This window comes from Aquarana catesbeiana, linkage group LG01 (genome assembly GCF_042186555.1).
Source record: "Aquarana catesbeiana isolate 2022-GZ linkage group LG01, ASM4218655v1, whole genome shotgun sequence".
Lineage (NCBI taxonomy): Eukaryota > Metazoa > Chordata > Amphibia > Anura > Ranidae > Aquarana > Aquarana catesbeiana.
The window spans coordinates 971,238,215-971,301,620 of record NC_133324.1 but is presented as its reverse complement, the minus strand read 5'-3'; the positions used below and the strand labels follow the sequence as shown (position 1 = coordinate 971,301,620).

Sequence of the window (63,406 nt, the reverse complement as noted above, 5' to 3'; positions counted from 1 at the left end):
TTGTCTGGCAAAGCAGCGGCCTCTTCCCTCAGCTCAATGTCATCAGTGACTCCTTCCCTAGCTCCACCATGTCCTCATGAGGATTCCCTCGAACTGTTTGACCACAGTGTTGGGTACATGCTCCAGGAGGATGCCCAGCGTTTGGAAGGCTCTGATGACGATACTGAGCTCGATGAAGGCAGTAACATGAGCACGGACGGAGGGGGTGCCCAAGAAGGACAGCAATCTGGCAGTCATGCTCCCCCTGCTGCAGCATACTGCCAGGTTTGCTCCAGTGATGAGGAGGGAGGGGATGATGAGGTCACTGACTCAACGTGGGTGCCTGATAGGAGAGAGGAGGAGGAGGAGGAGGAGGAGGAGGCGGCGGCACATCACCAACGAGGCAGGATGCCCTCCAGGGGCCAGCCTAAGGGCAGCACATTGACTGCATCACACCCCAAAGCTCCACATGTGCAGGGCGCTGCAGTCTCTGCGCGTTATTCAAAAAGTTCTTTGGTGTGGGCCTTTTTTGAGACGAGTGCATCAGATCGCACCGCTGCTATTTGCAACATATGTCTCAAGCGTATCTCGCGTGGCCAAAACATCTCCCGCTTGGGTACCACATGCTTGACCAGACATATGTTGACCTGCCATGCAGTTCGTTGGCAAGCGTATCTAAAAGACCCACACCAAAGAACAAAGAGGATCTCTCCTTGCTCCTCATCAGCTGAGATTTCCAACCCCACTAGACCTTCAGTCCTCTCTGAGACCTGCAGTGAGAGGAATGAAGGTGTAGAATTAGGTGTGTCACAGCCAAGTACTTGTGGGCAATCTGCTTTTGGTACACCGACGTCAGATTGTACCAGGCAAATTTCCCTGCCCCAGCTGCTGCACCGCCGAAAGAAGTTTGCTCCCAGCCATCCACATGCCCAGCGGTTGAATGCTAGCTTGGCAAAATTGCTAGCACTTCAACTGCTGCCTTTTCAGTTGGTAGACTCTGCCCCCTTCCGTGAGTTTGTGGAATGTGCGGTTCCTCAGTGGCAGGTACCCAAACGCCACTTTTTCTCACGGAAGGCGATTCCGGCTCTCTACCGGCATGTGGAAGGCAATGTCCATGCCTCGCTGGACAGGGCGGTCAGCGGTAAGGTGCATATTACCGCTGACTCATGGTCCAGCAGGCATGGACAGGGACGTTACCTAAGTTTCACGGCGCATTGGGTGACTCTGCTGGCAGCTGGGAAGGATGCAGGACAAGGTGCAGTAGTGTTGGAGGTTGTTCCGCCACCACGCCTCCAAAATGCTAATGATTGTGACACACCTCTCTCCTCCACCCCCTCCTCTTCTTCTTCCTCCATGGCCTCTTCCTCGGAACCAGCGGTGCTCCGTAGGCGTTCAAGGGGCTACGCAAGTACGCAGGCCAAAAGATGCCATGCGGTGCTTGAGCTGGTGTGCTTGGGGGACAGGAGCCACACTGGGGCAGAGGTTTTGTCAGCTCTGCAGAGGCAGGTTCAGAGGTGGTTGACGCCACGCCAACTTAAGGCAGGAATGGTGGTTTGCGACAATGGCACCAACCTCCTCTCTGCCCTCCGACAGGGACAAATGACCCATGTGCCCTGTTTGGCTCACGTCCTTAACTTGGTGGTGCAGCGGTTCTTGGGCAGGTACCCGGGCTTACAGGATGTCCTGAGGCAGGCCAGGAAAGTCTGTGTGCATTTCCGCCGGTCATATAATGCCAGTGCTCGGCTGACGGACCTCCAAAAGGAGTTTAACCTGCCCAAGAACCGCCTAATCTGTGACATGCCCACCAGGTGGAACTCAACGTTGGCCATGCTGCAGCGGCTGCACACGCAGCAGAGGGCCATCAATGAGTACCTGTGCGACTATGGCACCAGGACAGGGTCAGGGGAGCTTGGTTTTTTTTCCCCACGCCAGTGGGCCATGATCAGGGATGCATGCACTGTCCTGTCACCATTCGAGGAGGCCACGAGGATGGTGAGCAGTGACAGTGCATGCATCAGTGACACTGTCCCCCTTGTCCACCTGTTGGAGCACACGCTGCGTGGAATAATGGACAGGGCGCTTGAGGCAGAACAGAGGCAGGAAGAGGAGGACTTCCTTAGCTCTCAAGGCCCCCTTTATCCAGACAGTGTTCCTGCGTGCCCGCCGATCACACAGGAAGAGGACGAGGAGGAAGAGGAGGAGGAGGAAGATTGTGTCAGTATGGAGGTGGAGCCTGGCACTCAGCATCAGCAGCAGTCTTTAAGGGATCAGTCCCAAGAAACACATGGACTTGTACGTGGCTGGGAGGAGGTGGCTGCGGACCATGTCGTTCTTAGTGACCCAGAGGACTCCGGACCGAATGCCTCAGCAAACCTACGCTGCATGGCCTCCCTGATCCTGCAAAGCCTGCGTAAGGATCCTCGTATTCGTGGTATCAAGGAGAAGGACCAATACTGGCTGGCAACCCTCCTTGATCCACGTTACAAGGGTAAGGTTGCGGACCTTATCTTGCCATCGCAGAGGGAGCAGAGGATGAAACATCTTCGGGAGGCCTTGCAGAAAGGTCTGTGCAACGCGTTCCCAGAGACTGGGAGGTTACAAACTCCTGTTTCTGGACAACGTGTTGCTGAGGCTTCGGTCAGTCAAAGAAGGAGCGGTGGAGAAGGTGGCCGTCTGACTGATGCGTTCAGACAATTTTTTGGTCCGCAGCCCCAAGGTATGATCGGTTCCAGCAACCATCGCCAGCGTCTGTTTTACATGGTGCAGGAATACCTAGGGGCAAGATCAGACTTGGACACCTTTCCCACCGAAAATCCTCTGGGTTACTGGGTCTTGAGGATGGATCACTGGCCAGAGCTTGCACAGTATGCAATTGAGCTACTGGCCTGTCCTGCATCCAGCGTTCTTTCGGAACGCACATTCAGTGCTGCTGGAGGCGTGGTAACCGATCACAGGGTGCGTCTGTCCACCGACTCGGTCGATCGGCTGACCTTCATAAAAATGAATGAGTCTTGGATCACCACCAGCTACCAAGCACCTGATGCTGATGTAACCGAATAATTTTTTTTGAAATCTCAGATCCCTTCAAAGACTGCCTATGCTGATGCTGAGTGACTATCCCTGAGTAATTATCCTCTTCCTCCTCAATCATCACGCTGATAGCTTGTAAGAACATTTTTGGTTCTGGGCGCCACCACCAGTGCCTAAGGCACAATTTTTCAGCCCCTGTTTAACAGGGGCGTGTAATTACAATTTTTGATGTAATACTTTGCAGCAGGGCTCGTTCCTGCATTCCAACTAGAGTGTCTGTGAGGGGTTGCAGTGTTGTGGCACCAGCACCAGTGCCTAAGGCCCAATTTTTCTGCCCCTGTCTAACAGGGGCGTGTAATTACAATTTTTGATGCAATACTTTGCAGCAGGGCTCGTTCCTGCGTTCCAACTAGAGTGTCTGTGAGGGGTTGCAGTGTTGTGGCACCAGCAACAGTGCCTAAGGCCCAATTTTTCTGCCCCTGTCTAACAGGGGCGTGTAATTACAATTTTTGATGCAATACTTTGCAGCAGGGCTCGTTCCTGCGTTCCAACTAGAGTGTCTGTGAGGGGTTGCAGTGTTGTGGCACCAGCACCAGTGCCTAAGGCCCAATTTTTCTGCCCCTGTCTAACAGGGGCGTGTAATTACAATTTTTGATGCAATACTTTGCAGCAGGGCTCGTTCCTGCGTTCCAACTAGAGTGTCTGTGAGGGGTTGCAGTGTTGTGGCACCAGCACCAGTGCCTAAGGCCCAATTTTTCTGCCCCTGTCTAACAGGGGCGTGTAATTACAATTTTTGAAGCAATACTTTGCAGCAGGGCTCGTTCCTGCGTTCCAACTAGAGTGTCTGTGAGGGGTTGCAGTGTTGTGGCACCAGCACCAGTGCCTAAGGCCTAATTTTTCAGCTCCTGTTCAACAGGGGCATGTAATTACAATTCTTGATCTAATATTTCACAGCAGGGCCCTGTGAGGGCTTACAGTGTTGTGGCCACAGCAATACCTAAGGCCCAAATTTCTGCTGAGTATATAGGGCAGGACCCTACTTTCAAACATCTAACTTACAAATGACTCCTACTTGCAAACGGAAGGAGACAACAGGAAGTGAGATGAAATCTACCCCTAGGAAGGGAAATTCTCTCCTGTAAGAGTTAATATGGGAAAACAATTTCTCCTTTCCACTGATGCTTTCCAATCCTTGTTCCACAAAAAAACCCAAATTTTCAAAAAACATTTTTCATTGGGACAAAAAAGTGAGGTGAAATCTTCTGAAGAGGAGGAAAGACAGCAAAACAAATGTCACAGGGGTGATAACCCTTCCCTATGTTTTCCAAAAAGCTTAGAAAAGATTTTTTGGCTGGAGCTAAACACGTTAAAAATGTTCAAAATTACAAACAGATTCTACTTAACAACAAACCTACAGTCCCTGTCTTGTTTGCACTGCTGTTCAGAGTATATAGGGCCTGGTGGCCCCACACCTTTCCTTATTTTAATTTGGGTGCGGGGTTCCCCTTAATATCCATACAAGACCCAAAGGGCCTGGTAATGGACTGGGGGGTACCCATGCCGTTTGTCTCACTGATTTTCATCCATATTGCCATGACTCGACATGACATTAAACCCGCAAGCAGTTTTAAATGAGATTTTTTCCTTTAAAAATGACATTTTGTGCAGGGACTGTTCTAAACATGGGAAACACGCGTCACTTTACAGGCATACTATAGACACCCCCCAGGTACGATATTTAAAGGAATATTTCACTTTTTTTTTTTACTTTAAGCATCATTAAAACGGCCGTTTTTAAAAGTTTTTTTTGCATTGATACATGTCCCCTGGGGTAGGACCCGGGTCCCCAAACCCTTTTTAGGACAATACCATGCAAATTAGCCTTTAAAATGAGCACTTTTGATTTCGAACGTTCGAGTCCCATAGACGTCAATGGGGTTCTAACGTTCGTGCGAACTTTCGGTCCGTTCGCGGGTTCTGGTGCGAACCGAACCGGGGGGTGTTCGGCTCATCCCTATTGGGGATCTATAGTTGCTGAGTGGATCCATAGTTGCTGAGGGATATATATATTTGCTGGGGGATCTACAGTTACTGGGTGGTATATAGTTGCTGGAAGATCCATAGTTTTTGGGGAGATCTATAGTTGCTGGGGGATATATAGTTGCTGGGGAGATCCATAGTTTCTGGGGATCTATAGTTGCTTCGGAGGGTATTTTGTTGCTGGGGAGGGGCTATTGTTGCTGGCTGCAGGGGATCTATTTTATGACTTTTCTTGTTATTATTAACACATTCCATACAGATTATTTAGCATCACAAAATTATACTTGGTTCTGTATTCACTAAAGGAGGCGGTACTGGGAGGTAGGTAAGGGGTGGAGCCAAGGGTTGGTGCTCGGAGATGGGTAGGGGGCGGAGACAAGGGGTGACTTGGAAGAGGGGGGAGTACCAGCACCTATTCTCTGAGAAAAAAAAAGCCCTGGATACTAAATCGAGGTTTGAAGTACAAAGCTTGGCAAACGTATTATTATAATACAGAATTTATACAGTATATTGCACCAACAACAGTTTGCAATATAAAGGGAGACAGTAAAGTAACAAATCAATACAAGAGGGTTAGGAGGGCTCTGCTCCTAAGAGCTTAAAATCAAATAAATGCCATTTTTTTTTATATTTTGTAACAAAAAAAAAAAATGAAACAAACAGAATGAAAGAAAAGAAAAAAGTGTAAACATTAATGAAAAAAAAAAAAAAAAACAACAGATAAAAAATCCATCAACAGAAGAATAATAGCTAAGGGGAGAAGGGAGGGAGTACAATCAAAATAAAAACCAGAAAAATCAGCACAAGGGACATAACTTACAGGAGGATGTGTCCCTTGTGCTGTGCCTGATGCTGCTTTTGATAAGTGAAATCCTCCTCCATCAATGCCCCACCCCCCTCCTCAGCATACTTTTATTGCCGTGGGGGGGGGTTAATAGAACTGTGGGAGCAATGATAGGCTCTCATAAAGAGTGCCCAACAATGCCCGCCCTTTCCACCCAGCTCCACCACTCATAGAAGCTGTACTAAAGCTTCTGTGAATGAAACAGCATCTGTGAATGGAGGATGACTATTAGATCCGCCTCCTTTTCTCATATCGCTTTCTATTTATTGGGGTTATTCAGAGATTTGGATGTATTTGAATCCCACGAATAAAATTAGTTTATTCATTTCATTTTTCATTTTGAAATTAATTTAATTTTGTTTCATATATTTATTTTCTAATTCCAAATTATCAGAACGTTTTGAATTCGGATCTGTAAAAAAAAACGATCAACCGATTTAAATTCTGTGTGAAGAAATAGCTGGTTGTTAAGTAGCGGGCCTGGAAGCTGACCGCCCCTGCGTCCTTAACAACCAATGACTCATCAGCTGTCAGCGGGCTTCCCCACTGACAGCTGAAATGTAAACAAAAATATTCTTGCAATGAAAAAATGCCCCCCCCTTCAATCTATACCAGGCCCTGGTATGGATTTTAAGTGGAACCCCACGCCAAAATTAAAAAAAAAAAAAAAAGGGCGTGGGGTTACTAAAATACATACCAGACCTTTATCCAAGCATGCAGCCTGGCAGGCCAGGAAAGGGATGTGACGAGCAGTTGCCCCCCCTTGAACCATACCAGGCCACGTGCCTTCAACATGGGAGGGTTTGATGGGGACAAGGGCCTCTTTCCCACAACCCTGGTCGGTGGTTAGGGGGGTCTGAGGGTGGGGCTTATCGGAATATGGAAGCCCCCTTTAACAAGGGATCCACCAGATCTTGGTCCCTCCCCCTATGTAAATGAGTATGGGGCACATAGTACCCTTACCCATTCATCAAAAAAGTGTAAAAAGTGAGTAAAGTCACAACTCACAGTTTTTGTCTATTCCTTTATTAAAACATAAAAAAATAATGTCCCCCAGTGTATATCCGTCATCAGTCACACCTTGCACCACTGACCCGGAAAAAACACCCCCCTCCGGTCTCGTTGAAGGCTCCCGCTGTCTGCCTGCTCCGCCATCTGCCAGTTCTTAAATGGCTAAGGGCCAACCGGTGACCCGCCCCCTTGTGACATCAACAATGATGTAACAATGATGTCATCAGGTAACTCCACCCCTTATATATATATATTTAAGAAATGTCAGACAGCGGAGCATGCAGACGGCGGGAGCCTTAGCGGAAACTGGAGGTTTTTGGGGTTTTTTATCCAGGTCCATCACTGTGACGGGAATCGTGATTGATGATGGATCTACACCAGGGGACATTTATTTAGATTTTTGATTTTTTTAATAAAGGACTTGTCAAAAACTCCTGTAGCGTCTTTACTTACTTTTTACATTTTTTTGGTGAATGGGTTGGGGTACTATGTTAAAGGGGGTTTCCAGATTTCTATAAGCCCCCCTCCCGCTAACCCCCACAACCACCAGCCAGGGTTGTGGGGAAAAGGCCCTTGTCCCCATGGGGGGGGGGAGAGTCCCCCTGCCCCAAAGCACCCCCATGTTGAAGGCATGTGGCCTGGTGGGGGGGCTTGCTATATATGATTTTCATATTTATAAATATAAATATACACCTTCTTTGTTATTAATCATGACAATATTTTATTAATAAAAACATTTTTTATTATTAATAACATTTTTTATCAATATTGGGTTTCTGTTGTTCTGCGAACAAAGGGATATCCGGTTATTTATTTTAATTTCTGATTGCTAATTGCTCAGCTAAGCGAGGTGTTTTCTTATGCCGTTCGGCGGTGGGCACTTTCAGCCGCATTGTGACATATGGGGACTCTTCCGGGATTTAGTCCTGAAAGGTGTGGCTCCGACTTGGTGTTGTATCATGTGTAAAGGAAATTTGTAAGTTCTGTATATAATTGTATTCTATTTTGTATGTATTGCACACTGCCCTCACTGTGCACACAGCACTAATAATGTTTTCATTACATGTTTGCATTCTTTCGAGTCCTGATTAGAATTAGCCTGACTATGTTACGCCCCTTGTTACCATAAACGTACAATTGTAATATTAATGTGATACCTACGTAATCATGTGTATAAAAAACTTCAATTGCGTCATAATAAAGCAGAACAGTTATTTGGAAAGATACGGAGTGTATCTTTTGTGTCTGTTCCCTACTGCAGTAGTTATTATTAATTTGGAACCACTAATCAATATGAGGATAGGAGTTGCCTATCTATAAATTCCCATGCCACATGTAATGCGGCACCTTGTTGTTATGGCAATTGGCTCACGCTATATAAATCGGGTGTCGACGTCATTTCCGTATCCGCTGACGAAGTCCCACCCACAGGGACGTAACGCGTATGGAACGGATGGAAGTCACGTGAAGTCACCAGCGGCCATCGCTGACTTTTTTGTACACACGCTGGAATACCAGGCACTGGGTTACAGTGCCTGACTTGTAAGTTTTATTCTGTTTTTTAAGAAAAGAAAAGTCCATGCTTGCAGAGAGCACTATATATTTTTTTTATTTACATGATCAATGTGGCTCTGGAGTTTGGTTTCCTGCACCCGGTATTTTGGAGATTGGTTTCACTTTTCAAGATGGTATCCATCAGGATCTGTTGTCTGCCTTGGCTGACCGCTGACACGTTAATACACCCTTTAAGGGAAAGCATATATGACCCCCTGTAATTAAATGGTCCATTCTGATTGGTGGAGGTTTACACAAAAAGTCACCTGCATGTTTACCATATTGTAGGACCATTGAAGATATCACACATTGGTGGACCTTTGATACATGGACTTATTATCAGCGCTGTGCTGTCTTTTTACATCCCTTTACATTACAGTGCAATCCCCTTTACATTACAGTGCCCCTTTACAGTGCAATCTCCTTTATATACAGTACAGTGCGGAGGACCAACTCCGTGAATATCCCCCTCACCAACCGCTCCCCCCCCCCAAAAAAAATTGGCTGCTCAGTCTAAAATGGCCTGTTAGCTGCGGTCTTTTTTCTGCCCGGCTCCTTCAATTTCCTTGTCGAAGTTTGTCAAGCCAGGTGGTATCAGCAGGGCCCCCCCCCACTGCTCCAATTTCTGGTGATTCACAAGAAGTCGGAGCAGGATATGGCGAACTCTAGATCCTGGTGGTCCTGCTGAAAACTCACCAGCGACAGGGTGGTTATGAGGGTCTATGAGGAGGAGTTGAAGCACTCATAAAGCTTACTTGTGTAACTCTCCAGCCAGGTAGATGAGCGAGGTGTCACTCTCACACTGTCATTACCTCGTTACCAGCCAGGGGGCGACACCTCACTGAAAGGGAGCAACACCTACAAGCAGACAAGGTTTTTCCAGCACATTTTTGAGTTTTTACCAGTGACAGAATCAGTTATTTCACAGTGCCTTTCACAGTGCCCCCGGACTGGTCCTCACTATGCCTGCTTGACCCATGTGCTGTAAGGTACATGTGTCCACCTCATCTGTTCGGTCATCTGAAGTACGATCTTCCACCATCTACCCTTGAGGTCTACCTACTGCTTTACTCACAAATCACTACATTTAGGCCGAGTCCTCACTATGCCTGCTTGACCCATGTTCTGTAGGGTACATGTGTCCACCTCATCTGTTCAGTCGTCTGAAGTACGATCTTCCACCATCTACCCTTGAGGTCTACCTACTGCTTTACTCACAGATCACTACATTGAGACTGAGTCCTCACTATGCCTGCTTGACCCATGTGCTGTAAGGTACATGTGTCCACCTCATCTGTTCGGTCGTCTGAAGTACGATCTTCCACCATCTACCCTTGAGGTCTACCTACTGCTTTACTCACAGATCACTACATTGAGGCTGAGTCCTCACTATGCCTGCTTGACCCATGTGCTGTAAGGTACATGTGTTCACCCCATTTGTTAGTTCATCTGAAGTACGATCTTCCACCATCTACCCTTGAGGTCTACCTACTGCTTTACTCACAGATAACTACATTGAGGCTGAGTCCTCACTATGCCTGCTTGACCCATGTGCTGTAAGGTACATGTGTCCACCTCATCTGTTCGGTCGTCTGAAGTACGATCTTCCACCATCTACCCTTGAGGTCTACCTACTGCTTTACTCACAGATCACTACATTGAGGCCGAGTCCTCACTATGCCTGCTGGACCCATGTGCTGTAAGGTACATGTGTCCACCTCATCTGGTAAGCGTGCCAACCATACTTTTTTAACTTCACTTCATGATCAAGCATTTTCTTCAAGATTTATCACCTTAGATTCCACATTTGTGTTGTTGTTTATTTGCACCATCATGGTATGTTGAATCAAGATGGACTGATAAGCAATGTCATATGTTTACATATACCGATTGTCATAGTGGTTTACTTCAAATTTTTAATTTTCACTAGTTTTTGAGCGCCACACTATTATTTTTTATATTTATAGTATCAGTAAAGTGCCATGGGCCTTAGAGAAATATGGAGGGAGGATGCCATGGCTCACCTTCTTCTGAAAATGTCAAGTGCCTGGCTTCAGTACAGACCAGGAAAAGTGAGAGCAAGGTCAGAATACTTAATCGGCCTACTTGTTAATAATCAGTGACCAGGAAAAATTCAAGTCAAGGGATCAGCTTGGCAGCCAGGGAAGCAACATTTTCAGCAGGATAGGTCAGCATTGGCAGCCCACGTGGGCCTCTTTATACAGGTTTTCTTTATTCTGGGAAGGGCAGTATTGTCACTCCTGGATGTCCAGCACACAATTCTCCCGGCTCAGCCAATTTCTAGACTTTCAGGAGAAAAAAAAATTCCTGTAATTTCTAAATGAAACGTTACTCGGTGGTCTCAGTTCTCTCTCTTTTTACAGTAGAAGCCCGTCTTCCCCAGGGTGAATTCTGGTCTCTTCTGAGTGGGTCTATATGGATCCTTCCCCAGGGAAGTCAATACCAGATTCTTCTCGCAGATCCACCAGTTGTCTTCTGTGCAGGAAACACCCCGCAAATCTCCACCACTGATTTTCAGACAATCATCGCGCTGTCTGTAAAGTGATCAGATCATATTATTACACCATATATACTGTATGTACTAAATATTTATATGAAGCACTGTCCTCGCAAGGGCTGCTGGTAACTGGTTTCCCTATGCCTGCATAGCCAGGCAACAAGCATTTTTCACTTTCATCTGGGCACCAGAAAACAGTCTGTGAGTTTGGTTTTGTTGTTTAATTAGGGATAAAAATTCAGATAGGGTAGATGGGTTATGGGAAGCCCAACTTGACCAAAACAATGAGTAGGGACAACTTCTTTCCTATGTACAAAATCCTGGACTGTTCTCCTTCTTGGTCTCCACTAGGGATGAGCTTCGTGTTCGAGTCGAACCCATGTTCGACTCGAACATCGGCTGTTCGATCGTTCGCAGAATTGCGACCCATAATTCACTGCGGCATCGCAGTGCATTGTTGGCTGATGATTGGCCAAGCATGCACTCTGACCCGCATGCTTGGCCAATCACAGCGCCGTCGGTAGAGAGAGCTGTAATTGGCCAAAGCCAGGGTGGCTTTGGCCAATTATGGCTCAGGGGGTTTAGAACATGCCCCACACTATATATAAGGCCACCTACACGGCGGCCCTGTGTACTGTGTTCCGGCGTGCTTAGATAGAGAGAGAGAGAGAGAGACAGTGTCATTTCATTTGAGTTAGCTAGATGAGGCAGGACAGTCAGTGAGTTAGCTGCACTTACAGTGTATTGTGTATATATATGCATCCCAGGTGTTGCATACATATATATATATATATATATATACACTGTATTCAGTTTAGCTAGATCCGTTCCTGTTATCTTCCTACTGACAGGCAGGCTTGTCTTGTTACAGTATTTATAGCTACCTAAAGAAAATTGCTGGTGTTCTTTTGATCCTATTCCTATTAGTACCACAATCAGGCAGCTAGACTATTTATAGTTAGTGTAGTGCGTCCTCCTCACAGTGTTCAGTTAAAGCTACAAGTTAGTGTAGTGAGACCTCTGCACAGTGTTCAGCTAAAGCTACAAGTTAGTGTAGTGTGTCCTCCTCACAGTGTTCAGCTAAAGCTACAAGTTAGTGTAGTGAGACCTCTGCACAGTGTTCAGCTAAAGCTACAAGTTAGTGTAGTGTGTCCTGCTCACAGTGTTCAGCTAAAGCTACAAGTTAGTGTAGTAAGACCTCTGCACAGTGTTCAGCTAAAGCTACAAGTTAGTGTTGTGCATCCTGCTCACAGTGTTCAGCTAAAGCTACAAGTTAGTGTAGTGAGACCTCTGCACAGTGTTCAGCTAAAGCTACAAGTTAGTGTAGTGCATCCTGCTCACAGTGTTCAGCTAAAGCTACAAGTTAGTGTAGTGAGACCTCTGCACAGTGTTCAGCTAAAACTACAAGTTAGTGTAGTGCATCCTGCTCACAGTGTTCAGCTAAAGCTACAAGTTAGTGTAGTGCGTCCTGCTCACAGTGTTCAGCTAAAACTACAACTTAGTGTAGTGAGACTTCTGCACAGTGTTCAGCTAAAGCTACAAGTTAGTGTAGTGCGTCCTGCTCACAGTGTTCAGCTAAAACTACAAGTTTGTGTAGTGAGACCTCTACACAGTGTTTAGTTAAAGCTACAAGTTAGTGTAGTGCGTCCTGCTCACAGTGTTCAGCTAAAACTACAAGTTAGTGTAGTGAGACCTCTGCACAGTGTTCAGCTAAAGCTACAAGTTAGTGTAGTGCGTCCTGCTCACAGTGTTCAGCTAAAACTACAAGTTAGTGTAGTGAGACCTCTGCACAGTGTTCAGCTAAAGCTACAAGTTAGTGTAGTGCATCCTGCTCACAGTGTTCAGCTAAAACTACAAGTTAGTGTAGTGAGACCTCTGCACAGTGTTCAGCTAAAGCAACAAGTTAGTGTAGTGCGTCCTGCTCACAGTGTTCAGCTAAAACTACAAGTTAGTGTAGTGAGACCTCTGCACAGTGTTCATCTGCTACAAGTTAGTGTAGTGCGTCCTCCTCACAGTGTTCAGCTAAACCTACAAGTTATTTTTTTGCGAGCTCTGCACAGTGTTCAGCTAAAGCTACCTGTAGAAGGTTGGTGGTGTTCTCATACTACAGGCAGGCAGTTGATTTTGCTAGCTGCAGTATCAGTACATATATGTATATATCCCAGCTTAGTGCAGCTACAGGCCATTAGTATGTCTGGAAGGCCAACAAGGAGTGGCAGACAGTCACAAGCCAATAAAAGAGGGCAAGCAGGCTCTGTGTCTAGTGCTGGTCGTGGAGACGGTGCATCCTCATCAGCACGTTGCTGTGGGACACAGCTGGACGTGTTGAGCCGCAACATGCGGAAGACTTGGTCGAGTGGATGATCAAGCCGTCCTCATCCTCCTCATCCTCTCTCACCCATGCTCAGGTTACTTTGTCTGGCAAAGCAGCGGCCTCTTCCCTCGGCTCAATGTCATTAGTGACTCCTTCCCTAGCCCCACCATGTCCTCCTGAGGAGTCCCTCGAACTGTTTGACCACAGTGTTGGGTACATGCTCCAGGAGGATACCCAGCGTTTGAAAGGCTCTGATGATGATACTGAGCTAGATGAAGGCAGTAACGTGAGCACGGACAGAGGGGGTGCCCAAGAAGGACAGCAATCTGGCAGTCATGCTCCCCCTGCTGCAGCATACTGCCAGATTTGCTCCAGTGATGAGGAGGGAGGGGATGATGAGGTCACTGACTCAACGTGGGTGCCTGATAGGAGAGAGGAGGAGGAGGAGAAGGCGGCACATCACCAACGAGACAGGATGCCCTCCAGGGGCCAGCCTAAGGGCAGCACACTGACTGCATCACACCCCAAAGCTCTGCATGTGCAGGGCGCTGCAGTCTCTGCGCGTTATTCAAAAAGTTCTTTGGTGTGGGCCTTTTTTGAGTCTAGTGCATCAGTTCGCACAGCTGCTATTTGGAACATATGTCTCAAGCGTATCTCGCATGGCCAAAACATCTCCCGCTTGGGTACCACATGCTTGACCAGACATATGTTGACCTGCCATGCAGTTCATTGGCAAGCGTATCTAAAAGACCCACACCAAAGAACAAAGAGGACCTCTCCTTGCTCCTCATCAGCTGAGATCTCCAACCCCACTATACCTTCAGTCCTCTTTGAGACCTGCACTGAGAGGAATGAAGGTGTAGAATTAGGTGTGTCACAGCCAAGTACTTGTGGGCAATCTGCTTTTGGTACACCGACGTCAGATTGTACCAGGCAAATTTCCCTGCCCCAGCTGCTGCACCGCCGAAAGAAGTTTGCTCCCAGCCATCCACATGACCAGCGGTTGAATGCTAGCTTGGCAAAATTGCTAGCACTTCAACTGCTGCCTTTTCAGTTGGTAGACTCTGCCCCCTTCCGTGAGTTTGTGGAATGTGCGGTTCCTCAGTGGCAGGTACCCAAACGCCACTTTTTCTCACGGAAGGCGATTCTGGCTCTCTAGCGGCATGTGGAAGGCAATGTCCATGCCTCGCTGGACAGGTCGGTCAGCGGTAAGGTGCATATTACCGCTGACTCATGGTCCAGCAGGCATGGACAGGGACGTTACCTAAGTTTCACGGCACATTGGGTGACTCTGCTGGCAGCTGGGAAGGATGCAGGACAAGGTGCAGTAATGTTGGAGGTTATTCCGCCACCACGCCTCCAAAATGCCACTACTAATGATTGTGACACACCTCTCTCCTCCACCCCCTCCTCTTCTTCTTCCTCCATGGCCTCCTCCTGTGCTTTGTCCTACGGTGCTCCGTAGGCGTTCAAGGGGCTACGCATGCACGCAGGCCAAAAGATGCCATGCGGTGCTTGAGCTGGTGTGCTTGGGGGACAGGAGCCACACTGGGGCAGAGGTTCTGTCAGCTCTGCAGGGGCAGGTTCAGAGGTGGTTGACGCCACGCCAACTTAAGGCAGGAATGGTGGTTTGCTACAATGGCACCAACCTCCTTTCTGCCCTCCGACAGGGACAAATGACCCATGTGCCCTGTTTGGCTCACGTCCTTAACTTGGTGGTGCAGCGGTTCTTGGGCAGGTACCCGGACTTACAGGATGTCCCGAGGCAGGCCAGGAAAGTCTGTGTGCATTTCCGGTCATATAATGCCAGTGCTCGGCTGGCAGACGCCCAAAAGGAGTTTAACCTGCCCAAGAACTGCCTAATCTGTGACATGCCCACCAAGTGGAACTCAACATTGGCCATGCTGCAGCGGCTGCACACGCAGCAGAGGGCCATCAATGAGTACCTGTGCGACTATGGCACCAGGACAGGGTCAGGGGAGCTTGTTTTTTTTGGGGCCATGATCAGGGATGCATGCACTGTCCTGTCACCATTTGAGGAGGCCACGAGGATGGTGAGCAGTGACAGTGCATGCATCAGTGACACTGTCCCCCTTGTCCACCTGTTGGAGCACACGCTGCGTGGAATAATGGACAGGGCACTTGAGGCAGAACAGAGGCAGGAAGAGGAGGACTTCCTTAGCTCTCAAGGCCCCCTTTATCCACACAGTGTTCCTGCGTGCCCGCCGATCACACAGGAAGAGGAGGAGGATTGTGTCAGTATGGAGGTGGAGCTTGGCACTCAGCATCAGCAGCAGTCTTTAAGGGGTCAGTCCCAAGAAACACATGGACTTGTACATGCCTGGGAGGAGGTGGCTGCGGATCATGCCATCCTTAGTGACCCAGAGGACTCCGGACCGAATGCCTCAGCAAACCTACGCTGCATGGCCTCCCTGATCCTGCAAAGCCTGCATAAGGATCCTCGTATTTGTGGTATCAAGGAGAAGGACCAATACTGGCTGGCAACCCTCCTTGATCCTGAGGATGTCGCATTGACAGAATGTGCCGAGACTACAGAGCCTGCAATATCATCAGGTTACAGGGCATTTTGTGCACATCCACTCCCGACGCACTGGACTAGTGATGTTTGCATGCTTGTGTTGCACCCTTCTAGTGTAGAGCAGGCTGATAGGTAGATAGACTCTGCTTGATCCACATTACAAGCGTAAGGTTGCGGACCTTATCTTGCCGTCACAGAGGGAGCAGAGGATGAAACATCTTCGGGACGCCTTGCAGAAAGGTTTGTGCAACGTGTTCCCAGAGACTGGGAGGTTACAAACTCCTGTTTCTGGACAACGTGTTGCTGAGGCTTCGGTCAGTCAAAGAAGGAGCAGTGGAGAAGGTGGCCATCTGACCGATGCGTTCAGACAATTTTTTAGTCCGCAGCCCCTAAGTATGATCGGTTCCAGCAACTATTGCCAGCGTCTGTTTTACATGGTGCAGGAATACCTAGGGGCAAGATCTGACTTGGACACCTTTCCCACCGAAAATCCTCTGGGTTACTGGGTCTTGAGAATGGATCACTGGCCAGAGCTTGCACAGTATGCAATTGAGCTACTGGCCTGTCCTGCATCCAGAATTCTTTTGGAACGCACATTCAGTGCTGCTGGAGGCTTTGTAACCGATCACAGGGTGCGTCTGTCCACCGACTCGGTCAATCGACTGACATTCATAAAAATGAATCAGTCTTGGATCACCACCAGCTACCAAGCACCTGATGCTGATGTAACCGAATAATTTTTTTTTAAATCTCAGATCCCTTTAACCACTTGACCACTGGGCACTTAAACCCCCTTCCTAACCAGACCAATTTTCAGCTTTCGGTGCTCTCACACTTTGAATGACAATTACTCAGTCATACAACACTTTACCCATATGAAATTTTTATCCTTTTTTTCACACAAATAGAGCTTTCTTTTGGTGGTATTTAATCACCGTTGGGTTTTTTATTTTTTGCGCTATAAAAGAAAAAAGACTGAAAATTTGGTAAAAAAATGAATTTTTCTTTGTTTCTGTTATAAAATTTAGCAAATTAGTAATTTTTCTTCGTAAATTTTGGCCAAAATTTATACCGCTACATATCTTTGGTAAAAATAAGTACAACTTGGTGTATATTATTTGGTCTTTGTGAATGTTAGAGAGTCCAAAAGCTACGGTGCCAATATCTGAAAATTGATCACACCTGAAGTACTGACGGCCTATCTCATTTCTTGAGACCCTAACATGCCAGAAAAGTACAAATACCCCTCAAATGACCCCTTTTTGGAAAGAAGACATTCCAAGGTATTTAGAAAGATGCATTGTGAGTTTTTTTGAAATTGTCATCTTTTCCCACAATTCTTTGCAAAATCAAGATTTTTTTTTTCTTTTTTTTTTTTTTTCACAAAATTGTCATATTAGAAGGTTATTTCTCACACACAGCATATGCATACCACAAATTACACCCCAAAACACATTCTGCTATTACTCCCGAGTATGGCGATACCACATATGTGAGACTTTTACACAGCGTGGCCACATACAGAGGCCCAACATGCAGGGGAGCACCTCCAGGCGTTCTGGAGCGCCCAGGCCAATTCTGACATTTCTCTCCTACATGTAAAAATCATAATTTATTTGCTAGAAAATTACATAGAACCCCAAAACAATATATATATTTTTTTTAGCAAAGACCCTAGAGAATACAATGGCGGTTGTTGCAACTTTTTATCTCGCACGGTATTTGTGCAGCAATTTTTCGAACGCGTTTTTTTGGGGAAAGAAACAGTTTTGTGCTTTAAAAAAAAACAAAACAGTAAAGTTAGCCCAATGTTTTTGCATAATGTGAAAGATGAAGTTACGCCGAGTAAATAGATACCCAACATGTCACCCTTCAAAATTGCACACTCTCGTGGAATGGTGCCAAACGTCGCTACTTAAAAATCTCCATAGGTGACACTTTAAAATTTTTTCCTGGTTACATGTTTTGAGTTACAGAGGAGGTCTAGGGCCAAAATTATTGCTCTCGCTCTACCGATCGCAGCGATACCTCACATGTGTGGTTTGAACACCGTTTTCATATGTGGGCGGGACTTACGTATGTCTTCGCTTCTGCATGCGAGCACACGGACATGGGCGCTTTAAATTTTTTTTTTTTTTTTTTTATTGTTTATTTTACTTTATTTATTTTAGTTTGACACTTTTTCCCCCCAAAAAATTTTTTGATCACTTTTATTCCTATTACAAGGAATGTAAACATCCCTTGTAATAGGAATATGGCATGACAGGTCCTCTTTACAGTGAGATATGGGGTCAATAAGACCCCACATCTCACCTCTAGGCTGGGAAGCCTGAAATAATAATTTAAAAAAAACGATCTTGGCTTCGATCGTAGCGGTGAGTCGGTAGAAGCACCGGAGGGTGGCGGGAAGGGGGGGCGTCCCCTCTCGCCTCCCATAAGAATGATCAAGCAGTGGAACAGCCACTATGATCATTCTTATGGTGTAGGAAATCGCTGGCTGAAAAAGCTGATATCTGAATGATGCCTGTAGCTGCACCCATCATTCAGATATACCCGCTCAAAGTCAGGGAGGTCATATGACTGTGGGCGGGAACTGGTTAAAAATTGCGGAGTATTGCGGGCTATTGCAGAGTATTGCGGGGTATATTGCAGAGTATTGCGGGGTATATTGCAGAGTATTGCAGGGTATATTCCAGAGTAGTGCCGGGTATAATGCAGAGTAGTGCCGGGTATTATGCAGAGTATTGCAGGGTGTTATGCAGAGTATTGCAGGGTATAGTGCAGAGTATTGCAGGGTGTTATGCAGAGTATTGCAGGGTGTTATGCAGAGTATTGCAGGGTATAGTGCAGAGTATTGCAGGGTGTTATGCAGAGTATTGCAGGGTGTTATGCAGAGTATTGCAGGGTATAGTGCAGAGTATTGCAGGGTGTTATGCAGAGTATTGCAGGGTGTTATGCAGAGTATTGCAGGGTATAGTGCAGAGTATTGCAGGGTGTTATGCAGAGTATTGCAGGGTGTTATGCAGAGTATTGCAGGGTGTTATGCAGAGTATTGCAGGGTATAGTGCAGAGTATTGCAGGGTGTTATGCAGAGTATTGCGGGGTATAATGCAGAGTATTGCAGGGTGTTATGCAGAGTATTGCAGGGTATAGTGCAGAGTATTGCAGGGTATTATGCAGAGTATTGCAGGGTGTTGTGCAGAGTATTGTAGGGTATTATGCAGGGATGGCTGAGCATTGAGGGATGGATGGATGTGACAGCAATTGTCACTGAGCACCGCTGTGAGCACTACACATACAGCCCACAGCGGTGCTGCCATCCGATCCCTCCCCCTCTCCCCTCGCACTGTACCGATCGGTACAGAGAGGGGAGGGAGGAACCGGCGTCATGAGATGACGCCGGTCTGTTGACATGTGATCGCTCCGTCATTTGACGGAGCGATCACATGGTAAACGGCCGCGATCAGCGGCCGTTTACCGTGATCCGTGATGCGCCGGGTCCTCAGGACCCGGCGGTCACGGAAGTTCTCGGGTGCGCGCCCCAGGGGGCGCGCGAGAGCAGTATTCTGGGAGGACGTCCATGGACGTCCACCCAGAACTAGCCGACCGCGCTGTTGCCGTCTTTCGGCTATGGCCCGGTCGGCAAGTGGTTAAAGACTGCCTATGCTGATGCTAAGTGACTATCCTGAGTAATTATCCTCTTCCTCCTCAATGATCACGCTGATAGCTTGTAAGAACATTTTTGGTTCTGGGCGCCGTCACCAGTGCCTAAGGCCCAATTTTTCAGCCCCTGTTTAACAGGGGCGTGTAATTACAATTTTTGATGCAATATTTTGCAGCAGGGCTCGTTCCTGCGTTCCAGCTAGAGTATCTGTGAGGGCTGGCAGTGTTGTGGCACCAGCACCAGTGCCTAAGGCCCAATTTTTCAGCCCCTGTTCAACAGGGGCATGTAATTACAATTCTAGATCTAATATTTCACAGCAGGGCCCATTTCTGCGCCCACCAAGAGCGAGTGAGGACTTACAGTGTTGTGGCACCAGCACCACCACCAAAGGCCCAATTTTTCTGCCCCTGTTCAACAGGGGCATGTAATTACAATTCTTGATCTAATATTTCACAGCAGGGCCCATTTCTGCGCCCACCAAGAGCGAGTGAGGACTTACAGTGTTGTGGCACCAGCACCACCACCAAAGGCCCAATTTTTCTGCCCCTGTTCAACAAGGGCATGTAATTACAATTCTTGATCTAATATTTCACAGCAGGGCCCTGTGTGGGCTTACAGTGTTGTGGCCACAACAACACCTAAGGCCCAAATTTCTGCTGAGTATATAGGGCAGGCCCCTACTTTCAAACATCCAACTTACAAACGACTCCTACTTGCAAACGGAAGGAGACAACAGGAAGTGAGATGAAATCTACCCCTAGGAAGGGAAGTTCTCTCCTGTGAGTGTTAATATGGGAAAAACGTTTCTTCTTTCCACTGATGCTTTATCACCAATCCTTGTTTCACAAAAAACCCCAAATTTTCAAAAAACATTTGTCATTGGGACAAAAAGTGAGGTGAAATCTTCTGAAGAGGAGCACAGACAGCAAAACAAATGTCACAGGGGTGATAACCCTTCCATATGTTTTCCAAAAAGCTTAATAAAGATTTTTTTGGCTGGAGATAAACACGTTAAAAATGTACCCGTTCAAAATTACAAACAGATTCTACTTAACAACAAACCTACAGTCCCTGTCTTGTTTGCACCACCTGTATACTGCTGTTCAGAGTATATAGGGCCTGGAGGCCCCACACCTTTCCTTTTTTTAATTTGGGTGCGGGGTTCCCCTTAATATCCATACAAGACCCAAAGGGCCTGGTAATGGACTGGGGGGTACCCATGCCGTTTGTCTCACTGATTTTCATCCATATTGCCAGGACCCGACATTACATTAAACCCGCAAGCAGTTTTAAATGACATTTTTTCCTTTAAAAATGACATTTTGTGCAGGGACTGTTCTAAGCACGGGAAACACACGCCACATTACAGGCATACTATAGACACCCCCCAGGTACGATATTTAAAGGAATATTTCACTTTTTTTTTTTTTTTTACTTTAAGCATCATTAAAATCACTGCTCCCGAAAAAACGGCCATTTTTAAAAGTTTTTTTTGCATTAATACATGTCCCCTGGGCCAGGACCCGGGTCCCCAAACCCTTTTTAGGACAATACCATGCAAATTAGCCCTTAAAATGAGCACTTTTGATTTCGAACGTTCGAGTCCCATAGACGTCAATGGGGTTCTAACGTTCGTGCAAATTTTCGGTCCGTTCACAGGTTCTGGTGCGAACCGAACCGGGGGGGTGTTCAGCTCATCCCTAGTCTCCACAACAGTCTTTGGTGATCAAAAGCAAAAGTCCCTTGAGGACTAGGAACTCTCAGTCCCCACACAGTGTGTGGCAAACTGCAGACAGGAGTATATCCTCTCCTTTGTAGAAACTGCTCCCAGCTCTACTGCCTGCAGAAGCTACAGGCCCTCCTGTCTGCTCCAAAGATCTCCCAGGGCAAGGGATAGAATGGGGTTAAGCACAAAGCTGTCCTCCTGAAAGCTTTCTACATGTGGCAGTCTCTTCCCTTGTGAATGTCTGGGTCTGCTGAAGTACTCACTCTGTCCTCTTTACTCCCTGTTGCTCTTCAGGCAAAATTCCTCCTCAAACGAGACGCTGATAGGATCTTCCCAAGCCAGCCCGAGCCCAGCTTGGAGGCAAAGCCCCCCTAGGCCTAGGGGACCTCTCCTAGTCTACCGACAGCCTCCTCAGCACTTTATCTTCCACCCGACTCCCCTGCTGGCATGGCTCCCTCATATTTAGGGGCTGACCTTGCCACCCTGCCGAGACATTCTGCCTGGGGATTGGCCAAGTTCCCTCAAGTATGCAGATCAGGATCTCCTGGCCTCCACCCACTAACTTCTGGAAGTTTCTCCAAACTTCTAGATTCAGGGGGAGGTACCAGAGACCTGCCTCTGTGAGCTATTCAGCCTGACCTGCAGTAACCCTGACCAAATTGCAGACTCACAAACTAACCATGAGTCATAACTTAAATTTGCCTGCACTAACACTATTAGCACACTAGAGGGTGCTACATATAGAATAAATAGAATTTTACACGTCCTATCTATATGTGTTTGTAGCAGTCATTGTTTCCAATATGTCCAGGACTTAAATTTTTACATGAAACCATTTAAACTTCTCTCCTGAGGATGTCGCATTGACAGAATGTGCCGAGACTACAGAGCCTGCAATATCATCAGGTTACGGGGCATTTTGTGCACATCCACTCCCGACGCACTGGACTAGTGGTGTTTGCATGCTTGTGTTGCACCCTTCTAGTGTAGAGCAGGCTGATAGGTAAATTTAGCTGGCTCCACTGTAATCAGAGGAGCAGGGAGTTGATTACTTAGGGCTGCTCTGTGTTTCATAGGCTGCTGCTCGGTTACTTCTCCCTGTATTCTAGAGGTATCTAGTACCATAGTGGGAGAAAGAACAAGCAGCCTAAAAATATATGGGACTTTAGCCAATCCCTGGGGAGGTGTGCTCGGGAGGTGGAGAGAGAGCTCATAAATAGTCTGGGGACTGAGCAGAAGCAGGAGTGTTCCTGGCTACAGTCTTGCTGGATTGGGACCCCTGTGCAGGGACAGAGAACCAAGAGGAAGTTGATGGGAAAGAATCCAGCAGTCTCCATCTCCTTCACTAGGAGAAACCTGGTAGATATTGGCAGGAGGCAACCGATGATCCTGTAGCCATGAGTAGTGAGCAACCCTATTGCTGAGGAGTAGTGACTGAGTATAGCTTTAAATTCAAGAAGTACAGCTCACCATCAGCATAAAGATCCTTTGGGATATTCAGCCACTGTACTGTACAGCCAACAGTCTGTAAAGTACAGCCAGGAACTGAGAAGTAGACATGGGCCGAACACCCCCCCCCCCCCCCATTCGGTTTGCAGCAGAACTCCCGAACAGGGGAAATGTTCTAACCCCAACGGTGAACCCCATTGAAGTCTATAAGCGCCAAACAGGAAAAATCAAAAGTGCCCATTTTGAAGGCTTCTATGCAAAAGTAATTTGCCATAAAAAAGGTATGGGGATCTGGGTACTGCCCTGGGGGACCAGCATGCAAAAAAATGTTCAAAACTATAATTTGTTCAGGAGCAGTGATTTTATTGATGCTTAAAGTGGAACTTCAGTCATTTTTTTATCTTTCCATCTATTAAATCTTGCCCTTGTTGTTTTAAGTTTGGATAATAAAACATGTTTTTTTCTGCCATTAAATATTATATACAGCCCACCTCCTGTTTCTTGTCTGGTAAAAAGCCTAGGCTTATGACATCATGCACAGCTCTATCTATCTCATTCTATTGAGAGTTTGTCAGGAAGGGAGGGGGGATGAGTCATAAGAGGGCCAATGAGAGCTGCAGGGCTGGAGGTGTGCCTCTGGGTGTCTGTGTAAGTCCAGGAAGTGAACAGGCAGCAGCTTCAGTTGCTCACAGTTAAAATGGCTGCAGCCAGACTCAGTGGAGGGAGATTTCTGCAGCATATTTGGCAAGTACAGAATCAGTGGCGGAACTACCACCATCGCAACCCACGTGGTCACTATGGGGCCTGCGGTTGCTATGGGGCCCTCAGCCGGGGGCCCGCTGCTGAGTGGGGCCCTCAGCCACGGCCCATTGCAGAGTGGAGCCAGCTGCTGAGTGGGGCCCTCAGCCGCGTGGAGCCCGCTGCTGAGTGGCTCGGGGCTTGGCCTCGGCAAGCTCCTGTCCTGCATGTTAGACAGAACAGCGGCGCCATCCACGTCCCAGCGGCGCCATCCCCGTCCCAGCGGCGTGACGTCACTCGGCCAGAGGCGCGATGGGAGGAGTGTCCCGAGCTACTGTACTGCAGCCTGCAACCAAGAGAAGCCAGGCAGCGCCGCCGAGGAGGAACCTCAATGCACTGTCCGTGACCCACTTTATTGCAGAGACAGAGTCCAGATTCACATTTTTTTCACAAGTAAGTAAACAAGCAAGCAAGCACAAGCTAAATTAAGCTGATGCATCATGCAGTGTGATGCCATACAGCCGGACTGCAGTCTGAAGATTATGAACTGTCTGTGATGTGACTGTCTGATTTTTCTAATATGCAGCATGGCGGGGGGGAGGGGGGGTAAGTGTCCTGCACTGGTCACAGTATCTGCAGTTTTAACCACTTCAGTCCCGGAAGGATTTACCCCCTTCCTGACCAGAGCACTTTTTGTGATTCGGCACTGCGTCGCTTTAACTGACAATTACGCGGTCGTGCTAAGTGGATCCCAAACAAAATTGATGTCCTTTTTTCCCCACAAATAGAGCTTTCTTTTGGTGGTATTTGATCATCTCTGCGGTTTTTATTTTTTGCGCTATAAACAAAATAAGAGCGACAATTTAAAAAAACGCATTATTTTTTACATTTTGCTATAATAAATATCCCCCAAAAATGTATAAAAAAACATTTTTTCCCTCAGTTTAGGCCGATACGTATTCTTCTACATATTTTTGGTAAATTATTTTTTTTTGTGTGGGGGGGGGGGGGGGCTGTTTGCAGGGGGGGCCCCATAAAACATTTTGCTATGGGGTCCTGTGATTTCTAGTTACGCCCCTGTACAGAATCACAGTATATATAAAAGAATATGCAAAGTGGTTGGAGGAAAGCTTCAGAATGGCAAAGATGTTTTAATAATAAATTAAGTGAGCAGACTGCAGTTCCTCTTTAAAGTGCAACAATAAAATTCCTTTAAATATAGTGCCTGGGGGCCCCCTTAATGTACCTGTAAAGTGTCGCATCTGTAGCATGTATAGATCATTCTACAGTAAAAATTAAGTTTCTAAAGAAAAACAATCGAGTCAAATCCCATATAAAACTAGAAAAGGTACAATTTCTGGGGAAATTGTGAAAGTGTTCTTGCCTCTACAACTGGAGTGGGCGGAGTAACTGGGTGGGGTGGAGTGGCTTGAGTAACTGTGAAAAGTGTTAAAAAGCTTAATATTTTAAAAAGTATAAATAGTAGTAAAAAAGTTCCATCATTCGCTGAAAGAGCTGAACATTTTTTTTCAAAAGTAATTTTTTTTCTTCAAAAATGATTTTTTTTTTCAAAAGTAATTTTTTTTTTCAAAGGTAATTTTTTTTTTTAAAAATGAATTTTTTTATTTCAAAAATAATTTTTTTTTCGAAATTATTATTTTTTTTAAAGTAATTTTTTTTTCAAAAATAATTTTTTTTTTTCAAAAATATTTTTTTTTTCAAATATATTTTTTTTTCAAAAATAATTTTTTTTTTAAAAGAAATTTTTTTTTCAAAAATATTTTTTTTTTTCAAAAATAATTTTTTTTTTTTTTTTAAATATTTTTTTTTCAAAAATATATTTTTTTTTTTTCAAAAATGATTTTTTTTTTTCAAAAATTATTTTTTTACTTTTTTCAAAATTTTTTTTTTTTTTTCAAAAATATTTTTTTTTTTACATGGGGCGGTCATAATGTTTTGGCTGATCATGGGGCGGTCATAATGTTTTGGCTGATCATGGGGTTGTCAGCTTTTGTCACTTCCCACTCTAGTTTTGAACATTTCGCCATTCATTCCTATGGGACCAATTTCGCCGCAAAAACGTCATTTCGTGGACCATTCGGCGAAACATTCCACAAAGTAATAACACACCAATCGGGAACAATCCGCTCGTTTCGGTATATTATTTGTCTCTGTAGTGTGAAAACTGTGGGAGGAGTCTACAAGCATTATCAAGTCTAGCAGATGAAGTCACATGCATTTGGAGTGTCTCAGCATCTTGTGTTTACAACCACTGTTTCCTAGCAACGCTCATGCCCTGTTTATGCTTCCCAAATACTGCTTCATCAAAACTGCCCCATCAGAATTACCCCATCAAAACTGCCCCATCAGAATTACCCCATCAAAACTGCCCCATCATATTCCTCTATTATAAATCAGTACATGGTGTGTCTGTCCCCTCCCCCGGGCTCTGTAATCAGCTGAGATGCTCCAGCCACCTTCCCCCCTGTGTATAACAGAAGCTTTGGTAACCATGGCAACAAAACAAACACTAACAGTACACTCTGATTAATGGCTAAAATTTCCTGAAATTACCTCTAAACAAATGGCCGTATTTTAAAAACTATACATCCTACAGCGAAGATCTTTATATTGTGAGAATCACAAGACCCAGACCTAGATTTTGATGTATAGTATGTCTCTGAAATATTAAAAATGAAGGCACAGTCGCAGTTTAGAAATTGCCCTTCAAATTTGAAGGGGGCTAGAGTGTAGTTTCAATGAATGTCAATGGACGGCGTGAGTTGCAAACAAATGGTCATATTGTGAAAACTATCAGGACTATGGCTTAGCCGTGGACATGTTTAGTGGCAGCAGGGATAGCTGAACGTTTTGATATAAGATTTGTGTAGGTGGGCTTGAAAATGAGGGAGTGGCGGCAGTTTAGAAATCATGTTCTGATTTTCCAGCTTTTGTCATCTCCCACTCTAGTTTCCCCATTCATTCCTATGGGACCAATTTCGCCGCAAAAATGACGATATTTCGTGAACCATTCGGCGAAACGTTCCACAAAGTAATAGCACACCATTCGGGAACAATCCGCACGTTTCGGTATATTACTTGTCTATGTAGTGTAAAAACTGTGGGAGGAGTTAGGGTGGTAAATTTGGCTATAATAATAAGAACTAGAAAAGGTACAATTTCTGGGGAAATTGTGAAAGTGTTCTTGCCTCTACAACTGGAGTGGGCGGAGTAACTGGGTGGGGTGGAGTGGCTTGAGTAACTGTGAAAAGTGTTAAAAAGCTTAATATTTTAAAAAGTATAAATAGTAGTAAAAAAGTTCCATCATTCGCTGAAAGAGCTGAACATTTTTTTCAAAAGTAATTTTTTTTAATCAAAAATGATTTTTTTTTCTTCAAAAATGATTTTTTTTTTCAAAAGTAATTTTTTTTTTCAAAGGTAATTTTTTTTTTCAAAAATGAATTTTTTTATTTCAAAAATAATTTTTTTTTCGAAATTATTATTTTTTTTAAAGTAATTTTTTTTTCAAAAATTATTTTTTTTTTTCAAAAATATTTTTTTTTTTCAAATATATTTTTTTTTCAAAAATATTTTTTTTTTTCAAAAATAATTTTTTTTTTCAAAAATATATTTTTTTTCAAAAATATTTTTTTTTTTTTTCAAAAATATTTTTTTTTTTCAAAAATTATTTTTTTACTTTTTTCAAAAAATTTTTTTTTTTTTCAAAAATATTTTTTTTTTTTACATGGGGCGGTCATAATGTTTTGGCTGATCATGGGGTGGTCATAATGTTTTGGCTGATCATGGGGTTGTCAGCTTTTGTCACTTCCCACTCTAGTTTTGAACATTTCGCCATTCATTCCTATGGGACCAATTTCGCCGCAAAAACGTCATTTCGTGGACCATTCGGCAAAACATTCCACAAAGTAATAACACACCAATCGGGAACAATCCGCTCGTTTCGGTATATTACTTGTCTCTGTAGTGTGAAAACTGTGGGAGGAGTCTACAAGCATTATCAAGTCTAGCAGATGAAGTCACATGCATTTGGAGTGTCTCAGCATCTTGTGTTTACAACCACTGTTTCCTAGCAACGCTCATGCCCTGTTTCTGCTTCCCAAATACTACTTCATCAAAACTGCCCCATCAGAATTACCCCATCAAAACTGCCCCATCATATTCCTCTATTATAAATCAGTACATGGTGTGTCTGTCCCCTCCCCCGGGCTCTGTAATCAGCTGAGATGCTCCAGCCACCTTCCCCCCTGTGTATAACAGAAGCTTTGGTAACCATGGCAACAAAACAAACACTAACAGTACACTCTGATTAATGGCTAAAATTTCCTGAAATGACCTCTAAACAAATGGCCGTATTTTAAAAACTATACATCCTACAGCGAAGATCTTTATATTGTGAGAATCACAAGACCCAGACCTAGATTTTGATATATAGTATGTCTCTGAAATATTAAAAATGGAGGCACAGTCGCACTTTAGAAATTGCCCTTCAAATTTGAAGGGGGCTAGAGTGTAGTTTCAATGAATGTCAATGGACGGCGTGAGTTGCAAACAAATGGTCATATTGTGAAAAGTATCAGGACTATGGCTTAGCCGTGGACATGTTTAGTGGCAGCAGGGGTAGCTGAACATTTTGATATAAGATTTGTGTAGGTGGGCTTGAAAATGAGGGAGTGGCGGCAGTTTAGAAATCATGTTCTGATTTTCCAGCTTTTGTCACCTCCCACTCTAGTTTCCCCATTCATTCCTATGGGACCAATTTCGCCGCAAAAATGACGATATTTCGTGAACCATTCGGTGAAACGTTCCACAAAGTAATAGCACACCATTCGGGAACAATCCGCACGTTTCGGTATATTACTTGTCTATGTAGTGTAAAAACTGTGGGAGGAGTTAGGGTGGTAAATTTGGCTATAATAATAAGAATAATATATATGTGAGATAACAGTAAGTGGTCTTGCTATGCAAAAACACTTAATGATTTGCGGTTACAATTGTCATCACCCGGCTATTGAAAAAATAAAGAAAAAAATGGCTTTCCATTCCAGGCCCTTCAGGACTGGTTTGGATTTGGAGAGGAGCCCCATGCCAAATTTTTATTAAAAAACAGCGTGGGGTGCCCCCCAAAATCCGTATCAGACCCTTATTCGGGCATGCAGCCTGGCAGGTCAGGAAAGGGGACGAGAGATCGAGCGCCCCCTTCTGAACCATACCAGGCTGCATGCCCTCAAGATGGGGGGGGGTGCTTTGGAAAAGGGGGGACAACCACTGTCCAGGGTTGTCCAAAAGAGGTTCTTGTCCCCAGAGCATGTGGCCTGGTATGGTTCGGGGGGGGGCGCTCGCTTGTCCCCTTCCCTGACCTGCCAGGCTGCCTTCTCGGTTAAAGGCCTGGTATGAATTTTGGGGTTACCCCACACCGCTTTTTTTTTTTATATTTTGTCCTTTTTTTTCTTTATTTTTCAGTAGCTGGGTGGCGGAAATTGTAACCTCAAACAATTTTAAATGGAATTCAACTTTTTTTTTCTTTTGAAATGTCATTTTTGCTGTAGCATGTTTTATACATGCTACATATGCACCACTTTACAGGCAGACTAAGGGGACCCCCAGGCACTATTTTAAAAGGAATTTTTCATTTTTATTGTTGCACTTAATAATTAAAATCACTGCTCCTGAAAAAAACGATTGTTTTAAAAAAATAAATAAAATTTGTTGATACATGTCCCCCAGGGCAGTACACAGACCCCATACCTTTTTTATGGCCAATTACTTGCATATAAGCCTTCAAGATGGGCACTTTAGATTTTTCCTGTTCAGCTCCCATAGACTTCAATGAGGTTTGCCGTTCGGGTCAGAACATTTCCCCTGTTCTGGAGTTCTGCTGCAAACTGAACAGGGGGGTGTTCGACCCATCCCTACATCAGTGTAGTATCGGACAGGCAGCCCCTTTAAGATGCTCAGCAGAGTGTCCTATCCCTGGCATCAGACTCACAGTGCAGAAAGAGGAGGGGAGTAGAAGGGGAGGACTTTCATTGGCTGCTACTGCAGCTGAAGAGAAGGAAAGACAAAAACAGAACATTCCATAGCTCAACTCCCCAACCAGTCTGCTGACCAACCAGATTAACCTGTCCAACAGTCTGTGTTAAAAAATAGGATTTTTATAACAGCTTACCTGTAAAATCCATTTCTTGGAGTACATCACGGAACACCGAGCCACAGTAATTACTGTATGGGTTATATGGCACCTTCAGGTGATGGACATTGGCACACCCTAAACAGGAAGTTCAATTCCCCATATAACCCCTCCCCTTACCGGGAATACCTCAGTTTTGTAGCAAAGCAATACACGTGTAATCAGATAGAGGGGAGGGACCTCTGTGTCCCGTGATGTACTCCAAGAAAAGGATTTTACAGGTAAGCTGTTATAAAAATCCTATTTTTCTTTATCGTACATCACGGGACACAGAGCCAAGGTAATTACTGTATGGGATGTCCAAGAGCAATGCTATCTGAGGGGAGTGAGGCACAAAGCAAAGTAGGGTGCAATCAGACCTGAGTACCTATACTGCTGCCTGCAGAACACTGAGCCCAAAGGCGATATCCTCATGCCTTCTTACATCCATCTGATAGAATCTGGTGAATATATCGACTGAAGTCCAAGTTGTGGCCTTGCAGATTTGAGCCATGGAGGCTTGGTGATACACTGCCCACTAAGCACTAACTGCCAGGGTGGAGTGCGCTTTTATTTGAAAATGTGGAACTTTCCTCTTCAAACCATAAGCTTGAATAATTACTTGCCGAATCCACTTAGCAATAGTAGATTTCAACGCTGCCTGTCCTTTTCTAGGACCTTCAGGCAACACAAACAAAACATCAGTTTTCCGAATCTGAACAGTCACCTCCAAATAAATTTTGACTGCATTCACTACATCCAGAGAATGTAGTGACTTTTTCTTTCATAGAACAGGGTTCTGGAAAAAATTAAGGTAGAACAATATCCTGGTTTAGATGAAAACCTGAAACCACCTTTGGCAGAAATCTAGGATAAGGACGCAATACTACTCTATCCTTGCGACTAATTAAATATGGCTCTTTACAAGGAAGATCAGCCAATTCTGAAACCTTCTTGCAAAAGATATGGCTACCAGAAAAACTAGCTTCCTTGTCAAAAGGACCAAGGGAATATGCTGTATCGGCTCAAAAGGCTGTTTCTGTAATGCTGACAGAACTAAATTCAAGTCCCAAGGGTTCAAGGGTCCAGGGCTAATTAAGCCATGTTACCCCCTGTATAAAGCTACGGACCAAAGAATGCGAAGCAAGTGGTCATTGAAACAATACCAATAAGGCCAAGACCTGGCCTTTGATAGTACTCAAGGCCAGCTTCATCTCTAACCCTATTTGCAGAAAAACAAGGATTCTACCTATGACATACTTTATGGGATGCCAACCCTTGGATTCACACCAGGACACATATGCCTTCCAGACTCTATAATAAATGACTCTGGAAGCTGGCTTCCTTGCATTAATCAAGGTAGATATCACTGAGCCTGAAAGCCCGCGATTCTTCAGAATGTGGGTTTCAATAGCCAAACCGCTAAATTTAGCGTTTGTAAGGTAGGATGGAATACTGGTCCCTGCAAAAGCAGGTCTGGACGTGGTGGTAGGGTCCATGGGTCCCCTTCCACCATCTTTACGATCTCTGCATACCAAGATCTTCTGGGCCACGCTGGGGCTACAAGCACCTCCGATTTCCTTTCCTGCTTGATCCTGCGAAGAAGCCGTAGTAGCAGAAGAATTGGAGGGAATGCATAAATCGCTGAGAACTGATCCCACAGGGTCACAAATGCATCTGTTCTGCATGCAAGTGGATCCCTTGTTCTTGACAAAAAGTTGTCGACTTTGCTGTTGAACTTGGACGCAAACAGATCTACATCCGGGATCCCCCATCTTTGGCATATAGCCAGGAAGATGTCGGGGTGAAGGGACCATTTCCCCGGGAAGAACTGCTGGAGACTTAAGTAGTTTGCCTGCCAATTCTCTATCCTTGGAATGAAGATTGCTGATATGCACGGCACATGCTTTTCTGCCCAGGCTAGGATATGATTTACCTCTCCCTGGGCTGCATGACTTCTGGTGCCCTCTTGTTGATTAATATAAGCCACTGCTGTGGCATTGTCGGACTGAATTCCGACAGGACAATTCCGCAACCTGAATGTCCAGGCCCTTAGGGCTAGGCGCGCTGCCCGAATCTCTAGAATGTTGATGGGCAAGGTCCTTTCAGTCCTGGACCATTTTCCTTGGACAGCCGATTCTCCCAGGACTGCTCCCCAACCTGAAAGGCTGGCATCTGTTGTTACCACCTTCCAGGTAACTGGTAAGAAGGATTTCTCCTTCTGCAGATTCTTGGATATCCTCCACCAACTGACGCATTGGAAAATCTAGCGCTTGGACCTTCTTGTTCCAAGCAGATAGGATACTGTTTTGCAGCAGTCTAGAATGAAACTGAGCATAGGGAACCGCTTCGAATGAAGCCACCATCTTACCAAGCAACCTCATACAAAGGCGAATAGAAGGACCCTTCTTTGCCCTGACCACCTGAACCAGCTCCTTTATGGCGCTGATCTTTGCCTGGGGTAAAAACACCCTCTTCTGGGCTGTATCTATGACCAGACCTATGTTCTCTAGCGTTCTTAATGGTTTTAAAGAAGATTTCTCTAGGTTGAGGACCCAACCTAGGTATTTCAGGTAGTTGACTGTGGTGAACATGCTTTGGTCTAAGTGGGCTACCGACCGGTCTATTAAGAGCAGGTCATCTAGGTATGCTATAATTGTTATACCTTGACTCCTTAATCTGGCCATAGGAAGGGCCAGAAGTTTTGTAAACACCCGAGGTGCAGTAGCTTAGACCAAAAGGCAAGGCTACAAACTGAAAATTGAGTTTTTCTACTTCGAAACGCAGATATTTCTGCTGAGTGGGGAAAATAGGCACATGCAGGTATGCATCCTTGATGTCAATTGACGCCAGAAGTTCTCCTCCTTGTAGGATCGAGACTACTGATCAGATTGATTCCATGAGAAAAGAGCGGATATTCTGGAACCGGTTTAGGTCTTTGAGATCTAGAATGGGTCTGACATCTCTATTTGGTTTTGGCACTGTGAAAAGGTTTGAATAAAACCCCAATCCCTCCTTTTCCATGGGGACCACCATGATCACCTTTTGTGACAAAAGTCTGTCTAAAGTTTGAAAGAGAGACTTCTTTTTCTCTGGATCTTAGGGGACATTTGACCTGAGGAAACGAGGAGATGGGAATTCTCGGAACTCTAGTTTGTAATCTAGAGCTATTGTGGAGACCACCCATCTGTCTCAAAACTCCTCATGCCAGACCCTTGAGAACTGCAGAAGTCCTCTCCCCACTAAAGCGAGCAGGGGCACCCCTTCATAAAGAGGCTTTAGCGTTCTGTCTTGTAGGTTTTCTACCCCAGGACTTCTTTTGTCCCTGGGTTTGACCCTGGGGTTTACCTCTTAAACTTGACGGTGGAGGCCGTCCCGACTGCCTGGAGGCTAATGTCCCTGGCACTGGAGAAAGGGCCCGTTTAACTGAGAGACGTTTACTTCTTTTCTTAACTGGCAAAAGGGTACTTTTCCCACTTGATATCTTTTGGATATATTAGTCTAAATCATCCCCAAACAGCCTTTCACCGCGGAAAAGAAAAACCAGCCAGGAGCTTTTGGCATGGCACTTCGGTTGACCAACTTTTCAACCATAAGATTCTACGCATAAGCACCAACCCAAGTGTAAGCCGAGAGGTCTGAAGAATAGAATCTCTGATTGCGTCAATTGAGAAACACAAAGCCCCTGGCAGCTCGGCTAAATCCTGGGCCTGCTGTTCAGGGAAAACCTTGAACACCTGTTTCAAGTGGTCTCTCAAGGATTGACATACCCCAATTGCCGCCACTGCAGGTTGAGCTACTGAACCTGCCAAAGAGAAAATGTTTTTTAACAGGAATTCCTACTTCCTATCGGTTGGACTCCTAAGCATTTGAGCATTGTCAACCGGACAAGTCAAACTTTTATTCACAGAGGATATACAGTAGCAGCGTCAATTGCTGGTATACCCCACATCTTTGTAAATTTTTCCTCCATAGGATTAAGTGTTGAGAACTTTTTAGGAGGGAAAAATACTTATCTGGGTGATCCCACTCAGAATGGATAAGCTTTTCCAGCAATGAATGGACAGGAAAGGCACGCAAAGCTTGAGGAGGCTTTAGTGAACCCAAACAAGAAGTGGGCTTTTCAACCGACTTAGTTAAGTGTAGCCTAAATGTGGAGCGGACCATTTCAGTAAGAGATTGCACCAGCAATTTCTCAGCTTGTGAAGCTGAAGAAGGTCCCTCCCCACTTGATCCCTCGGAAGAGGAGTCATCAGTCTCTTCATGGTCCCCTGAGGGGGATTCATCTTCCCTCTCCCACTGTTCCTCTGTTTGAGGGTCCTGGGTGGTAGAAGGGGACCTAATGCGTATTCTTCCGCTCTGTGAAGATGCGATTAATCATGGCTGAGGAGAAAAATTCCTCGGTAATATAGACAGGGGCTGAAATGTCGGAAGCAGTTGCAACCCCTGATGAACCCGATGGCTCACTCTGACTAGCCTTCCTAGGCCTTTCGGGGGGGGGTGTTGCAGAGGGAGATCCCTTTGAGCCCCTGTTTTTTAGGGCATTAGAACCTCCCCTTCTGACCATAGTGCTAAGCACAAATGCAGAGGTACTACCAAAAAACGCACCCACTGCTGAGCTATCAATGCTCAGCCTGATGCAAGTAAATGTGCCTGGGGAATGCCTGTGTCACCAACACTCACATGGCCCCGTCTGCTCTGTGTCCCTCCGTCAGCTGAATGCACCTGCAAAAGGTGCACTTATAGCCTACACAGCCCCTGCGTTGTGAACGTTGAGGCATGTCAACGCTGCACTAAGCCCCTCCCTCCGACTTCCCACTGCGCCCCCCTACTCTTTTAAAAAAAGATTGCTTTCCTGCGCAAGCAGGCTTCTTATCCGACCGGATCATCATGTGGGGGGGTGGGGTGGAGGAGAGCTGATGGAAGAGAATCGCCGTGCTATGGCAGTGGGAGCGGCGCAGTATACCGCCGGCTCGTCCGTGCTCCCTCGGCCTCCTGGAGAAAGAAGGATTACTCCTGTCCAGGTGGGGGATGTTTAAAAGAAAAGCCCCCCTTCCAACATCTTACCTGAGGCTTGGGACTGGACGAAGCGTGTGGCTTGTACTGACACAGAGCGAGACTGACCAGCATGGAATCAGGTATGTGCTCTTGACAGACCCCCCGGTGGCGACTTTAGGCATGACAACATTTACTTAAAGGAGAAAAACCATAAGAACTTGAAAATTCCTTAGGAACCTCCACTTACCTTATCCTGTTGCAGGGTTCTGTGGTAAACCTGACAGACCCAATCTTCACCACTCATGGAGGGCTCCGTTAACAAACCTTCAAGGACCGGGGCCCCTTTTTATCGAGGAGTTCCACACTCTTGGACCCGTAAAACACCCCGCCAGGAAATATGGCTGAAAAAACCAAAGCACTGGATCCCGGGGTCCTGCTCTCTAAAAAGAGAAGCGTTACAGGCAAAACCTTGTTTCTTCCAACATGAGGCCCGGGTACCATTCAATTTGGCCTAAAAAGACAGTTTGAATGGATCCAGCTGCATGGCTTACCCCAGCAAGGATTACTCCAGTGGAGCTCAGCACAGCACATCTTTACTCGTGAACAACACCTAAGACAATGGCGAAAAAATTAAGGCATTCCTGGTAAGGGGAAGGGTTATATAGGGAGTTAAACTTCCTGTCTAGGGTGTGCCAGTGTCCATCACCTAAAGGTGCCTATATAACCCATACAGTAATTACTGTGGCTCTGTGTCCCGTGATGTACGATAAAGAAACAGCAGTTTAGTTAGCACGCATTTGCAAACACATCCATTGAATGCATGTGCTCCCATTGTGGAGACGCTCATAAATTCAGTAGCGTTAGGACTGCAAGCAATACACAGGGTGCTGTGAAGTGGCCTTGCAGCTTATGCATGCATTTCCAAATGCGTGCGAAATAAACCCCTGTTTTTAACGCAGACTGTTTGACAGGTTAATCTGATTGGTCAGCAAACTGATTGGCGAGTTGAGCTATGGAATGTTCTGTTTTTGTCTTTTATGCGTTTGCCCTTCCATGTGCTCCTTGCTGTGAAGGCCAGTTTTAGTTGGGGGCAGGGACCATTTGTTTGTTACAGCTGAAGAGAAGGCCCACCCCTAGCAATGGGGCTAGGAGAGATGGATTGGCCAAAAGCCTCCCACCAACCAATGATATTGGCAGTGTGCAGAGTTTGATGGTGAAGCTGAGACACGAGTTCCCCATCATGTTCGCTCTCTCTCCATGTGATTGACATCAGGCAGTGGGCAAGGTCTATAGCAAATAGCAGGCTATCTATTGGATTTGGATTGGCCCACTTCCTGCTGTCAATCACACCAGGAGGGGACCTGATGGGAAACAAGTGTCTCTAATGCCGCGTACACACGACCGGTTTTGCCGTCTGAATAAACTCTTAAGGTTTCACCGACGGAACTCCGACAGAATTCCATTCAAGCGGTCTTGCCTACACACGGTCAACCCAAAGTCCGACCGTCCAGAACGTGGTGACGTACGACGGGACTAGAAAAAGGAAGTTCAATAGCCAGTAGCCAATAGCTTCCATCTCATACTTGCTTCAGAGCATGCGTCATTTTTGGTCTGTCGGAACAGCATACAGACGATCAGTTTTCCCGATAGGAATTGGTTCTGTCGAAAATATTTAGAACATGTTTCATATCTAGGTCCGTCAGAATTTTCGAAAACAAAAGTCAGATGAGACCTACACACGATCGGAATAGACGATAAAAGCTTCCGCCGGACTTTTTCTGTCGGACATTCCGCTCGTGTGTACGCGGCTTAAATCTCTGTCAGCCTCCAGCCACTCAACTTCAAAGATCCTTGATGGAATTCTAAACTTTATGAATTCCCCTGAATTTATTCTGTTAATTGTACGCAATTAAGAGGGGGGTGCGGTAATCTATAACATGGCACTGATGGTAATAGCTTGTCATACTTACAATGACTGGTAGGGTTCCGGCCATTTCCATTCTTGTGTACCCGAATTCCATATTAATTCCTTCCCGGCCCAGAATTCTCTATGATTCTCCTCTGGGAAATACTAAGAATAGTTTTTGTGTTAAAGAGAATGTGAAGTGGATTTGTACATATTGTCTTTTCTCATTTATTATGATCAATAGAAAAACTATCCAATTTGGACAATGTAACATATAAAGTACAATAATATAATATTGAAGTCTGGTAAATCAGAAATATAGTTACATAGTTAGTCAGGTTGAAAAAAGACACAAGTCCATCTAGTTCAACCAGTAAAAGGGGGGGGATCATTTAATTCCATATACAGAATGCCACACCCACAGTTGATCCAGAGGAAGGCGAAAAACCCAGCAAAGCATGATCCAATTATCTCCAGCAGGGGAAAAAATTCCCTCCTGATCCCCCGAGAGGCAATTGGATTTTCCCTGGATCAACTTAGCCTATAAATGTCAGTACCCAGTTATATTATGTACATTAAGGAAAGAATCCAGGACTTTCTTATAGCAATCTACTGAGCTGGCCAGAACCACTTCTGGAGGGAGTCTATTCCACATTTTCACAGCTCTTACTGTGAAGAAACCTTTCCGTATTTGGAGATGAAATCTCTTTTCCTCTAGACGTAAAGAGTTTCCCCTTGTCCTCAGTGATGACCTTAAGGTGAATAAATCAACACCAAGTTCACTATATGGACCCCTAATATATTATTTATAAACGGAGATCATATCCCCCCTTATGTATTTATACATGGTGATTAGGGATGAGCTTCGAGTTTGAGTCAAACTCATGTTCAACTCGAACATCGGCTGTTCGCCAGTTCGCCGAACAGCGAACAATTTGGGGTGTTCGCGGCAAATTCAAAAGCCGCGGAACAGCCTTTAAAAGTCTATGGGAGAAATCAAAAGTGCTAATTTTAAAGGCTTATATGCATGGTATTGTCATAAATAGTGTTTGGGGACCTGGGTCCTGCCCCAGGGGACATGGATCAATGCAAAAAAAAGTTTTAAAAATGGACGTTTTTTCGGAAGCAGTGATTTTAATAATGCTTAAAGTGAAACAATAAAAGTGTAATATTCCTTTAAATTTCATACCTGGGGGGTGTCTATAGTATGCCTGTAAAGGGGCGCATGTTTCTCGTGTTTAGAACAGTCTGACAGCAAAATGACATTTCAAAAGAAAAAAGTCATTTAAAACTACTCGCGGCTATTAATGAATTGCCGGTCCGACAATACACATAAAAGTTCATTGATAAAAACTGCATGGGATTTCCCCACAGGGGAACCCCGAACCAAAATTTAAAAAAAACTGGTGTGGGGGTCCCCCTAAATTCCATATCAGGCTCTTCAGGTCTGGTATGGATTTTAAGGGGAACCCCGCACCAAAATTTTAAAAAAAATTGGCGTGTGGTCCCCCCAAAAGTCCATACCAGACCCTTATCAGAGCACGCAACCTGGCAGGCTGCAGGAAAAGAGGGGGGATGAGAGAGCACCCCCCCTCCTGAACCATACCAGGCCACATGCCCTCAACATTGGGAGGGTGCTTTGGGGTAGCCCCCAAAGCACCTTGTCCCCATGTTGATGATGACAAGGGCCTCATCCCCACAACCCTTGGCCGGTGGTTGTGGGGGTCTGCGGGCGGGGGGCTTATAGGAATCTGCAAGCCCCTTTAACAAGGGGACCCCCAGATCCTGCCCCCCCGTGTGAAATGGTAAGGGAGTACAAAAGTACCCCTACCATTTCACAAAAAAACTGTCAAAAATGTTAAAAATTACAAGAGACAGTTTTTGACAATTCCTTTATTTAGATGCTTCTTCTTTCCATCTTCTTTCTTCTATCTTCTTCTATCTTCCTTCGGTTTCTTCCTCCATCTTCTTCTTCCTCTGCTTCTTCCTCCGATTCTCTGCTTCTTGCTCTGGTGTTCTCGTCCAGCATCTTCCTCCACGGCGTCTTCTTTCCTTCTTCGTTCTCAGGCCGCTCCGCATCCATGGGAGGCTCCCTCAGTGTGACGCTTCTCGTCTTCTGATGGTTCTTAAATAATGGAGGGCGGGGCCACCCGGTGACCCCGCCCCCCTCTGACGTCACAGGGAATGCCACAGGGAAGTCCCCGTGCATCAGAGGAGGGCAGGGTCATCGGGTGGCCCCGCCCTCCATTATTTAAAAACCGTCAGAAGACGAGAAGCATCACACAGCGGGAGCCTCCCATCATGGATGCGGAGCGGGCCGAGAAGAAGAAGGGAAGAAGACGCCGCGGAGGAAGATGCCAGACAAGAACACAGGAAGAAGAACCAGAAGAAGAACCAGAAGAACCAGAAGAAGAAGAAGATGGAGGAAGAAACTGAAGGAAGATAGAAGATAGAAGATAGAAGAAAGAAGAAGCATTTAAATAAAGGAATTGTCAAAAACTGTCTCTTATCATTTTTAACATTTTTGACAGTTTTTTTGTGAAATGGTAGGGTACCCCCTTACCATTTCACACCGGGGGGGTGGAATCTGGAGGTCCCCTTGTTAAAGGGGGCTTCCAGATTCCGATAAGCCCCCTGCCCGCAGACCCCCACAATCACCGGGCAAGGGTTGTGCGGATGAGGCCCTTGTCCTCATCAACATGGGGACAAGGTGCTTTGGGGGGCTACCCCAAAGCACCCTCCCAATGTTGAGGGCATGTGCCCTGGTACGGTTCAGGGGGGGGTGCTCTCTCGTCCACCCCTCTTTTCCTGCGGCCTGCCAGGTTGTGTGCTCGGATAAGGGTCTGGTATGGATTTTTGGGGGGACCCCACGCCAATTTTTTTAAAATTTTGGGGCGGGGTTCCCCTTTAAAATCCATACCAGACCTGAAGGGCCTGGTATGGAATTTAGGGGGACCCCCACGCCAGTTTTTTATTTTAATTTTGGTTCGGGGTTCCCCTGTGGAGAATTCCCATGCAGTTTTTATCAATGAACTTTTATGTGTATTGTCGGATCAGCAATTCATTAATAGCCGCGGGTAGTTTTAAATGACTTTTTTTCCTTTGAAATGTCATTTTGCTGTCAGACTGTTCTAAACACAGGAAACATGCGCCCCTTTACAGGCATACTATAGATACCCCCCAGGTATGAAATTTAAAGGAATATTACACTTTTATTGTTTGACTTTAAGCATTATTAAAATCACTGCTCCCGAAAAAACGGCCGTTTTTAAAACTTTTTTTTGCATTGATACATGTCCCCTGGGGCAGGACCCAGGTCCCCAAACCCTTCTTAGGATAATAGCATGCAAATTATCCTTTAAAATGAGCACTTTTGATTTCGAACGTTCGAGTCCCATAGACTTCAATAGGGTTCTAACGTTCGTGCAAAGTTTTGGTCTGTTTGCAAGTTCTGGTGCGAACCGAACCGGGGGGGTGTTCAGCTCATCCCTAATGGTGAGCATATCCCCCCCCCCTTATGTATTTATACATGGAGATCATATCCCTCCCTTATGTATTTATACATGGTGATCATATCCCCCCTTATGTATTTATACATGGTGATAATATCCCCCCTTAATCTTAACCCTCTTCTCAAGCTGCTTGCTGTGTGGGCGCTTGGCAGGATTGAGGGACCGGAGTGCTGAGGAGGGACCCAAGAAGAGGAAGATCGGGGCTACTCTGTGCAAAACCATTACACAGAGCAGGCGTGTATGACTTTTTTTTTTAAATCAAAATAAAACAAGACTTTAGTATTACTTTAAGACTTTAACATTCACATCGGTCCGTTTTGACATGCGATTTGACATGTCAAATCGCATTTCAAATCACAGCCTATTGCCGGCAACGGCACCGCCTGAATCGGTGCAACACCGACTTTGTTGCGCCGCACGCATTCTCAAAAGTAGTTCCTGTGCTACTTTTGGCGACTTCGGGGGGAGGTCAAATTGCCCCTGAAATCAGATTGAAATGCCGTTTGAAATCGTGCGAGTTCAGCTCTCAGTGTGAACGTGGGCTCAGGCTCGGTTTACACTACGATTGCGATGCAACTTTGATACGATTTACAGTGTAATTATGTGGTGAAACTTTGATGTGACTTTGATGTGACTCTGCTTATTCTACGGGGCCAGATTCCAATCTAAATAATCTCGCCAAAGTAATACAGGAACCTTTACTAAAATCGCATCATTCTGAGTCACATTGATTTGAACGGGCGCCATTAAAAACAATGTGATTTCCCTTGTTATGCATTTCTGTGCGATGCAATAAAAGTTGCACTAGTGTGAATCAGGCCTAAGACTCTACTCACAGGTGTAATTACTATATACCACCTACCCGAAGTTTCATAGAATCCTTCTGTACGGTAATCAGTTTGGAACCTTTTCCTTCACAGTCTGCCCTGCCACGTTCCCATACCCCTCTTCTTTTAGAAATCCAGAGACACTTATTTCCGAAGAGGTCCCAGCCTTCGGGGCAAAGACCTGGAAAAAGAATGCATCAGTACACAATAAGTCAAGCTCTGGAGTCGGGAATGGAAATCTTATAGGAATAGTTTTCTGAGGAAGTCTACAATTAGATGATAAACTAAACAGAGCGAGGTCATCCAGAAGGCGTTGTAAGCAGATGCTTGGGGTCCAGTGAATGACCAAGTGAATGACCAAGGGACCCAAACCTCCTGCAATAAAACAGGAAGAAGAGCAATTGACCAAAGCTGTGCACCTGACTGCTCCTTCAAGGGAGGATGGACCTGTAGGCAGTTGGTGCCTGATGGGGATATGGCGGTACAGACAATGCAACTGAGGCGGCTTCTCTGTGCCTGTTCCAGTCCTTATCAATGTCAACTAGAGGTGAGCCCAGGAATCCTCCAAACACATCTCTACTGCCCCGTACACACAATCGGATTTTCCGACAACAAATGTTGGATGTGAGCTTGTTGGGGGAAAGTCCGACCGTGTGTACGCTCCATCGACCATTTGTTGTCAGACTTTCTTCCAACAAATGTTGGCTAGCAGGTTCTCAAATTTTCCGCCAACAAAACTTTGTTGTTGGAATTTCCGATTGTGTGTACACAAGTCCGACGCACAAAATTCCACGCATGCTCGGAATCAAGCAGAAGGAGCCGCACTGGCTATTGAATTTCCTTTTTCTCGGCTCGTCGTACGTCCTGTACGTCACCATGTTCCCACGCTCGTAATTGTTGGCCAACATTTGTGTGACCGTGTGTATGCAAGTCAAGTTTGAGCCAACAACCTTTGAACAAAAATCCACGTTTTTTTTGGCGGAAAGTCCGATCGTGTGTACGGGGCATTACTCAAACTTCTAACTTCTGCTTTTTAGCACCCTAATGAGCTGCGGGGCTGGGTCACCGGAGTACAAAAATCAGGTGATTGGAGTTCAGGTTTAAAGCGAGTTTGGAGAAAGCCCAAGGTCAGTGGTCTCCAAATTGTGGCCCTGGGGCCCGGATGCAGCCCTTTGCTTGCCTTTATACAACCTTTGAGGCATTAGTTCTGACACTAACAATGGGACATTATTCCTTCTATTAACAACAAAAATGGGGCACTATTTCTCCCCTTTACACCAAAGATCAGGCATTGTTTATTCCCACTAGCCACAGTCTGCCCCCCCCTAAAGTCTGAAGGAGAGTTAAACTGGCCCTTTTTTTAGAAAGTTTGGAGACCCCTGCTCAAGGTCATCTCTGATATCAATTCAATGGGCATGGAGGGCAGGTGCTACCTTGCTAGTGCTGCATTCTGCCTTAATCCATCCCTGAAAGTGGAGATGGTGCGTGGTTGACATTTTTCACATATGGGTTAGTAGAGGTGATGTGGTCTACCCCAGTGGTACTCAACCTCAGTCCTCAAGTACCCCCAACAGGCCATATTTTCAGGTTTTCCTTTAGCTTTCACGGGTGCTTTAAATCAGAGTCAATGGCTTGGTATTTTGGACAGCTATTTTGACTATCTAAGAAAAATTCCTAAAAAATGGTCTGTTGGGGATACTTGAGGACCGAGGTTGAGAACCCCTGGTCTACCCTACACATGATGTTAGGTTGTATTCATTACAATGGCTCCAGGACTCCAAGACAGACCTACAGAGAGATGAAGCCAAAACATAGCAGAGAGCAATCAATATTTTTCCTTACTTTGCAGAGAACTGTAGAGGGAGCAGGTACAGGGGGTGCAATTTGAAGAGTTAGAAGACTATTTTTGGTTCAGGAAAGGTGAAGCCATATCTCCTTGTTCTTGTTTGGTGGCCTGTACAGATGAACAGAAGTTCTGCATATACTGTAAAGCAGCCCACATGCTGCCTCCAATAGAACGTCCTAATATTAGTTCTTACTTTAATTTCATCATTAAATGGACGGAGCTTGTAAAAAAGAGGTGTGTCTAGGTCTAGAAAAAGCCCAACATTGGGGGTTTTCTGCAGTTATGTATGGTGTATTTTTAATGTAAATGTCAGGAAGAAGATGAATTCTATGCCAATGAAATATTTAAAGTGTAAATACAGGCTAAATGCTAAATTAAATTTAAATACAGGTGTGTGATCTGTCTCACCTGCCAAAACACATGTCTGGTTTTCTAATCCAGACACACTAATCGGAGAGCAGACTCAGGTCCTGACCATACACTCGTATTCATTGTAATCGCAACAGCACAGCTTAACCAGGGCTGTGATTAGACAAGGAAAGAACACACACACAAAGAAGAGAGAAAAGCACACAGGCTCTGTTGTAATACCCTTTGTTTTATGATAAAAACTAGATAAAAATGCACTCACAAGAAAAAAGGAATCAGAGCTTATCAATCACATCTCCCCACCATGGTACTGTGCACCAAAATTCTCTCACCGCCTTTCATAGGAGCTCCAGCTGACAGTGTGGATATGGCAGCAGTCCTGGATCGAATGCAGTCACCACTGTGCTGGGGAGATGTGATTGATAAGCACTGATTCATTTTTTCTTGTGAGTGCATTTTTATCTAGTTTTTTTTTTTCTTGGTTAAAGTTTTTATTGAAGTTTCAAGGAAAAGACACCAGGCTTACAGTAGTCAATGAGACAACAACGGTAATTATACACTTGGTTACATGAAATATACACAGTCGGTTGGAAATGAGAGCTGTTTAAGTAATGTTTGTATGGTGGTAAGGGATTCTGTGAGACAAAGGGGGGGGGCTCCGTGGGATCAAACTGGTATGGTCCTGAGGGACGTCAAAAGAGGTCTCGCTGAACCTGTCCACCCCTAATGGGAACATGCTGTGGAGAGGAGGGGTTTCCTCTGACCCGTCCCAGGCAAGCTCAGTTCCAAAGCAGGAGTTTGACCTCCATGGTATGGATATATTGGGTACAAGAGGTTCCATACTAGGTGCATTGTCAGAAAAATGTCTGAACATCCATAAGTTGCCATCATTGATCAGTCTCTAATGGAAGGTCGCCCAAGTTCCAACCGTGGTATATGAGATCGAGGGACCCTACGCTTGATGACTCATTTGGGTTGATATCACTTTGGAGGGGGGCACTGACATCCTAATAGAGCAGAAAGAAAAGGGGGAAATGGAAGAAGAGGGGCGAAAAGGGGTGGGGGTTCCGTGGCACGGCAGGAGGGCTCCCATCGAGGGGTTCCGCTAACTCATTGGATAAAAAGAAAAAGTGGATAATGCACAAGAAGCAGGGGACAAGGCCTGCTTAAGTAGGTGAATTGTGCTAACAAGGCATAAGTAAAGACTCATCAAAGTCAGGGGGAAGATAAAGTTTTACCCAAGGGATCCATAGCTTCTTAAATTTTTTGACTTTATCATTTTCGATAGCGGTCATTTTAGCAAAGATAAGGGCCCTATTCATTCTGTGTTTTACTTCAGCCACAACCAATGTCTGCGTTTTCCACGCTTTAGCAATAGTCTGTTTGGCCGCAGTGGTGAGTTGGGTCAGTAGTCTGAATTGATTGTGGGAGAGTTCTGTTTTATCTAGTTTTTAATCACAAAATAAAGGGTATTGCACCAGAGGCTGCGCGCTCTTCTCTCTTGCTTGTGTGTTTGTAGTTTCCAGTGTTTGCTTGGTTTTGAAGGCAGCAAGATTGTGGTGCTATTGAAAATGAACCCTTTCAAGGCTGGAATTATATAGAACTTTTGGACCCTCTTAGTGCAGGTCACCTGTGGCGTTGGTACAAGTACCGGCATATGTGTATACATGGTAGGGAAAGAGCAGCAGCTCACTGATGAGTCATCTCTCTGCTCTCTCCCCCAATTAGCCACCATTCATTTTATAAACAGTATAAAATAAAAGTATTACTTCCTCATCCCCGGAGATTTTAGGTACACCAGACATGTAAGCTGACAAACACACAAGCTGACCCTTGTAGTGATTATTCAGGACATGTCAACTGGAAAAATGATTTGACGGAGAGGTTCAAAGCAAACCCTCCCCCATACCCTACTGAGGTTCCTCCATATTCACAGGTGAGAGATAGTTTAGACATTGGGGTAAAAGTACTTACCCAGCTTGCCACACTTTGTTTTCTGGACGATAAGGGCCCATATGCTTCCATATTCTGCATTACACGTGCTATGCTGTGTTGTGGTGTCATTCATTTTAAGTGGTACCCCAACATGATAGCATGTCACAATGCATGATAGTGCACTGTGGTGTGCTGAGTTACAAAAATAAAGGTCATATGTGATTTTAAGCATGTAATGCCGCGTACACACGATCGGGATTTTGGGTCAGAAAAAGATATGATGGCTTTTCCGACGGGATTCCGCTCAACTTGGCTTGCATACACACGGTCACACAAAAGTTTGCTGAACTTTTGACTGTCAAGAACGCGGTGACGTATAACACTACGACGAGCCGAGAAAAGGAAGTTCAATGCTTCCGAGCATGCGTCGAATTGTTTCCGAGCATGCGTAGGAATTTTGCGCGTCGAAATTGCCACAGACGATCGCATTTTCGGGTAGGAACTTTTTCCGACCGAAAAATTGAGAACCTGCTCTCAAACTTTTGCTGGCTGGAATTCGGCCAGCAAAAGTCCCATGGAGCTTACACAGGGTCGCATTTTCCGACCAACAGCTCTCATCGGTCTTTTGCTGGCCGAATTTCCGATCGTGTGTACGGGGCATTAGAGTATTGGCAACTCAATCCTTTTAAATGGGCTTTCTTAATGCAATGTGTGTGGACCCAGGTTAATGCACCACAAAGAAATGAATGGGCTCTCACGGATATCTTATCCCCAAAGCAAAAAATATGTCATAGATTGCAGATTTCCAGACCTTGGATGGTCTGGCTGCATTCTTTTTTTTTTTGGCTTAGCAATTACAAAAACTACCCATTGGTTGGTAGTGTCATGTCCTTGTCACTTCCTGCGAGCTAAACTGAAAGCATAAACAATGATGTCAACTTTCCCAGTTCTGAATTACAGAACCTTCCTATGTAATGAAGATGGGGAGAGGAGATGGTGCTTATTAGTTTAAATCTGAAGGGGCACCTAGAGTGACAACGCTGCTCCTAGATACAGTATAGTAAGAGATTGTTGTCACCCTAGAACAGGAAGTGTGTTACTGGCAGGATTACCGGTTGAAAATAAAGAGAAAAAAAGCCTTAAAAAATGAATGCAGCCATCACAATTGGTTGGTAATTTGTTTAGGTTTAGGGTGTTAAATGTTAACCTCTTGCCGAAACACATAAGGACAGCAGCTAAGAGGGTGAACTTTAACACCCACACTTTGCACATATGCATCCACGATGGGCAAGGTTCCTCTACTGACTACACGCTCACTGCACAACAACTGAGCTGTCACAGATAGTTCCTGTTTTCTGGTTATGATCTGGAGCCAGCGGGAGGGGTTCCCTATCATGTGACCACTGTGACAGCCAATCAGTGTTCATGTGTTCGCGAAGTCCGCCACACACTTCAGTGTAAAGACTCAGTTAAAGGGAAGGGGTGAAAAAAAAAAAAATCCTCAGAGTTGCATCTTTGTTTTGGGTCTTCGTAACTTTCAGAAACTCCTTCTATGGTTGGATTTGGAGAAGTGATATCCGCTCTTGCCTTCCATGGTCTGAATGAATGAACTGAACAAAGATTCCTTTCAGTAGTTGGCTTTTGGATGTAGGGTCATTTTTTTTTCTTTACTCTTTAGAATCTGATATCACAGCTGAGGGCCTGGACTCTTAGTGCCCCTTTGATTAGAGAAGACCACAGGGCCTTTATTATTTGGCTTCCCAACCAATGCCTTGGATTCTGGAAGATTCCAAACACCTCTGTTCTCACACTCTAACTTAGCCATTCTCAACTCGGGTTGCTACAGAGGTGTGTAGGCAGGCCTCAGTGCAGGTATGTAGGTGGGTGCAGGGTGGTGCGGCGGCAATAACACACAAAGTCCAGGTGCAAATGGTAGAATTTGTTTCCAAGAAAAGGCAAACAGCTCACGGCAACCCAGTGGGAGGAGACCCAACCGGGAACATTCATGGATACCAATAACGTGTAGGTGAGCAAGTATCAGCAGAGGCGGACTGACAACTGATGGGGCCCCTGGGCAATAGGAGATTATGGGGCCCCCAGGCAATCAGAGATTATGGGGCCACACAGTATACACACACACACAGTATACAATCAAACAGTATACACATACATGTACACACAGTATACACAGACATGTTTCTATTGGCTGAGAAGGTACTGGAGAGATGGAGCAGCTATAATCTCTGGATTTTTAGACCAAAAGGATGTCGGTAAGGGACATTTTAGAGACAGATGTAAAAAAAACACAGATTTTTACATACTGTCCCTGGTTTTACTGAGGCTGACAACCCTGATGGGGCCCCCTAGTGGTCCAGGGCCCTCAGGCAGTGCCCGAGTGGCTCAATGGTCAGTCCGCCCCTGAGTATCTGTCAAGCTGACAGCATCTGTTTGGAGGGGCAGAATGCGGCCTGGCTGTTCCGAACCCAAATGGGAAGATATCCAAGAAGAATGCAGAGCCTTAAGCTTTCTCTGTTCGTCTGGAACCTTTCCCTGTCGCTAAGACTGTCCCTGATAGACGGGTGACCTATCCCTACACTACTCACACACGAATGTGCGTCAAACCCAGGGGCCAGGGTCGTAGATAGACTCTGCCACACCTAAGATGACTGCCAGAGTCACATTGGCAACCAGCATCCAATCAGATCTCTGCCCCAGTGACTCAGGAAACTATAGAGGATGGCGGCCATCTTGTTGGTTTGAAACAACCTCATATTAATATGCTGGGTTTCCTTTATTTTATGCAAGCAATATTTTGAATAAATGTGTTTTTTTTTTGGAGTTTACAAAGCTGTGAGATGGTTTTGCTTTCTCTATGAGTGATACTACTGTTTTGGTGGTGAATCGATCCCGACACTGGAGGAAGTGGAGCAAGTGGTATGAACTAGAGGAACCTACCTTGATTATATCTTAACTTTTTCTGTAGTGGTCATGGTTATCTGGTTATCTGATAAGAGGCTTTGTGTGGTCAATGATGATGGAGGACTCTTCCGGCCTGAGTTACATCACTTACCATCAGTGACCACACATAGCCTCTTACCAGATTACCACTTATTGGTTTTTGATGAGGACTGTGAATGAACTGTTAAGTTCTTTTTCAGTGTTTGCACACTTTTAACCCACTCTGGTGCAGTTTAATTGTGCTTTTTATTTCTTTGGTAAAAAAGCGCTGTACCATTTTCCCTTATATTAGTGGAGGCAACAGACTGCACCTGCCTTCAGGTACCCACTCAAGAAGAACACTACAGCTTTTGTTAATTAGAACTGTTATAAGCATGGTTGGCAATGGAGGTGAAGCACATACAGACCATACAGTTTATCACAGCCCCTGGGATAGGTGTGAGACAGATGCTACCAGAGGATGGCTTCTCCTGAAGGAGTGGTGGAACAGGATAATTCCCACTGCGTTCACTACTGAAAAATATCAGAAGGTTCTGCAATACCAGACAGTGTCCCTCATGCTGTTCCTAATTGCCAGGAACCTTTCTCTGTGCTAAGCACTATCCCTTTCCAGTGAGTTGGTTCCTTTCCCTAACCTGCCACTAGCCTGAAGGGTGCCCAAATGATGTGGGATCCCCTATTTAAAGGCTCCAATGTTAAGATGGCAACCTCAGCTCTCTCTCGAGAACTCAGCATCCAGTCAGATGCCTACCTTCCCAGAGAGGACTAATGGAGGCACCAAAAGGGTAAACTTTCCTTATAGATTCCTCTTCCCCTGTAACAATGACAGAGTGCCACCCGCAGGCCAGAAGATTACATGCACCCGCCTACAGGTGGCTAAGGATTCCTTGAACTGTGGCTGATTGACCTCCCATTTGATGGTGCCTGGATAGTTTCAGGACCAGCACCACTTGAAAGAGCTAGAAGCAGGGCACCAATGATCTTTTTTTAGCTGTCTCCAAGGGTGGCGGTCTGACCACCCCTATAAGGGAGAGCATTCTTTCCACTGACCACCAATGTAAGAGACATTTCTCCCACTAACCACCAATGTAAGAGGCATTCCTCCCACTGACCCCAGATAAATTGGTTTTAGCAGGGGTTCCCTGAGACCTGAATATTATTTCAGGGATTTCTTAAGGGTACAAAAGGTTGAGAAAGGCTGTTCCAATTGGTTAAATCTTTCATGGGAAATGGGGTAAGCTCTTTTAGCTTGTAAAAGGGTCAAGGGTGGATTTGATTATTAGAAAACACCTTGAACAGAATGATATTACACAATACCTCTCTTCTCCGCTAAGCACTGGTCCATTTTCGATTTTACTTTATTCAGTGTCACTTCTGCTTTTTGCCTTTCGGTTGAAGATGTCTCTTTACCCTGAAGACACTGTAGCAGAGAGCCGTTCAGGTCCGCCTCGTTCTGTACTGCCTTCTCCAGCTCAGTCTTGGTGGCGGTCAGATTGCTCCTCATTGATGCCAGGAGCTCCTCTCCCCTCCTGACACTCTGAATATGACTGCTGTTTAGGTCCAGCATGTTTTCTACCATGTCCTTCAGCTCCAGGTGGACCATCTCCAGATTCTGCTGGGTCTTCTCCAGCTCCCGATGGGTGTCCTCCAGCTCACTCTCAGTGCTCACCAGCTTCTTCTTTATTGACTCCAGGAGCTCCTCTTCAATCCTGAGGCTCTGAGTCAGACTGCTGAATGTGGTCTGGTGTTGGATCAAAGCCTGCTGGAGATGACCGGACACCTGAGCATCTAGAACATGTGACACAGACAAGAATAATAATATAAAAATCATTATAAGAATAAAAACATAAAACAGAATAGAGTGCAGAATCTGACTGCCTTCAGGGGATCAGGAAGGAATTTATTTTTTTCCCAAACTAGAGCAAATAGGATAATTTTGTTTTTTGCCTTCCTCTGGATCACCTGTGGGTATAAAGTTCTGTGTTTTCTATTTCTGCATTTTTTCTATTGGTTGAACTCGATGGAGTTAATTAACTAATTAATGTAAATCCCAGAGCCACTAATTAGAATTTGGCTATCTGTTAGAATTATGCTAGTAGGGGAGTCGGCTGGAAGATGGAGCGCTGAGGAGGCTGTTGGTGGCCTAGGAGGGATCCCCTAGGTCTGGGGGGGGGGGGGGGGGGGGGGTGGGGCTTTACCTTCAAGCTGGGCCCAGGCTGGCTTTGGAAGATTCTAAAAGCAATGCGGTTTGAAAGGAATCCTGCCTGAGAAGCAGCGGGAGCAAGGAGGACAGAGTGAGTACATCAGAACACCTCAGGTTTTTTAAGGGGAGAGACTGGCACATGTAGCAAGCTTTATAAAAGGACAGCGTTGTGCTTAACCACTTTTTACCCTTGCCCTGGGAGATCTTCAGCATCCAGCAGAGGGGTTTAGGGTCACAGAATACTCCAAAATGACCAGTAGTAGCCATAGGAGGACACACTTCTCTCTAATCTTTCAATAGCAGCTTTCTGGAGGTAGTAGGGAATGGCTAATATATATAGAATCCTACAGAAGCAGTCCACAAAGCCACTGCTAGCACTTAGTTCCCTCATAGCACTCACCCAGCTATCAGTCCCAACAAGGTCTTTACTCACAGGGTCCTAGGTGCTGTCTGCCACCCAGCATCCACAGGCAGATCCTTAGTGAGAGAGATAACAAGAACCTTCCCCAACACTCTAGCGTAGTGCCCTCCAGATAGTGTAATTCTCAGGCAATTTTCCACAGGCCCTCAGCTTAGCAGGCGCTGAGGCCTAGACTGCAGCATCTTATCTCTCTGCCTATCTTTTAGAGGCAACAGCCTCCCCAGGAGAACTGAAACCCTCCCAGACGAGGAAAGAATCTGCTCAAGCCTCCTGCGTATTTATCACTTCCCCAGCCCCCTGCTGGATGCCTCCTTCCAGGGATAAGCTGGGGCATGATAAATATTCCACTGATCATTTAAACTTCCCTCCCTATGCTTAGGAAGCTTCTGCAAGAGGCAGGCGAAGCAATCAAACTCTCAGCTCAGGAATCCTGATCAGACCAAACAATCAACTACCACTCCACTCACTACAGTGGAGCCAAAAAAATATTTAATAATAAGTGATGGGTAAATTGCTATATAGCAGTGGTCCCCAAAATGTTTTTAAACAAAGGACCACTTCGCAGTCTGTTGTTCAGTGAAAATTACCTGTGTGCAGGCTCCATGACCTGCAGCGCTCCTCATTATGATGTCATGGCCAAAAGATATCTGTAACAAATTGCTGTGTGCTGGAACGCTCTGCACCACTCTACACAGTGGCTTCCATGATGTTCAGTGAGAAAGCTCTCTTTCTCACTGAACATAGAACCGTCCTTTCTGGTTGTCAATTAGGAGAAGGAGTCAGTCCTGTCTGGACCCTATGTGTGGACCCTATGGGAATTCATCATTATTGTCATCTATTTTTTTAGTGGTTTGATACTTCTATTTTGTATATATGTATATTTATTTAATACAATTTGCATTTTTGTATATTGTTGCTGTTAAAGTCCCAGTTTTTTGGGGGGTATCTCCTACTCCTAATTGACTGCACAAGGGATGTTGGCAACCCCAAGTGGTATGGTTGGATGTTCTCTCTTCTTTATGCCCGTCCCTTCTGGTTGGACTGCAAGCCGCAATCCCAACCCTGCGCTGCTCTCTTGCTTCTGGATAGGCCCTCACACAGCCTGGCAGCCAGATGCCCCTGGATAGTCCCAATCTCTGGCCTAGCAGCCCGGGCACCACAACCCACATCCACCCAGACAGATGTCCAGGTGGCACAGAACACAGATCACTTGACTCTACCCCAATATATAGGCTTTTCCAGCAGGCCAAGGGATCCAAGAAAACCCCTGCACATTGGTTGAGACACCCCACATTCCCATAATCTAACCTTGCATGCCCTTCTCGTATCTAGTACCACCAAGTACCAATCAATCAATCAATATACGCTTATTGCGATTTTTTTTTTACCAAAAATATGTAGAAGAATACATATTGGCCTAAACTGATGAAGAAATTTGTTTTTTTTTTTAAATTTTTGGGGGATATTTATTATAGCAAAAAGTTAAATATATTGTTTTTTTTTCAAAATTGTTGCTCTCTTTTTGTTTATAACGCAGAAAATAAAAACCGCAGAGGTGATCAAATATCACCAAAAAAAATCTCTATTTGTGGGGGAAAAAAGGACATCAATTTTGTTTGGGTGCAACGTCGCACGACCGCGTAAATTTCAGTTAAAGCAACGCAGTGCCGAATTGCAAAAAATGGCCTGGTCATTAAGGGGGCAAATACTTCCGGTCCTTAAGTGGTTAAAGTAATCTTTTTTCATAAATAAAAGATTCAGTCATGTTAAAAACCCATTCAACATGTAGAGTCTAATGTAAGAAATATTGTCTTTCTCCATGATATATGTAGCACCCTCCTAGGTAGGTGATAGAATGAGTGCAGTGGTGGCGGGTGCTCAATATTTTGGGGGGGGGGGTTAAGCAAACCTGGCCCCCTCACTCACACTACCCCCCATTCCCCCCCTGATGGGAAGGCAGTGGTATATGGCCTTACCCTAGGAGGACGATGACGATATGGTGGTGTTGGCGCTGGATCCGGGGTAGGGCTCCTGGAAGCTGGAGGAGGCTGTTGCTGCTCCTCCACCTGCTGCTCCTCACTGCATATGGCCCACAACTTGCCAAGGGAAGAGCCGGGGCTGTTGCTTCACTTCCTGGCTGAACAGGAAGTAGGTCCTGAGACTGCCGGAGAGAACAGGCTGTCGGTGGTGCCGCAGGAGCCTTGTGACTACAGGCACCCTAAGGATCCTTAGACAGTTATGCCCTCTCATGCTCTAAGTCAGATGAGGGCCTTCCTCAGAGCTTTGTCCAGGAACGTCCACTACTTGACTAAGGGACATTGCTCTGCGTTGCTGTGAAGAAGTCTGCATGGGTATTTGCAGGGACTTCAGTTAGGTATCACTAGGAAGGAAGTTAGAGTCCTCGGTGTGAATAGTTCAGTTTGGAGTATCCTACCATATCCCTTACCCCAGGGGTCTCAAACTGGCAGCCCTCCAGCTATTGCAAAACTACAAGTCCCATGAGGCATTGCAAGGCTGACAGTTACAAGCATGGCTCCCACAGGCAGAGGCATGATGAGAATTGTAGTTTTGCAACAGCTAGAGGGCCACCAGTTTGAGATCCCTGCCTTACCCTATCCAAGTTCTCCAATAAAACAAAAACCAAACCCCTAGACTGGTCATTGGAGTACCGAGCGGAAGTGTGTGTGCACCTGGCTGTGGGAACTACCTTGTGCCTGGCTGCAAAAAGTGGGGAAGACCCAGGCAAAATACCAGCGGCTCCTGCGGGGGTAGCACTACATATACTGTATAAATGATCCATACAATATGGAAATGAAGAATGATAACAGTTAAAAGGGGAACATGGAAAAGAGGATCAACAAGAGGAGAGGAGAGGGGGGAGAGGACGGGCATCGATGGAAGAGGAGAAGAACCATCAGAGACAGGAACAGACAGGGAGGGAAAATAGAAGAACTATAACAGAGAGAAGGGTAGCAGACACACATGGAAGAGGAGAAGAATGATGACGGGGGGGGGATATGAATAGAAGAGGAGGAGAATGATGACAGAGGGGAGGGGATATAAATAGAAGAGGAGGAGAATGATGACAGAGGGGGGGAGGGGGGCATTAATGGAAGAGAATGATGATAGAGGGGGGGAGAGGGGGCATGGATGGAAAAGGAGGATTATGATGGCAGGGGAGAGGTGCAATAAATGGAAGAGGAGGGGAATGACGACAAAGGAGAGGAGAGTTGACATGGATAAAAGAGGAAGAGAATAATAAAAGCTGGAAGAAAAGGGCACATGGATGGAAGATGAAGAGAATGATTACAAAGATGAGGAGTGGGGACATGGATGGAAGATGAAGAGAATGATGACAGAGAGGAGGAGAGGGGACATGGATGGAAGATGAAGAGAATGATGACAGAGAGGAGGAGAGGGGACATGGATGGAAGATGAAGAGAATGATGACAGAGGGGAGGAGAGGGGACATGGATGGAAGAGAAGGAGAATTATGACAGAGAGGAGGAGAGGGGGCATGGATGGAAGATGAAGAGAATGATGACAGAGGGGAGGAGATGGGACTTGGATGGAAGAGGAATAGAATGATGACAAAGAGGAGGAGTGGGGACATGAATGGAAGAGGAGGATAATGATGGCAGAGGGGAGGAGAAGGGACAAGGATGGAAGAGGAGGGGGATGATAACAGAAGGGAGGAGAGGGGACATGGATTGAAGAGGAGGAGACAACTGTTGTCTTAATTCTTTCTGTTGTTTGAAGTACAGTTGTCAATACCAAAAGTTAGTAAACTAAAGCTAGGACTGCAGTGCACCACCCAGAACATCACAGTACAGCACAGTGAAGAAATGTTTGAGGTTGTGTGAGCTCTATAAACAGGTTAGGAGCCTCTTCTGATTGGGTTGAACTGAAAGGAATGTTTTCCTCCACCATATAAATATTTCTGACATCACTCACATTTCACGGTCAGGCCGATCACCATCATTGACAGAACAAGACACAGCGGCAGAGAGACCAGAGCAAGATGCAGAGAATGCTTCTGGAACCCTAAGACACAAAAATGGGTGATTAGCCCAAAGACTGTAAGATGAGGGTGCCATATACAGAAACAGTTGGAGAAGTCTCATATTTAAAAGTGATTAAGAACCTTTACAGCCAATATATAAACAAACGTGTAGGCTGGAGTATCCCTAAGCAAATTTGGTATTTGCAGGTAGGTTGTAGCCTACATAAGATCTGCTTATGCTATCTGCCTGGTACAAGACATTTATGCTTCTGCATTGTACTGTGAAGTGTTCTCCAGGATATAGAGTGAGAAGATACATTGTATTGGGTTAGGAATATTTATTCTGCCTTGGCCAATCACTCAGAGGTTTATGATGGTGATGTAGGATTGGAAAGTGGATAAATATTTAGGAAGCTTTTCTTGGATGCCCCTTGCCTTTGAGGTTCTCCCTGGAGAGGACATGAATGAGGAATGTCTTTGCCTCCCAGGTCTTCCCTGGAAAGAACATGAATGAGGAAGGTCTTTGCCTTCCAGATCCTCCCTGGAGATGACATGAATGAAGAAGGTCTTTGCCTCCAAGATCCTCCCTGGAGAGGACATGAATGAAGAAGGTCTTTGCCACCCAGATCTTCCCTGGAGAGGACATGAATTAATAAGGTCTTTGCCTCCCAGGTCCTACCTGGAGAGGATATAACTGAGGAAGGTCTTTGCCTCCCAAGTCCTCCCTGAAGGCCCTTAGCTTGAGGGAGGAAGCTTAAGAAGAGTTATGTTCGTAGGTTTGTACATCTGAGCTTAAAGCGGGGTTCCACCCAAATTTTGAACAATATCTGTATGTATTCTCTTCCTTGCCTAGATGCTGACATGCCATTTAAAAAAATGTAAATCGCCATAATTACCTTTTATTTTTCTATTCTTCTTTGCACTTCCTGGTTCTCCTCCCATGGGAGTAGGTGTGTTTCTAGCCTCTCCCAGACTCCGCACGGCCTCCTGGGAGCTAGTCTCAGGCTTCCCAGGATGCCACTGAGCATGTGCGGGAAAGAGCGGTGAATGCTGGGAGCACAGCATTCACCGCATCCAGGAAATAAATGCTTGTGGGCTTCAAATGCCCACAATGAAGATGGAAACCGCCTGCAGTGAATAATATAAGTTATTCTTTCCGACGAAATCTGAGACATATTACACACAATATGTGAGTATGTAATGCTGAGAAGAAAAGTTTGTGAATGAACTAAAAAAAAAAAAAAACGATAGATAGGTGGACCCCCGCTTTAAGTTTGTCTGAAGCATTCTAATCCAGTCTGTGGAAGAGGCCAAGGATTTCCTAATAACATATTACAGGCTTCAAGTGCAAAGACACACCTCAGCCTTGGGTGGAGCTGGTGCATATCATTGTGGACCATCTACCTGAAACCGGAAGAGACAGTCAGCTCATGATCACTGAGGAAGACCAAGAAGGCGGTGCGGCACCCAAGTTGTGACACCTTAACAGTGACTTGCAGCAGGACAATGCTGAATTCGCTGGACAGGTGATTATGTGAATCAAATACAAACCATCATAACAGGTAAGGGGGGGGGGGTCAAAAAAGAAATAGGGGGGAGTGAAGTTCCTTTTTAACTCTTTCGAATATCAAACATCAGCAGCAGTGGGGGGGGGGTTTCATATACTATAGCAGCTGGGAGTGTGTGCATATCTGAAACATTGACTTTGGCTGTCAGATGGAAGCAATCCTGTGACTGTACAACAGCCCGAATGGTTCCAAAAACTATCGGTGGTACAGCCCCCCCCCCCCAAGCCATCTCCCCGCCATATTCACTGCTGTCCCACCTGCAGGCTCAAGACCCTCATGGTGGTGCCCCTGGGTAGAGAAGAGGGAGACCAGTGAATGTGTGTTTGCTGATATCACCTATCTACAATAAACACAGAATCAATGTGTATTATGTGACTTGGTGTTTTGGCTGTCACTCTCCCTGTCCTCAGAAGAAGATACTGAAGCACAATCTGCACTCCATTAACTTCAATAGAAGACAAGTGAGATATCAGGGGTCTATCAGACCCTTTATGTCTCATTAAAAGAACATGTTATAGCAAAATGCTATCACATAGGGGTCTTTAAGTGGAGAAAAAGTGAAAGGTTCCCCCCTTAAAATTAAAACCAGACCCTTATCCAGGCATGCAGCCTGGCTGGCCAGGAAACGGAGGCCAGTGAGCACATGCCCCCTCTTCTTGAACCATAGAGAGTGTTCATTGGCAGGGGGATGGCGAAAGTATTAGAAACCTCCCACAATGTAAATCCAACATCAATCATGCCATCCATCAATATAGATCCATCATCATTCATGATGAGCGATGCCCCGACAACCTGCTGAAAGGAAGACATGTGCTATTATATGACCCTTTATTGCTGCTAACCCTGTTACAAATGACAGTTCCCCAGTGCTGCTGCAATGTCAACCCAGAATGGGGACCCAATGCGACCATGTCTTCATCTATTTCAGCACTGAATGTATGAAATCCTTGTTTGAAAGCTTGGAGTAGGACAAAACAATGACGTCACTTCTTCAGCCTCCCTCTATTGAAAAATTGTGTAACGTTTGTGGTGGCTTAAATTTTTGACTAAATTTTCTTTTTAAAAGAGAAATTGTCAGAATTCATTGGAGTCTTACGCCATTTTTGTGTAAAGAATTGTCACTCAGCTTTTTTTCAGCCCCACTTTGCATTTTATTCTTTAGAAATGTTTGTACATGGCATGAGTTCCTCTAATGGATTGTTTGAATATCTATCAGGATGGGGTACTTTGTTTAGTTAAAATGAGTAAAGTGAAGAAATCAGCCAGAGTATGACCAAGTATGACATATATTAAACATTTATATTGAGCTTTCTGGTTTATTTCTGATTAATTTATTCCACGATTGCGCTCAAAACTCCTCCCTCACTGTTGTTGCTCTTCAGTTTTCTTATATTCATCATAAATGTACAACATCACGGCACACCTCACCTGCCATCAGCCGACGGCCTCTCCCCTTAGCAGGTGTTGGTGGTGATCTCTCCCTTCTAGGTGGCTGCGGACCAGTGACATTCTCATACATGTCATCCCAGTGATTAGTGCGATCCTCAGGGGTGGAGCCTGAAATGAAACAAAATCAGATATAAATATCTGATAGGGTGCCTTGTGCTGTAGATCCCCGGTGCCCAACCTGTGACCTGGAGGCTACATGCCACTAATTGCCACTTTATGTGTGGCTCTCAAGGTCCCTGCAGATGGCAGTCCAGTTTCCCTCTGTAATAGCAGTGATTTCTAGCAGTTTTGTGTAGTGTGTCAACAGTCTATGTCTCCTGAAGCTTATCTCTAATCTCCACTGGTCAACAATTACTATAGTATGTCTACAGTTTTCTTGCCCATCGTGTTTGACCATCTTATGTTGGATTGTCTGCACTCCTTTGGTATCTTTTGTGGCAAGCAAAAAGTCTTTGACCATCTCTAGTTTAATGTCTGCAGTCTCTGACCATATCATGTGGCATGTATGCAGTCTCTGACCATTTATTGTAGTATGTTTGCATAATATGCCCATAGTCCTTGACCATTTTCTGTTACGTCTTCAGTCTCTTACCATCTCGTGTTGGCTTGTCTACACTCTTTGGGCATCTTTTGTGGGAAGCACAATGTTTTTTGACCATCTCTAGTTTAATGTCTGCAGTCTCTGGCCATATCCTGTGGCATGTGTGCAGTCTCCGATCATCTCTAGTAGTATGTCTGCAGGCTTTGACCATCTCTAGTAGTATGTCTGCATAACATGCCTGTAGTCCTTGATCATTTTACGTTGCATTTCTGCAGTCTCTGACCATCTTATGTTGGCTTGTCTGCTCATCCTGGCCATCACTTGTAGCATGCCTGTAGTCTTTGACCTTCTCATGTTGTATGCCTGTAGTCTTTGACCATCTCCTATTGTATGCCTGTAGCCTTTGACCATCTCATGTTGTAAGCCTGTAGTCTTTGACCATCTCCTATTGTATGCCTGTAGTCTTTGACCATCTCATGTTATATGCCTGTAGTCTTTGACCATCTCCTGTTGTATGCCTGTAGTCTTTGACCATCTCATGTTGTATGCCTGTAGTCTTTGACCATCTCTTATTGTATGCCTGTAGTCTTTGGCCATCTCATGTTGTATGCCTGTAGTCTTTGACCATCTCTTATTGTATGCCTGTAGTCTTTGACCATCTCATGTTGTATGCCTGTAGTCTTTGACCATCTCCTATTGTATGCCTGTAGTCTTTGACCATCTTCTATTGTATGCCTGTAGCCTTTGACCATCTCATGTTGTAAGCCTGTAGTCTTTGACCATCTCCTATTGTATGCCTGTAGTCTTTGACCATCTCATGTTATATGCCTGTAGTCTTTGACCATCTCATGTATGCCTGTAGTCTTTGACTATCTCATGTTGTATGCCTGTAGTCTTTGACCATCGCATGTTGTATGCCTGTAGTCTTTGACCATCTCCTATTGTATGCCTGTAGTCTTTGACCATCTCATGTTGTATGCCTGTAGTCTTTGACTATCTCATGTTGTATGCCTGTAGTCTTTGACCATCTCATGTTGTATGCCTATAGTCTTTGACCATCTCATGTTGTATGCCTGTAGTCTTTGACCATCTCCTATTGTATGCCTGTAGTCTTTGACCATCTCATGTTGTATGCCTGTATTCTTTGACTATCTCATGTTGTATGCCTGTAGTCTTTGACCATCTCATGTTGTATGCATGTAGTCTTTGACCATCTCATGTTGTATGCCTATAGTCTTTGACCATCTCATGTTGTATGCCTGTAGTCTTTGACCATCTCCTATTGTATGCCTGTAGTCTTTGACCATCTCATGTTGTATGCCTGTATTCTTTGACTATCTCATTTTGTATGCCTGTAGTCTTTGACCATCTCATGTTGTATGCCTATAGTCTTTGACCATCTCATGTTGTATGCCTGTAGTCTTTGACCATCTCTTATTGTATGCCTGTAGTCTTTGACCATCTCATGTTGTATGCCTGTATTCTTTGACTATCTCATGTTGTATGCCTGTAGTCTTTGACCATCTCATGTTGTATGCATGTAGTCTTTGACCATCTCATGTTGTATGCCTATAGTCTTTGACCATCTCATGTTGTATGCATGTAGTCTTTGACCATCTCATGTTGTATGCCTGTAGTCTTTGACCATCTCTTATTGTATGCCTGTAGTCTTTGGCCATCTCATGTTGTATGCCTGTAGTCTTTGACCATCTCATGTTGTATGCCTGTAGTCTTTGACCATCTCATGTTGTATGCCTGTAGTCTTTGACCATCTCATGTTGTATGCCTGTAGTCTTTGACTATCTCATGTTGTATGCCTGTAGTCTTTGACCATCTCATGTTGTATGCCTGTAGTCTTTGACCATTTCCTGTTGTATGCCTGTAGTCTTTGACCATCTCATGTTGTATGCCTGTAGTCTTTGACCATCTCATGTTGTAAGCCTGTAGTCTTTGACCATCTCATGTTGTAAGCCTGTAGTCTTTAACCATCTCATCATAGCCTGTCTGCACTCTCTGGCTTTTTCATGTTGTAAGCCTGTAGTCTTTAACCATCTCATCATGGCCTGTCTGCACTCTCTGGCTTTTTCATGTAGCAGGCCTGTAGTCTTTCACCATCTTCTGTTGCATGTCTTCAGTCTTTGACCATCTCTTTTAGCATGCCTGTAGTCTTTGGCCATCTTATGCTGGCTTGTCTGCACTCTCTGGTTATCTCTTGTAGCAAGCCTGTAGTCTTTGACCATCTCCTGTAGTATGCCTGTAGTCTTTGACCATCATCTGTTGCATGTCGGATGTCTTTGACCATATTCTGTAGTATTACATTCACTGAATATTATGTGTGACCCTCTGGCGATGTCATGGGCCACACACGAGGCCCCCTATATCACGAAAGTTGACCATCCCTGATATAGGTTACCCTGTATGGCGAATAGAACTGTGACTGCTCTAATGACTGGAGCTCACTGGACAGCCAAGACCACTGGCGAAACTTCAACTACAGTCCCCATCTATGTTTTGGAAAAGTCAGACTGACTGACTGCTTTTGAATGGTAAAAGGCAGAGCTTTTCTAAAAAAAATTATACCGTCGCTGTATATTGTGACATGTCAGAAACTAGTTTAAAGTTATTAAAGTTTATTTATAGTTACTAACAGGTCCCCACAATGTTGACAGACCTAGGGGAAGTTAAGCTATGCAACAACAGCCAAGCTTTCCCCATGTGCTCTGCTTCCCTGTATACATGGTTTCTGGTTCTTTCCAGAGAAAGATTCACTTCCCTTTTTTTCTGTGAATACTTTCTTCTCCGTTCTGTAAATCTGACTCTGAGCATAGAAATAACTGAGACTGCATGCGCTAACACTGACCGACCCAACATCTACAGCTCTGTAGATCTGACTTTATTGGGTGACTTAAAGTGTTGGTTCACCTTTCTGCACTTTTACCCCCCCCCCCCCAAGTTCTCCCACACATTGTGAGGCACTGTGAAGATTTTTATAAAGCTGCCTCTTTCTGATTACATGCCTCTATGTCCTGCACAGCCCGTCTTCACAAAGTTCCAGGTGGTCAACCTGCCCTCATCCCCTAGTTGGTCAGCCTCCCTTCGCCCTCTGGGTGGTCAGCCTCCCTCCATCCTTTGGGTGGTAAGCCTCCCTGTGTCCTCTGGGTGGTCAACCTCCCTGTGTCCACTGGTTGGTAAACCTCCCTCTGTCCTATGAGCAAACTTCCCTCCATCCTCTGGGTGGTTAACCACATTCTGTCCTCTAGATAAATCTCTCTCCATCCCCTGGGTGGTCAACATTCCTCTATTCTCTGGTTAAACCTCCCTCCATCCTCTGGGTGGTCAACCTCTCTCCATCCCCTGGGAGATCCACCTCCCTCTATCCTCTGGGTAAACCTCCCTCTGTCCTCTAGGTGGTCAACCTTCCTTTGGGTGGTCAACCTCCCTCCACCCTCTGGGTGGTCATCCTTTCTGCATCCACTTGGTGGTCAACCTTCCCACATCCTCTCAGTGGTCAACCTCCTTGCGTCTTGTGGGTGATCAACCTCCCTGTGTCCTGTGTGTGATCAACCTCCTTTTGTCCTCTGGGTGGTCAACCACCCTTTGTTCTCTGGGTGTTCAATCTTCCTGTGTACTCTGGGTGGTCAAACTTCCTGTGTCCTCTGGGTGGTCAACCTTCCTTCATCCTCTGGGTGGACAGCCTCCCTTTGTCCTCTGGGTAAACTTCTCTGCATCCCCTGGTTGTCAAAACCCCTCTGTCTTCTAGGTGGTCAACCTCCCTTGGTCCTTTGCGTGATCAACCCCCCTCCACCATCTGGGTGGTCAACCTCCCTCCATCCTCTGAGTGGTCCACTTCCTTCTGTTCTCCCTCCAGATTCAGATCCCAAGGGAAATTTTTAATCAGAGGTTATCCAACATCTGGGTGGTCTACGTCCCTCCGTTCTAGAGGTGGTCAACCTCTCTTTGTCCTATGGATAAACCTCCCTCCATTCTCTGGGTGGTCAACCTCCCTTTATTCTCTGGGTGGTCAACCTCTCTCTGTCCTCTGGGTGGTCAACCTTCCTCTGTCTTTTGGAAAAACCTCCCTCCATCTTCTGGGTGGTCAACTTCCATCTGTCCTCTGGGTGGTCAACCTCCCTCCGCCCTGGGGGAGCACAACCTCTCTCTGTCCCCTGGGTGATCCACCTCCTTCGGTTCTCTGGGTATTCAACCTCTCTCCATTCTCTGGGTGGTCAACCACCCTCCTTTACAAGTGCAACCCCAGTGGCTGCTCTCATCTCAGAGAAAGTGCATCGCAGAATGCATTGTGCAAGGGCAAAGTTTGAATGAGACAGAAGCTAGGGGAAGCCACTGGGGGCGCACTTCTAACAATCGCCCACCCTGCCATTTACCCAGGATGCAGGAGGAGTCCTCCACCTAGGGCTGCATTTCTGAACCAAGGTTCCTCCTTGCTAGGAGTTTCTTGAGGTGAGAACAGTGGCTGAATAGTCTCTTGCCTACAGTGACCACCAATGTAAGGACCCGGAGTCACCACAGTTTTCAATCGCTGAACTTCACTTTCTTATATAGGGCAAGGGAAGAGAGAGAGGATTATCCCACTCATTATTTTTATTTACAAAACTCTTTACGACCTACTGATCACACAAATGTACATTTCTACTTTGTTACATTATTGTAAAATTCTAATGACAATTCCTCCAGCACATTATCAGGCTATAAATACAGAGGAGGATCACTCCATAGTAAAATAATAACATTTCATAAATAATATTACCGCCATGTTGGGTTTCCCTCAGCGCGATGCCACTGAATCTCAGTTCGGCGTAGGTGACGGCGTCGGTCATGTTGGTCCCATTTATGAGAATGGTGAGAACTGATTTATGATTTAATGTACCAGAAGAGGAAGGAACTCAGATCTGTTATGATCAGAGGAATCACGCTCTGCTGGGTTTTATCTAATAATAATAAACGTTACTAAATACCGCCCAGCAGAACCAGCACATAGCGGCGGAAAGTTTTTTTTTTTAAATGTAATGATTTATTTTTAGCATTTAAAACTGAACTCCAGGCAGATGTAAAAGACAGAAAGCAATGCAGCTCTGTATTCATTATTATGTCATTAAGGTCCCATTTTGATACATACAGCATGTGTTTGGAGGAGAGTATTAGGTAGGTGCACAGCTTCATGACTAGGCATGTGCGGTTCGTTTCGCTCTGAATAAATATTTGGATGCATTTTTCGCTATTCGGAGATTCGGATATATATGAATCCCCAAATTATAG

General features: G+C 45.3%; 1 protein-coding gene across 2 annotated transcripts; it reads right to left on the bottom strand.

The window, feature by feature from the left end:
• Positions 1-7,623: 7,623 nt before the first annotated feature.
• LOC141122985 (uncharacterized) lies at positions 7,624-63,074 on the bottom strand. Of its 2 annotated transcripts, XM_073612020.1 has the most exons (7): positions 62,898-63,074; positions 57,568-57,696; positions 54,523-54,612; positions 49,262-49,732; positions 40,872-41,017; positions 36,562-36,662; positions 7,624-11,013 (listed from the first exon to the last, which is right to left on the bottom strand). In XM_073612020.1, exons 1-7 carry the CDS (start codon positions 62,965-62,967, stop codon positions 10,821-10,823), a joined length of 1,200 nt encoding a protein of 399 aa, XP_073468121.1. In that variant the 5' UTR covers positions 62,968-63,074; the 3' UTR covers positions 7,624-10,820. The 2 variants fall into 2 exon arrangements, with proteins under 2 accessions (XP_073468121.1, XP_073468122.1); XM_073612021.1 differs by lacking the exon at positions 54,523-54,612.
• Between the last annotated feature and the right edge of the window lie 332 nt (positions 63,075-63,406).

Excerpts from the sequence above, each read along its gene's own strand:
- LOC141122985 (XM_073612020.1), bottom strand. The coding sequence starts at position 62,967 with ATGACCGACGCCGTCACCTACGCCGAACTGAGATTCAGTGGCATCGCG. Across the intron at positions 41,018-49,261 it reads GTGCTTAGCGGAGAAGAGAG|GTCTTTGCCCCGAAGGCTGG; the intron begins GTATTGTGTAAT and ends TTCTTTTTCCAG. Across the intron at positions 36,663-40,871 it reads AGGATTCTATGAAACTTCGG|TATTTCCCAGAGGAGAATCA; the intron begins GTAGGTGGTATA and ends AACTATTCTTAG.